We start from the raw sequence: 56,250 nt of genomic DNA, 5'->3' as shown, positions 1-56,250 counted from the left end.
GGGGTCTGTGTGTTGGAGATGCGCCCTCGCTGTCTTCTCCTAGCAACTGGCCATTGCGGTGAAAGCCAATCACATTGTGTTGAGTTGAGCTCCGGCTCTCTTCCGTACTGGTAGTTGAGTGTAAGCCAATGTCATAATTTCCCGTGGTTTGCGAGACTAAGAACAACGAAAGAACGATATGTTCTGCTACGGCGCTTCCAATAAATGGGGAAACGGATGCAGCCGGCCTTACTTCTGGGAATCCATGCTGACTTTGTGGCTGGCACAACCCCGTCACTGATAGTATAGAATTGCAGGAGACCATGAAACATCGGCCTTTTGTTTCCGATACTCGGCATCCGGAGTCTACCAGCGTCTTCGCCAATGGTCGTCCGGGACGTATAAAAGCCAAAAAGGACGCCATCTGAACTTCACCACAAGGCCACAGACTGCAGAGAACAGATTGATGGTGAATATGTGCGCAAAGCTCAAATCGCTGCTCGTCGGTCATCCGGCTCGTTGCGCAACAGATTTGGTTCGACGAGGGAATTACGTGGTGAAAGGGAATCCCAAATGGCTGGGAATGACCCGAATCCGGATGGGATTGAAGCTCAAGCCTGTGTCTTCCACCAATGATTTTTTCAGCAGCAAATCCCGCGTAAATAAGTCGCCAAGGCAAGGTTTGCTCGCCCAATGGGCCTCAGAGCCAAAATCATCATGCATTCATATGACCAGCACCAAAGTGCTATATGAACGCCATACTTCCGTGTGGGATGCCGACATCGTCAACTTGCTTATGTTGGTAATAGGAATGGTGTTTGGCCTTGGCCTGTGGAAGGTTATCGGCTGTGCGATACCAACCATGGGAGTTTGCAGGAATGATCATCTACCATCGTCAGGTCGTGAACGCCCTTCTGCCACCTGGGATGAGCGTAATGTCATTTGTCGCCGCAAAATGGTTTGTCTGCTCCTAATGATCGACAGCATTCACAGCTAGATGGGGTTTCCCGGCCTGAACACTAATGCATCCGTACACTTTGGCTTTTTAGGCGAACAAGCCCTCCAGCCGGTTGGAGGACATGATAGCCATGGCTGAACCACGATAACCCTCCGATTCCCTCAATGGGTAGCAGGGTCTGGCATGATTGATACCCAGAACAAGACCTAGACCTATTCGATGGTTTGTGGAGCCAAAGAGTCTCTTCTGTGTATGGATGCCCGACTCAGAACACTTCGGCAGCGGGGTTAACGGAGGATCGGCAAAAGATCGACTGGGTTGTCGAATGCTGTAAGGTGAGGCAAGGGTTCCGTCCACAGGATCAGACGAGAGTTATCGTGGCACGCGCGTGTGGATTCAACGGTCGTCATCTTCCTTCCCGTCTGCGTATTTGTTGGACAGAAGCTATGTTGCAATCCTTCGTGGATGTGCAGGTCTTTGCCCAGGAACGCAAGCGTCTGAACAATACTTCTCGGGCGGTCGATGCCGTGCCTGGTCCCTCGGAAGTCCAGTTAGCATCTCAAGATCGCAATCTCATGTGCACAGAGTTCTCAAATACCGTGTCAGATCCGATGGTGGTGGTTTCATCTGAATCATGTGCCCATCGTGGTTGTACGAGAGAAGAGGAAAGTCAACCGCGTGTCACTCGGAGGGGTAGATGTGAGCACGGCAACAATGGCATACCTACCTCGCTTTCGGGGATGAAATTGAGTGAGGAAGAGTTCACGCTACAGGAAGTAGTTGGCTAGTCTGAAGGGAAGGCTGCACCTTTGCGATAAGGTAAATCATTGGCATTTACATCTGGTAGGTGCCGTCTGGTACCCCGATTATCTTGCGCTCGAGGTTACGGCAGGAAAGATTGCCCACGTGTCCTCTCAACCGACACGAGGAGATTACTCTGTAATGGCAGTTTTGTCATCCACGTCACTTTGGACACCGCAAAGTTTATTGAGTGAGGTAATGGCATCAGAATCCAAGAAAGTTACTAAACAAGACATCATCCCACCAGAAAGAGTTGTTATTATACTTCTGAGCCGTGGCCCTTTTGAAATTGGGATGATGACATACTGCCTGAGCCGAGTATTGTAATTGATTCACGTGAGGTAGGTAAATAGTTATCCCGCTTCGCCGAAGACCTGTGATAACGACGTGCTGAGCCTTTCGGGAATGAGCAGATTCGGAAATCTGTCCAATCTTGTACCGCCTGGTGGTAACTACTCGATATGTCCTAGGAAAGGAGGGAGAAGGCCTGGTATTCCTCAAGAACGACTTCACCAAAAACTTCTTAGTGGCCCATGTCTGCCTGGTCCCTAACCGACAGAAATACCCGACGTTTGATTGCTAGTCGTGGATGTTTGTAAACCAGAGTACGCATTACGTGCTATCTCACCCTAGAACTTTGGCCACTTCTCAAAATTGTAGTTTGATATTTATGGTCTCCGCCACGCTCAAGCCTGACGTGTACTTACTAGAGCCACATGCTTAATTTCCCTCCTGACTAACTCCGTGGTAGGTAGTGAAGAATCAAGGCTGTATTAATAGCTTCGGGCTAGGTAAGCACGAATTCGATATACGACAAAGATAAATCTGCTTCGTAATTACGCGATGTACTTATCCGCTTGCTCAAGAAAGTGAAAAAGACCCCTTGCTATAAGGACATAATCGCCGGGGGATGATGGTGATAGTGGCGATTCGACGAAGACGATCTTCCAGATCCCCCGCCACGCTCGCATGTTAATTTTTTTATGAAGAATGAGCAACCATATCACGATGCCCCCTCGAAATATCGGGGAGTTGCCAATCGGTTTTGATTCGAAATCCACGGACAAGAAGCCTAGACTACGCTTCAACGAGCATCACCCGTTACCGTCACCACTCCCGCACCGAGCGACACCCACTGCCACGACCAGATATAACTGGAGCCGGTGGCCAGATTGACGGCAGAGGCATCCATGTGTAAAGTCCTCTAGGTTACACCCGGCCAGCGCTGATTCACTGACCGGTCGGGCGTTACACGCACATCTCGAAGGATTCTAGAGGACTTGGGTAGCGAATATGGAGCAATTCGTCCACCACGACCTTCTTTTCCCAGACACCCAAACTGTATAACCCCTATATCTGACCCGACGGGGCGTGACGGCGACGTACTCTAGCACTGTAGTAAGGGATTAGGAGTAAGAGTGAAGGCTAGCAGTAACCAATGGTGATGTGGTACCGTAAAAAAACGGGCAACCGCCACCGAGGATGTTTACTGCGACTTATCATAACGACAGAACTGTGGACTGATAAACGTAGAGCATAGCAGGATCTCGATGTTCAACACTGGGGATGTGAAAGACGTTCGATAGCTGCTCCAGCCTTACCCGACGTGCCCGAGTCCCTTAGTCGAAGAGCAAGCGTCAATATTTCAGAGAAGGTCGCGCTCGAGAAGTCAGAACGGCCGGCAGTATGACGGAGGGGATCGCCGAGCAGCTCAGTGAGAGCCAATCATTACCGGGACGGTTAGCGGCGAGGATCTCGATGGGCGAGAGCTTCAAATCCATCGGGCCCAGTAAATTCGGACGCAGAGGTGCCGCAAAGTGGCGGGGAAAGCACCGGGTCGGTCAGAGAGGTTTCGGGGATCAGAGGGGGGCAGGAGAAAAGACTCGGCGTGCTGCTATCTTCTCTGGCCTCTATTAGGCGTTCCGATGATGCTCGAGCCCGGGACTATCATCGCTAAGTTTGAGGGCGCGTGAACCTTGACACTCATGTTGAGTGGGAGAAGGGAGATAGGGACTCGTCATTGTGGACAAGGTGTCGGCCGATAATTCTCTCCCTGGGATTGAAGGAGGCCATTAGATGTCTGGTTGGAAGCCGTCTCTAAGGTAGTATAACATCATTCATGACGTTTCAGAGGATGTTTCCCCAGACCTCCACGACCCCTCGGCCCTCATCAAAGGCCCATCGCAGGCGAGACCGATGTCATTATGCGGGCCATTCGTTCATACTGCGTGGTCTAGCCGTTAGGACGGCTCCAACCGTGGCCGAGAGTTGAGGACGCAGGCACGCAGGGGCGAAAGCACATTGCAGCCCATACCTATTTACCAGCTGTAATTCAGGGGTCGTCGCTGAGTACGGTATGCTGTCACGGACGACCATCCGCCCAAAGTCGGAGGATTGAGATCTGGTTGTGTGTGGCAGCTCTTCGGGCATAGCGGCCGGTAGAGATGAGGTGAGGTGAGAGGCATGGCGTCATCACGTGTGATGGCATACCTTTGACGGTAGCGCAAAGAACAGTTCGTTCATATTATCACTTTGAGGTATGTGAGCTGTTCATTCTCTTGTGGTCCGGGTCAGACAGTGTCAGGGTCTGGAACCTTGGCGCGGCCCTGAGTCTCCATTCGAGGCTGAGAGGAGCTCACGGAGAGTGTGGATAGTCATAGTATGATGCAGGTGGCGGGAACTGCTTCATGGGTGCTCCCATACTTAGACGGGAGAGGCTTTTTTCCCTCATTGTCAGCCATCGTAAGCGTCGCACAATGATAGGGAAGCTGTGGCAAGGGGTGAAGCGAAAAAGAAGAGAATCTAGCTCTAATCGTAGCTAGGTGTGCATGACAGACAATGCAGCCGTGGCCGAACGAAGCGAGACGGGAGCCGCATTCTAGCTAGCAAACTTGCAGATCTGAAGCTCTGGGAGAGAAAAGGGTTTCTTTCCCGCCTCGTGGAACTCGGTCTAAGCGGGCTGTCGACGTAAAGAGACGTAGAAAGACGTAACTTGTGGTGCTGTCTGTGGTGCTATGAGGTCGTCGCGCGTATCATTCCTTCCTGTGACGGAATGGACCAGCCTTTGAGCCTTTGAGGGAAAAGGGGGGCGTGTCTGTGGTGTGTGACGGAGCAGCTTGTCAAAACGTTACCAGGGAGGGAAGGGGGAAAATGGAAGAAAACGCTCGCTCCAACGTTATGATTGGCTCACTGGGCCAGAAGCAGGGGGGGATCCGACCGTCGGACCAGGGGTGCAGAAGTGCGAATGACATCATAGGGCGCCGGGTTAGTGGCGCAGCGTGACTTCACACGAGACTTGATTGGCAAGACTTAACGACACACCAACCTCCAAAGAGCTCCAACGACGTAGATTGAGGCGAGGCCGACACGGACAGAGAGGATGGAAGAGCTGCCTTCCGTCAGCCTTGACGTCTGTGTGTCCCATCCAGCCAGCCCCAAAGTCTGTCGTCTGCCTAACAAGCTACGGCCGGTTCGAGGTCTGTCCGTCACTACGGATACGTCCTGTCCACATGCATCCATTCGTGGACCATCCCCCATGAGAGCATCCATCCCTCTCGCGATCCCCCCGGCCGTCTATCTTACGTTACAGTTTGCTGCGTATCGCCTATCTTCCGTCAGAGCTGTCTCGCCGCTGCTCAAGGGAGGCAATCCATGCTCCAAGGGGGGTTCTAGGCCATCAATGATCAAACTACAAACGCGAAAACCCGCTGTTTCGGTTACTCTCCTTCAACGACAAAGTGTTTTCTCTCACGTCAGATCTCCCCGGCCTTTCAACCCCAGCGTGTATCGGAGTTTTAGTTTGTAGACCCCTGACTCTTGCACTGCTTGTGAAATCTCTCACCTGAAGAGATATGTCACCAATTTCTCGGTGAGGGTGCAACGAACCTTGTCTACTCCTCCGTGACCCGGCTCCGTGATATCGAGAGGCCGAAAGTTGTTCAAATTTCCCTCATTGTTGATCTTGGCACCCTGCCGGCTCACTCTTCGACTCTGAATAGCTTCGGCATGGGCCAGCTCCGGTAGTCCAGGTCAAGTGTGGGAGGGCGTGATGGGGCACGTCAAGATCCCCCCTGACATGGGAATCATGGGAATCGACGCAGAGGCCTTTGATGGATGGGGTTGCCACCGGGGAGAAGGGGGCAATTCACATCCTCATCAATTTCTCGGAGGAAGGGGGATGGGAAATCGAGGCCTAAGAGTGCCGAAGTCTAGTCTCGCCGCTCTCGCCGCCATGGCAAATTGAGCAAATTCCCATGCCGACGGAGGATGGTGGGCATGAGGGCATCATGGAAATTTCTGTCAGGTACGTTCCTGGTGTTTGGGCACGCATGGTCACGATCTGGACAATATTCCCACTGACATAAAGATCAAACCAATGACAGCTCTCGAAGAGGGTAGAGAACCGGGGGCCTAGCAGTTCCAAAAAGTTGCTGAATGGCTTCAGATTTGGCGGCTAACCTTCACAACTCTTGTTTTGTGGCGGGATCCGTGCTTTCTGCCTTGACGGCGTGGTGCCCGCCCCCCGGCACAGACCTGGACGACTGGACGCCCAGTTGCAGCTGTTGTGGCCCCTGTGGGTTGGTGAAGGCAAGCCGCAAAAAGGAAGGAAGATGGGACACTGGGCGGACCCACTGGCAGCAACGTCCACACCCGGGGTCCGGCCGACGTGGACGCTTCGGCCAATGACGTCTGCTCCACCCGCCGATCTTTGACGACAAGTCTTGCTTGGATACTGCTTGGCCGCGCCGTTGCCAGCCTTCCTCACACACACACATTATTGCTACTCTTAGCAAGACAAGCACCACATCCTCTTCTTTCCTGTCATTGAATCTCTTGCACTAGGGCGGCTCTGGTCAAGTGCCAGTAGCGCGTGTCTTTAATGTGAACACGCTTCTTTTTGCTGGCTTGTGACCCCCCGGGCTGGACCCCCATCGTCGGTCGTTGCGCAGGCTGCTTGCTTGCGGATGGCTACTTGTCCGTACGCTCGCTTGCTTGATTCGAGAGTTTTCATGGCATGTCCCCCGTTCCCTTGGGCGGGAAAGAGGTACTATGCAGCCGTGGCAGCACAATCGTACAACGAACGTGCCGACCCTCCATCAGAGTTGGGGAGGTTTCAAGCTTTCGATAATGCATTCCTGTAAGCTCATAGGGTGGGTGGCCAAAATATCAAGGGTCCAACACACCTTTGGCGTCGGGATGGGCACGATGTTCGAGACAATCCTATTCGCTTGCAGTCTGGCCATGTCTATCTCTACGTAGTGATAGTGCATGGATCGGAAACCCCTCAAGCCTCTTTTCTCAGGGTCTCCCGTCCGGTCCAGAACCTCCAAGGGTAAGAATGAGAGACAAAAGGAGAAGGACGGGAGTGATCGTCGCTGTCTTTGTCCGAGATTCGGGAGGGGGAACATTTCGACATGTCGATAGGTATCCTGTAGCTCTCTTCAAGGAGCGAGAGGAACAAGCTGCCCGTACGGAGTATGTGTGTGGCTAATGATGACATGCCCGGTGACTTTCGGTCTGGACATCTGATCAGCAGGGTCTTTCCGTTCTCGACCGTCTCCCGCACCCATGAACCACCGCTACCACCCTTCTTTTTTGGCCCTGCAGTGTATCACCGTACCGCTTACTGCATCATCAGCCCTTTCCGTGGCAATAACTGAGCAGTGGAGGAGGTCTGCTTGATTGGCCACTCGCGCCCCAACCCCGGCCCAGTTACGCCATATCGTGCAGACCTCACCCGGGGGTAGAGCAGAACGCTAAGACGCCGTCAATCACTGCCGATCCCTAGCGGATTGAGTGTAGGCGAGATATGCAACAGCTCCTCCTTCGCTGAGTGGGAAGGGAAGGGATGAGGGGGTGAGGAGAAAGGAACGGTGCCTGCTTTTGCTCTGCTCTCTAGTCTCTGCTTTCTCTCGTGTGCTCTCTCACACACTCAGACCCCCCCCCCCCCCCACCCCCCCCCCTTCGACCTCTACCTTGGAGAAGGGGAGGGGGGTGTACCTTAGCGTAGGTCCCAGAGCTTGCAACACCCCCTAGTGACGGAGGACCCTGTGTTTTGCCTGATGGGCGGCCGGTTTGCTCACCACCACACAACCCCGTCCTGCCCAACTTTCCCCTACGTCTGTGTTCACCTCTTCTCCACGACAAGCCTTGCACCGACCCTTTTCGCCCCTCTTATTTTCTTTTATAAACCCAGGACCATTCCTGCCATCCACCGTTTCTTGAAAGCCCGTTTCATCAGCATCCAGCTACAATAACTACAACCTCACCGTTCTCAAAACATTCTCAAGCTCTTATACACAAGCAGCTCTACCACTTATCTTCGACGTAACTCATCAAGCAACTCTCAATACTCCTTACCAAGTCTATACGTTAAGCCTCTCAACAGCGGCTTACCAACAAACAAAACCACAAACACTTCTAAACCGCATATATGAGCCCTTCCACCATGCCCGCTCGCCAGGACGCCTACTCTGTCTCCATCCCCATCTCTCCTCCTCCTCCATCAGATCTCTCTACCTACATGCGCTCAATGCACCAACACACTAAGCGCCAAATGGAGGCTGCCAACCGCTCTTCCACCAGGAGATCCGGCGGCCGCACAAGCTACCCTTCTATCAACGGTCACCACTCTTCATCAAGCCACGACTCATCGTACTAAGACAACAATCGATAATTTGAATTGTTTCTACAACCTGGCCCCGCTTCACCGGGGTCTTGTCTCTATACCAATCATCACGATCGATGGGAGGGTAACTTCATTTTCAGCGACTGCTACGAACAGCAGATAACAGAGCCCATGCGATTTATGAGATCGTAGCGCGATGAATTCACAATTACGGCAACATTAGCATTTGGCGCGAGAGAGCTTGTTTTTACAATGGCGGGTTTTGATTAGGAGGGCAATGTTCCTCAGGCGTTGGCGGTTTAAAGGGTTTCGGGAGACATGAATTCGAGACGTCGAAACTTTCTCCCATGATTTATGATAGGAACGAATAAATCGTTACAACCTCTACACGCTTTACCGAGTCTAAGAACTCTTTAATCGTGAATTTATGACAGTGACTGCTCAATTCTCCCAACAGAGTGAAATGACGTGCCATGTCTAGCCGTCAAAGGTTTCCCTGAACTATAGCCATCATGGGCCATGACAGAATGTACCGCTCCTACCCTACTCCCACTAAGTCAAGCAATATGCATTGCTTTCTACAATTACTAGCCTCTTCCATGGTAGTCTTCCACGAGGACAACTTTCTGCAACCATCTAGAACCTGCAACCACTTCCAGCGCACAGTTTCTAAAAGGCCGACCATCCTTTCCATCCCTACTCAGACCCGTCAACCCTGCCACGATCGACGCGGTCTAGCCACCCAGAACTCTGAATCGTGCAACACAATAAGAAATCCACCGAGCCAAGAGGTCAGATGCCTACCGAATCTTCGAGTCTATTCACACGCTCAACACATAAACGCAAGGACACACACACCCTTACGCAACAGCTTTTGCAGCGCTGGACCTGTCAAGGCCAGAGATCGACAGTGGGGCTTGCAAAAAAGGCACAGACTACCCAGCACCATTTAGAACATAGCAAAGAAGATGCGACGTGCAGAGAGAGAGGAAGGGAACCGTCGAAGTGACGTCTTAAAATGCAAGACGGCTAGAGTTTATTTTCGCTATTCATCGTCCGAAGGACTGAAAGTTAAAGGAGACGAGGGGGAAGAAATGGGGGTGGGCTTCGACCCCTTCTGTCGCTGCTGACCTTTGATTGTTGAACATTGTCTACCTTACGTTGTAATTGTACGTGTACCCTTACGCCATCAACCGTCTGTCCACCCAATGCCTTGATTATGTACCCTGGGAAGAGTCTGTGCGGTAGACCTCCGTTTTCCGAAACGCCATGCCCAAAGATTAAGGTTTACCAGCAAGTAAAATAGCAGTCCTGTTCATGGCATGAAAGGGAAAATGACGTGCAGCCGCTCTCCATGTCTCCTGCGTGGTGATGCAGGTAGGCGACAAAGAGTCAGGGATAGAAACGAAAAAAAAAAAGCGCTGCAGCCACGCCCTGTGGTCTTCAATTGCCATATCGCGCAGCTCTCAGACCAGTGAAGGCTTCTTTTTGATGCCAAGCGCCGCAGAGTAATCCTTCTTCTTCTTCACCACGCGTTTGGCCGGAGGCGGTGGCGGCGGCATCATTGAAGTATCCCTCACGGTCCCCGCCGCCGCAGCCTCCGACTTCTCCCCTGACGTTGAGGATGACGCTACCGCCGCTGATGAGGAGGAGGAGGAGGATGGTCCTCCGATTACCCCTCCGTCATATTCATCATCGTCGATAATCTCCTCCCCGAGCCTCTCCCTTGCAGCAGCGAAAGCCTTCTTCGCAGCCTCCTCGTCCTCCCTCTCTTCTCTCGCCCTCTCTTCGTCCTCAGGCCGGACGACGTACTCGGAAAAGTCCACGCCGTCCTTCTCAGACCGCTGGATGCGCGCGTTGCGCTGGCGAATCTCGTCGAGCGCGTCCGCGGCAGCCATTTCCAGCCTCGCGTCCTCGTTCTTGGCTTCCAGGTCCGCCATCGCGTTCTTCTCCTCCTCGCCTGCAGCTTCAGCCTCCTCGCGCTCCAGCCGGTCCAGCCTCTCGTCCACGCTCTCTTTTTCGCCTTCCTTATTGCGCCAGGGCTCCATGTTTCGTATCGCGCCTTTGATGACGGCGTAGTCAGCAATCTTTGGGTCGGTCCTGATGATGATTTCCGCCGAGCATCGCGTGCATTTCAGGTAGAAGCGGTGGATCTGGATATTGAGGTATCGCTCTGCTTGGTTCGTCTCCTTTCTGGAGTTGAATTTGCGGCCCTTGTAGATGTATTCTCCGCACGTTGTGCACTTCATTGAGAAGGGCGCCATGATGCGGACGGTCTGGACCTTGGGGCCGGTCTGCTTCGGTCCGCGCTTGCGCGTGAGGGCGGAGGGATCGAAATCCGGGGGGTAATACTTTTGGAGCACTTTTCGTTCAGACATGATGGGCGACGGGCTTCCGCGAAACTATGCGACGGAAAGGTCTGATTTGGTTGGCGGAATCGCAAAGTGATGATATGGTTGTCGTGAAACTTTTTGGTGGAGTTGGGATATGGCAGGCAAACCGTGCATCTGTGGCGGATGTCACTGATGGTGGGGCATCGCGCCGTATCGGAAGGTCGGCGAAACCAAATTCCCGGTGATGAATTACGGTCCCTCTCAACACAGCATCCAACTTCCGTTTCATTCAAACCGTTTCACATGTGACCATTCTTCACGAGAATCTCAAATGTCTAGACGCGAATACCTTCAACTCAATCGCGGAATGCCTCTCAAGTCCATTTCAATCATCACGACCTAGGGGGTGTCACGCTATGCGTTGCTGCGAATAGTATTCTTTGCTAATCGACCAGGGAGTGCGTAGACGAGCCAAGTTCACGCCGCCAGCAGGCAACGTATGAAGTCCTCAGCAACGACCGCTGGCGAGCCTCAACAAATCCGCGCGGATAACTTTCCCTGTCTACACGTGTACGTAGTAGAATCAAGGTCCACCTTCCACTAGAGTCTAGAGCTGATCACGAGCACCCTGGTTTGAGCTTCAATTTCCCGAGTTGGGCTCCCGTTCCCAGTTCCTTGCTGCTACGGATACTCTCGGGCACCAACGCAACACTCAACTCAAAACGTGGACGGCCACCGTAGACGGATCATGGACTTCCGCGAGGGAAGCGCGCGGAGGGCAGAGAGAGGGACATTGCATGTCAGCAGGTCTTTCACCCGCCTCCAGCTTGACAGTCGGCACCCTGGCCGGCGTCGATACAACCCACTCACCCCCCCTCCGGTACGAAAACTGTTGTAAGGGACCCTTGGCTTCCAGTTACGACCGTTGGGGCCCCACTGTCGATCTTGCTCGTTCCAAGGTTCGAGGCTGACTGGAGACAATAAAAGTTGGCATCAGTGAACCCCGTCCCCTGGCGGGCAGGGGCACGAATTGCATCTTGCCTCGACACCGCCGGAAAGACGCACGTCGGGCGGCATCGTGAACACCGTAGTGGTGTTGCGAGTCCCGTCGGTTCCGGCATGAGCGGTCTTGTGGTTGCGACCCCAAGGGTCTACGCTAGCCATCATGAATCACCACACTAGCAGTCAAGCACGCCCTTATGCGAACGGTGTTGTCTCTTTCTCAGGGACGACAACGGCAGCCAACTGCTTAGCGGATTCAATTAGCCTATGAGATGGAACACCCTGAAGCGGTTGGTTGAAGCTCAAGTCTGCATCTTCATCGTCGAAATACCTTGCATTGAGTCGGTAACGGTTGGCATCGCATCGCATGACATGGTCAAGATAATCTCTGTTCGTGGCAGCGGCGCTCACCGAGCATCGTCTCATGTTGCTGTTGACCGCCCACCCAGCCGACTAGATCATCGCTGCAAGATTCCAATAATTTCAACCTGCCGCAGGATCCATCCTTCTGCAGTGGGAAAAGTTGGCGTTGGCCCGGTGGTTTGACAGCCGCATGGGAATCAAGGAATCCCATGTCGATCTCTATCCTTTTCCGGAATTCTGTAAACTCTAATGGTTTTGCGGGTCTCCAGGACCAAGTTCTCAATTTTGCTAGCCATACCCTACCAACTTGGCAGGGCTCTTCGACTTTCAAGCGCCCTCCTTGATACCCACCTCCAGCATTTCAGCCAGGAGGTCCCATTTCACAGCCGCCTCGTCGCTTGAAGCCCTGGCAACCCCTCGTAGGCCCCCACAGATGAACTTTAGGTGCCTCTCGAAGTCTGTCTTAATCTCCCGCAGGCATTCTAGGTAGCCCTTGCCTGCATTAATTGCGCCCCTTTTGGTTTTGGTCCCGAGGCGCTCCGCACCGTCGTCGTCACTGTCTTCGGCGTAGACAGCCGGTTTTCGGCGGCGGGGACTCGCTTTCATCGGCGAGGACATGATGGAAAGACGGGATAACTCTTGTTGTTCCTCTGCCTCCTCGGCGACGCTAGCGCTTTGGGCGTCTTCAAGTTTCGCAGCCAGGTCCATAATGTCTAGGATGCCACCGCGTATGGGATCCAGTTTTCTGCCGAGACATGCTGCGTCGATAACTTGCTTCACGAAGGCTTCGTGATGCCTGATCATGGCATCTACATCATAGGCCTCTCGCAATTTCCAGCGGAGGGATTCTGTGTAAGGGGCTAAAACCAACGTCGATAGATATGTCTGGATGCAGTTGCAAAACCACATCAACTTTGAGCGGAGCAAGTAGTACATCGCTTTGCTGCCCCATACATCGCTTCTGGAAGCAAGCTCGTCGAGGATCCGGTTGCGTTGGATGAGACCGATGGCGCGTCTGATCTGCATCAGAAACGTAAAAACTGCTTGGTATTGGGCACTTGTGTCTTCAGTGACAACAAGCTGCACTGGCCAGGGAAGACGATACTGCAGAACGATTTCTGGCAAGGCCGTCCGGATAAGATCGCGCCCAGCTACGACAGACTTCTTCTGGCCTTCGACTCGGACAGTGACAAAGAGCCGGGTGGTATCAACTCGTAGGGAAAACGCCTCCTGAGCCAGACCAGTCAAGGAGTATCGGTCATGCCAATCAGGCCTGAGAGCATCTAGCCGGGCAAAAACGCCTTTACAAAACTCATCAGCCGCAGCTCCATCAGTCATGAGAAAGAGGTGATGCAGGGCGCCGATATTCGCCTCTAGGTTGCAAGAATCAAAGAGCGCCTGTTTCAAGCTTTCCGAGGTTGCATGATATTTGCTTTGCATCCATAGAGTGAAGGCCGATGTGAATAGCTCGGGGAATGGCGCAAGTTCCAGGCCTGGCGGGCAGACTGAATCGAACGTTAAAGGAGGTTCGTGATCGTCCCAGAGTTGACGAAGTGCATCAAATTTCCCAAGATGTTTGAGAACGACGATGCTTTTTCCAGCCGTGAAGATCTTGCCAACACTGGGCTGAAGGAAACCGGGCGCATGCAAGACACCTTCTGATGTTCGCCTCATCTTGAATTGTTCTTGCCAGACATGACGGAGTGGAACTTGGGTTGGCGACTCGGACACGAAGAAGATCTTATCGCCTGGCACGAGTTGCCCCTCTGACATCCAAAGTCGAATAGGTCGGAGATAGACTTGAAAACAGTTGAAGAATATGCGTCCCAGGAAGTCGTAAGTCGAATCGCGACCTGAAAGCTGGGCCCTGCTGATTTCATCATAGAGAAGCTCAAGAAAGCGGAACGCTCCGCCATTCGCAGGATCGTAAAGCTGCCTAACAATCTCCGAGAGAGACCCTAAGGGTTCTATCCGAGGTCTGAGTTCCTCCAGAATTGCTGCCATGCTGATGACCGTATCTTCCCGCGCCACTGCCAGATTAATCTGGGTGTGGGATAATCTCTTGTCAAAGGATTGTAGACTGGCAATGACATTGTCACGGAAAACTTGAAAGAGTGGCGCCGTCTGAGGTCTCTTCGAGAAAGTCCGTATCTGGGAAACTTGACGTCCGCATTCCACGTAGCTGCTCAAAAGTGCTTTGTGCGTATCCCATTCAAGACTGGATATCTGGTACACAGGGTCGGGAAGGCCATCTTTCTGGAATAACGTTGTGGGCAGGCCTTGCAACATGAAGAGGGCTTCTCTCATGGTCTGGAACTCTGTTACAGCGATCTTTTGTGGTCGGGCTGAAGAGGCGGTCTTCTTGCCTTCCATCCTCCAAGCCTGGCTTTCCTGAACAATTTTGAGGGCGTTCTCGTCAGAGGAAGCAATCTCGAAATCCTCCGGTTTCCTGCCGATCGATGTATCAAGAGTTGAGAGCGAGGTCTCGTCAGAAACACTTGATGTGTCTGACTTGGTCTCGCCGTATTCGTCGCCAGAGTGATCGCTGTAATCAATGGAGTTCCATATCTCGGCATCCTCGTGCCATCCATCCTCTTTCGCGATATCTTCCCATCTTAGTGGCGGTTCGGGGTCTCTTTCGGGTTCCCTGAGGAGTTCTAAGTCGCTCAGTCGGGTTTTCTGTGTTGGTTTATCGGCAAGTTCGAGGAGAAAATGAAGGATGTCGGGATGCCATTTGGTTCGGAGTTGTGACAACGCATCGAGCCGCTCCTTGAAGGCATCCGCCAAGCCTTCACGATGGTGGACCCTGAACCGCTCCTCCAGGCCAACGAGCTGATTCTCAACGTCGAATTGATTGGTGCGCAGGAGGTTGTGATACTTGAGACTGCGATGTGAAGACTCGCGCAACAGATTGAAGCGCTCTCGACTGATGTGCTGCTGTTGGTGTTAGCGACGGGCCGAGCTGCATTGCATTGTGTATGCTCATGCAAGATGGGATGAACCGTCTCCCACCTTGTCTGGTGTCGATGTGATGACCTCGACCAATTCATCAGTCAAGGCGCCGAGCTTTGCGGCGAATGCCATTGTTTGCCAAGGTAGCCAGGTCGCTGGCAGAGGGATTGAGGCTTAAGTCATGGAATTAGGGGGCGATGTGTCGGCATTGGGCTAATTTGCCGGCATCGTCAAGAGACGCGTTGCAGAAGTGCTTGTCGCAATTACTCGCGACAGCCATTCAGTGAGCCGGTGGTGCTAGGAACTTAGGATGCCGGATAGAGGGGGGGCGCGCGGGGGTTCTGCTCCTCCCTTATTGCTGATTACAGGGATTGGACAGCTGGACAAAGCGCCCATAGGTCCTTGGTTCTCCCAATGCAAGACGCTAATTGGCAAATTTCATGGGGTGACATCAGCCTCAAGCATCCAACGACCTGGGACAACTGCCATCGACGCCCCCTTTTCCGATTTTTTTTACGCGTCACTCTTCAATCTGGCCTAGTGATCAACAAATCTCCCTTCCACACCACCGAACGGCCTTCAAAAACCGACGGCACGAGCCGCAACCGAGGAATCTTACACTACCCGATCGACTTCGACGACCTGGCTTTTCCGCTAGCCGTTGACTATTTGCGCAAACGTCGAACCTGACATTGCTCGACGTCGAGATACCTCCGCTCTCCCACATCCTTCCCACGATCGCTAGCTTGCTTCCACTCCATCGGCCAACATGGCGGTCGCCCGCCCAGTTCGAGCTCTGGCATTAGCTGCCGTGATGCTTTGGTGCTTCTTCCTTTATCAGATCTTTGGCCCCGAAAGGCCGATAAGCCAGAAGCCAGTGCGCTACGGTAATGGAAGGGACCCCAACCTTGATCGTAAGTTGCGCCTGCAATTGCTGCGAAGTCATCGCACAGATAACTGACAAGAGTGTCTCTGTACAGCTACCGGCGAGCCTCAAGGTGTTCTAACATATGTCTCCGACAAATATGCCCCCGGCATCGAGGATTCTGCTCGTATCAACGCTACCCTGCTGGCGCTGGTCAGGAACGAGGAGCTGGATGGAATGATCCAATCCATGGTCGATCTCGAGAGAACCTGGAACCACAAGTTCAACTACCCTTGGACATTCTTCAACGAGGTTCCCTTCAGCGAGGAATTCAAGAGGAGGACCCAGGCGGCCACCAAGGCTGAGTGTAGATACGGTAAGTTTTTGCAACGTTTCTCTGCGCGGCTCTTGCGCTAATCAAACTTGGTAGAACTCATCCCCAAAGAGCACTGGGAGATGCCGTCGTGGATCAACAAAGACCTGTACGAAGAATCCGTCAAGATTCTCAAGGAAAACGACATTCAATACGCCGATAAGGTTTCGTACCACTCCATGTGCCGCTGGAACAGTGGCATGTTTTACAAGCACCCTGCCTTGCAGCACACCAAGTACTACTGGCGTGTCGAACCCAAGGTCCATTTCTTCTGCGACGTTGATTACGATGTCTTCCGCTACATGCAGGACAACAACAAGACATATGGTTTCACCGTCAACCTGTACGACGCGCCCAAGTCCATCCCGACGTTGTGGCCCGAGACCAGAAAGTTCCTCGCGCAGCACCCCGAATACCTTCACGAGAACAACGCAATGGACTGGCTCACCGATAAGGCTGGTCGTCCCGAGAACCACGTTGATGCGAACGGCTACTCTACCTGTCATTTCTGGAGCAACTTTGAGATTGCCGATATTGACTTCTGGCGGAGTCAAGCGTATGAGGACTACTTCCAACATCTGGACCGCGCTGGAGGTTTCTTCTACGAGAGATGGGGCGATGCTCCTGTCCATAGCATTGCTTTGGGTCTTTTTGAGGACAAGTCCAAGATCCACTGGTACGTTTTGTCAAGCTTCACAAAGCTCCATTCGAAGGAATACTCAACTAACATGCATCAGGTTCCGCGATATTGGGTACCAGCACATTCCCTTCTTCAACTGTCCCAACTCGAACAAGTGCAAGGGCTGTGTGAAGGGTCGCTTCACTGATGGTGAGGCCTGGCTGCACAAGGACGACTGTCGCCCGAACTGGTTCAAGTATGTCGGCATGGACTAAACAACCGAAGTGGTTTCAAAGCACGATTGCTGTTCTATGTAATTTTTGGTTGGCACCGATTGGGGATTTCCAGGGAAGCATCTGGGTACATTGGTGTTGGGCGTCTGCGGAACATCCACGCGTGTGTGTAGATTACCACGGAGTCAGAGACGGACATGACTCTGTATGATTTGGAAGATTTTGTTAGATACGTGAACGTCCGGAATGACGATACCTCATCACTGTTGCGGTGATATCATAGCGATGCATCATTAAAGGCTTCTAGAGTGAACCAAAGACCGTAGCTACTCCCGACGTGCCGCCGACGCAGAACTGATCTCCCCATCCACCACCCCTCCAGGCCATGCAACTAATAACATTGCTCCTCTCCTTCTCCTTGCCATCTTTGCCCAACATTCTCTTCTTGGGCTCGAAGCCCTCTGGGCATGGAACCCGGACCGTCGCGACTAGCTTGCCCGTCAAGAGGTCCCACGCCCATATCTTGCCATCGCCGTTCAACCCGGCAGGCCCCGTGCCAGCCGTAAGCTCATCGCCCGCAATGACGTATTTCTCCTTGCTGCCGAGGACGGCCTGTACGCGCAACTCCTCGTTCCTCCACCCATCACCCGCATACGTCTTCAGACACGTCCCGCTCTCCCGGTCCATCAGTCGGATCTTGCTGTCCAACGATCCGACCAGCATGGCCTTGCCGTCCCGCGTGAGCTTGAGACTCGTCACGCTCGCGCCGATAACATCCGTCACGCACCGTCCCATCCGGACGTCGTAGCTCCTCACCCGCCCGTCGACGCTCCCTGCAATGACTTCCGCGTCCCGCACCGCGAGCGCGGTGATGGCGTCCTTGGCCTCGTCCAAGACCTGTACTGGCTTCGCCGAGTTGGATTTGGCGTCCCACACGCGCGCGCTCGTGTCGAAGCCCCCTGAGATGACGAGCGAGTCCCCATCGCCCGCGAACGAGACGCAGTTGACGCGCGCCGTGTGGCCGTGCGCGTTACCGCCGAAGCGGCGGATCGTCTTGGCCGTGGCTACGTCCCAGAGGAAGACGGCGCGGTCGCCGCCGACGGAGGCGAAGCGCTCGTTGTCGGAGGAGACGGAGAGGTCGAGGACCTCGTAGCCGTGGGCGGCGTAGGTTTGGATGAGGCGGCCTTCCGGGACGGCGGCCTTGGCTGTTCCCGGTGGCCTGTTGCTGTTGATGGCTGAGCTATAGCGCTGGGGCTGGTCGTGAGATGCCGGGTTGTAAAGTCTGATGTTGCGGTCTGCTGAGCCGGTGAGGATGTATGTTCCTGGCGAGGCTGAATATGAGACAGTATGGACAGGCCCTAGTTAGAGTCAGCTCTTGAATCCTGTGATTTCTTGGAAATTTTGACTTCTGTTTCATTCTCGGCTTGTCAGTCTCACGAGGGAACAACACGACGCAACTCACCATTTGAGCCCAGCAAGTGAGCGACCGGTCTGTCAGGAAACGACATCTAGGAAAGTCGGCAATGTGCCCATCACCGAGTTTTTGTTCTCAGTGGACTACAACTGTTCATTTCTTGACGAAATAAAGAATTCAAATCACGGTGTTTCCATATTTGTTCCCTCTTGCGATAGATAAAGATTGATGACCTTGCAGTGAGCAAGTACTTGTCTGAGTGGATCGCTTTAGTGCATATTCGGTGTACCCACACAAACAGCTTCCAGCGATTCTTGCTTCGCAAACACTCAAAGTCTCATTGCTGACAAGCCCAGAGATGCCGGCATGAACAATACAATAGCATATTGCAGCATCATCTCTTCAACAGGGGGGTCATTTTGACTCGCAGTTCGTCGTGGACTGAATTTTCGCGCAATCTGCGTACATCCCTACCTTTAAGTATAATTTCCGCTACCTGATCTTCATCAATGGCCGGTTGGCCCAATGGCAAGGCGTCTGACTACGACTAAGTGTATTATCAGGAGATTCTGGGTTCGACCCCCAGGCTGGTCAGTACTTTTGCATTTCAGCGAGATTGTTCTCGTGGAACTCTTATTTTTATCTCCCCTTGGCTTCGTTGCCTCTTCTTCATCTACAGCGAGGTGTATTGGCGCCATTATGCTCTACGGCAGAGCAACAAGCGCGCAATCGAAGTCCGTTGTGATACCTTCGTCATATCCTCTTCCACGTTCATGGTACCCTGGACTTTTAGGCCACTCATTACGGACCAAGAAGACTGCGACCTAGGACGCTGCTTGATCTCTTCCAGTGCCGTTGCTAGTCGTTTGATAGCTTTGGGCATCGCTTCCCGTTTGTCGGTATACACCAGTCTGAAGCAGCCCGGGACAGTCGAGAGCGAGAGCTATGTTGGTGTTAGTCATTCCTATGGCAAGCTGAGCTGAGTCTCATGGAATGACCTACCTCTCCAGGGCTGAGAAAGACACCTGCTTCATGCAAAAGATGTCGACAAAGTCTCATCTCGCGGCTCCCGGCGAGTTTAGTCAGGTCTTCTCCATGATCCAACCAATCCGTCAGCTTAACGAAGATGAAAACCCCACTGTTAGCTGGAACGAAAGGAATCCTCTTCTCTGTCAAAAGCTGTGCAGTAAGTTTATACTGCGTCTCGAGCCGTTGCCGATACGTCTTCAAGTATCTACGGACTGCCTCCTCGTCGAGCAAGAAGTGCGTGAAAAAGGCAGTCGAGAAACTCGAGACCCACGTAAACAGAACCAGCCTCCTTAGAGAGCGCCAGAGTAGCTCGTTCCGGGTCACGAGGAACCCGAGTCTCAAGCCACCGCAACCAAAGTCTTTACTTGCACCGTACATACAGTGAATGTTTTCCGCGAACACACCGAGAGGTGGGTCGTCCTGTATACTTAGCACGGAGGTGAACGATGGAAGGACCTGTCCGTATGTCCCTGCCGCTGTGGTGAAGGTCGACATGGCGTAGATCTCGTCGGATAGGAGGTGCATGTCTTTCTGCCCGCAGAATCTCGCAATATTGACTAACGTGGTGCGTGGGTAGGTCCTCCCGCAAGGGTTGCTTGGGTTGCAGAGGAGGATGGCCTTGGGGACAATGCCGTCTTTCAGGGCTGCTGCGTGTGCTCTGGACATTGCGTTGATGAGCAGAGGGGCAGATTGCTCGTCGAACTGGCTTTCGATGGGCTCGGTGTTTACTCTGATCAGGCTGACGCCTGCTCTGGCACATAGATCGTGAGGGAACATCATGTAAGTTGGAGTGATGACCATGATACCCTCGCCCGGGTCGCACATGCCAAATGCCATCATATCTAGGAGTGAGGTCACACCGTTGGTGACAAGGATGTCATTGGATGTTACCGGGCGCGAAGAACCGAAATAGCGATTTATGAAGCTACTCATCGCCTTGGCTAGCTCTTTCAACTTGTCATCAGCACACGGTATAGACACCACGGAAGAGACTTGATACTCACCTTTCGGACCCATAACATCCCCGTACCGAGTTGCTACGTGTCGTGTCAGTCCCAACTCTTAATTGAATTATGAGTTACTCATGCCTTTCGCAAAGTCATAAGTCTTGGAGAATTGGTCCATTTCCTCCGCTAGCACATCATCCATTAGACCATTGATGGCACCAGAGAGGTCAATGACTCCATCCGGGCACGTAACCGGGTCATACTGCGGGAGCTTGCCGGCTTCATTTTCCAAGTCGATGAAGCCCCCTGACTCCAAGTTCGCCAAGGCTCGCGAAGATGGTTCGATGACGCGCTTTCCGGATGACATGTCTTGTGAACCCTTGGTAATTGATGTTGCGATTCAAAGGAGGAACTTGAACCCCGCCCGAAGCTGATGCCGGATAAGATATGGCACCCCCGACCTGATTCGGCATGAGATAGCCGAAATCTGGATCCTGGCACTCTAAGTCTACGGATACCTTAATTCATATCCATAGTAGAAAAGCTTACAGACCCATGTAAGTCACCGTCCGGCCCTGACATCGTCACGAGAAACTCATGTTGCAATGAAATTCGTGTGAAGCCGAAGCTGGAGGTCAATCCGATCCATCACGAAGAGGTTCGCTTTCCAAGCTGCAGGTCTCCCACGCGTTCAGTTTTGCTAATCAAACTAACCCGCAAGGAACCTCAAACGCCGTCAGTTATGGCAGGAGTTGATCTACGTTTCCAGCATTCCAGTAATCGGATCTGGACCCTTTCCCACTGCCGTTCCGGCCCCATCCCAAAGGACCACGGCAAGACGCGTGTGCCGCCCGATGACGCGCATTTCTTTGGTGTGGCGTGCAAGGGAAGACCCCTTTCATTTAAATGTTTCTACACTCAGGAACCATCCGAATCCTTGGGTTCAAAGACTGCTGATGGCTGAACACGCGCACCCGAGCGTTGACGGTCAAGCTCATGGGCGGAATGTTTCTTTGCGCCATCTGGACCCCGGCTGTCTGATCTCAATTCTTTTGTGGCGCACAAGGTCCAGCTGACCCGTGGGCAGCAGAGACACGATGTCTCTGCATAATCAGAACGGAAACACGATTAATTCCTTGTGGGAAATGACTTCATCGCCGTTGCGTCCCTTGTTTTATGGCACAGGGTCAGGGTCTTGGTCATCTTAAGTTCCGAGCCTTCATGTTCTCGATTGTGAAGCACAAAGACGGAGCTGGGCTAAGGGACGCACGGGGAAACGTATAGCGGTCATTGGCCCTGCGTCCGCTGCTCGACCGCTGAAAATTAGGGGAAGATAGCAGATCTCCCGCGCAGAACCAGCGCAAAATCCACTTCCAGATCGTTTTGCGATTCTTAGATCCCTGCCGCATCACTCATGATATCAATAACCACTGGCCCAGATCGTCTAGTTGGTTAGGATGATACGTTGTGGTTCTTCTATACAGCGATCCGTGTTGACGGCGGTTCGAATCCGCCTCTGGGCAGTAATCTTTTGCTTTTGCTGCGGATTATCATTGCGAAGCCGGAATTAACATCTTTTGGTGGAACGATTCTGAATTTCTGTTCTCCCGCAATTTGTGAAGCGCTCGACATGATCTGATGTGGTATTGTAGGTGTTATTAACGCGTATGTATCCAAGCTTTTTGAAACTGTCTCATGGACGAATCAAGACTGATCGAACATTCCCGCTGCCCTTGACGGTAATCATCTCCCCATCGACATCAAATGATTTCACTTCATGCTCTTCGGACGACAAGTCTGGCCAGTCCCTCCAGAGTTCGCACGAAGCATGTCTCGTAGAATCGTTGCGTCTGACGAGCTTCACGACCCTGAGAGCCTGTTCCTCGTCTCCCACCTCGAATAGTAAGACTCGCGGGCGTAGTTGGCTCCCAATGTCGAGCAGTCTAGCGTAAAAGACATCGGCATGATCACACCATTCATACGTGGGTGACGTCTCCCCTGGCACAAGCGCGAGCTTCGGCTCGTACTTTCGCACCGAATAGCCCATCTGGCCTTGGCCATAGGTCCAAACTTTGCGTGATATGTACGGCGGGTTTGACACCAACACGTCACATTGATGAAGTGACTGCATATCAGCCTCCTGAAAGACGTCTGCTTTCTGGAAGGACACCTCGTTATCGGGAGATGGCGATATGAGTGACTTCGCAGCCAGGTTGTGCCGCAGGTTTTCCCGCGAGAGGTTGACGGCGATGGGCGAGACATCGACGCCCGTGATGCTGAGCTTCTTGGCCCATCGTGTAAGACGCTCATACAGAGCGAGCGCGATACACCCAGTGCCCGTGCAAAAGTCAACGATTCGCAGGTCTCTGCTCTCAAAACCCGGCAGCTGGCCAAGCGAGATCATATCGGCCAGGTGCAGCGCGTACGCCTCCGTCTCTGCGCGCGGGGCGAGCACGCCGGGCCGGCACTTGATATCGAGGGCTCCAAAGGGCTGGGAGCCGAGAACGTACTGCAGCGGCACGCCGCGGCCGCGTTTTGCGCAGAGGCGTGCGACGCGGGCTTCTTGGTCATCGTGCGCCGGTAGCAGCACCTTTGAAGGCAACTGCCTACCGCTGCTCGCGACGTGCGACCTGATCCAGTGGAGCTCGGTCACCGCGGAGGGTATATCGCGGCATGCCGGCAGGAGGACGGCGGCGTAGGGGGAGATGGCGTGGGCGCGGCGAAAAAGGCAGGGCGGTAGGCGAGGCATCTACCACGGTGCGTGCACGCTTACTATCTGTATGTTTCTCTCCGACCGCTGACTCAATGCATTGCGCGTCATGAGGGGAAGGACGAATAGATGGCGTGAGGGAATTTGTGGATGAGATGAAGTTTGTGAGAGGGAGGTGTAAGGGTAAACCAGGAGTGAGTTGAAAGTTTTGGGGAGCTTGGGAGCTTGGAGCTTGGGCCACACCGAGCCATGTACACCGAGGCCGAGCTTGTTGAAGCCATCGTGGTGTCGGTATTTGAAGACCTGGATAAACAAACAACGGCCAATTTGAAAGAATATGTTTTCTAGTCCCAATAAATTAGATTTGTAATAAGTATGGATGTGAAAGCAGCGTTTTTTTCCTCTCATTTCGGTGGGCCGATTGAACAGAACCCAACTATCTACCGTGCCTAGCTAGGTTGGACTAACACGGCTCTCAACCACAGAGGTCCTAAATCTTGCAGTCACGCGGGATTCTTGGATGGCATCATGCCCTATTCCGGTTCCAACAAGGCAGCAGAATCGAATTTTCAGGGTACCTTAATGGCTACCTTGGCCTACGAGCCAGACATAGCTTCCACTTTATCTGAAGGCTCTTTCCTGCCGGCATACTTCAGGAAAACACTTACCTTAGTTTTCTACAACTCATCATATATTCCTACCAAGGACTACTCCATCAACCTCTGATTATCAAGTCATAGAAGTATACATCGCCAGATCACATCACACAACACCTAAGCAAGCAACCACTCAAACCCCAAGAAAAACGACCAACCAGAAATCAACTCAAAAAAATTAAAAAAAAATAACCAGAACCAACTCCTTCAAACATGCACGTCAGGCCCCACCACCTAGTCCTCCTCATCGCAGCTCTGCTCTGCCTCGTCGACTACGCCCACGCAGACCGCTCCTACTACACTTGGATTCGTTACAAGTGCTGCAACCAACCGGAGCGATTGTTTTGCAAAGAGTCCATCGAAAAGTATAGGTTCTGCCAAGCAGCTGCCCGCATGGGCGGCGTTCCGCCCCTCGTGTGCAGGGTGACACAGCAGTGGAACGAGAGATCCCGACAGGCGTGCCGGCCTGGCATCGAGGGCCCGCCGGACTGGGTCGATCCCGATAAGCCTCATCGCCCTCCTATGAAGTAAAGGAAGGGAATAATCGATCTGTTTTTCCGGGGGAAGGGGGGCAAGGTCCGAGAATACGACGATGGGACCAACCGTGCCACTCTATTTAGTTTCGTCCTAATAGGAACTCGAAATCTGGAAGCGAGCTGGGAAGGTGGTAATATCGCGTATGGGTCAGAGTCATCGCCTTGTAGTATCTGAGGTAAAGGGATAGGGGAAAGGATACAATTGTTGTTCGCAGCCATTCGACTTCCAGTCTCCGTCATAATACTTGGAGTTTTTGTACTTGGCCTATCTGCATAGATCAGTCAGTGTTCATCTAGATTGTCAGTTCAAGGTCGTCGAGTAATATTGCATGATAGGAACGCTATAGAGACATTGAAGACACTACAATCTTGGCAACCAGAGCGGATAACAAATCATAAAGGCTTTCTTTTTGTTCCGAAAAAAAATAAGGGTGGGTAATCGCGACTAAATATCGAGGTCGTACAATACTGTTACAGTGTCTCAACCCCCTGATAGGCGATGGGTATATCATCCCATCCTCAAAACTCCCCAAACCCGAACCAAAAAAGTAAGTAACGATGAAAGAGAAACTTCACACCTCCATAACCGTGATATTCATGACGTTGTTCTTGTAATCCTTGATGAAACTCTCGTAACGCGGATAAACCTCCTCATCGTCGACCCGAAGACGGTCTTTTTGACCCTCATTCTCTTCCTTCTCTTCCTCCTTTTCCTCTTCGTCTTCAACGAAATCTTGCTCCTCTTTCTCCACGGCGTCGCCATCCTCCTCTTCCTCTACTCTAGTCTCGTCTCCTTCCTCGTCGCCGTCCGAATAGTCTTCCCAGAAATTGCCATCCTCAAAGTAATAGTCCGCCCACTCGCCGTAGACTTCCGGCTCAGCCTGCTGTTGTTGTTGCTGTTGCTGCTGCTGCTGCCCCAGCTGTTGGTCCCCTTCGATCTCCCCTTCCGGCCGCGCCTCTGGCAGCCAAGACTGGAATCTCGATATCGGGGCCCCAGTGTTGAGAATGGTATCCTTGGACGAGCGCCATGAGTACTTCCTCGGCACCGGCTCCGGGCTTATGTTCATCTGGTGAACAATGTGATCTGATGGCGGAGGCGTCATCGGTTCGGATGTCGCACGAAGGCGGGGGTCTGTAAACGGGGTTGCCGGCCGGTCTTTTACCGGTGTCAGGAGCGGAGGCGAGTACGAGCCGACGGACTCGTCTCCGACAACAGTGGGAGACAGCGCTTCGGAGGATGAGCGGACAGTAACTCGCTGGGGGCATGGGGAGTCAATGTCCCTCGACGAGAATAGAGACTCGATGCTGTCATCGGACCAGCGAGATGTGTTAGCCTTGGGCGTGTGAAAGCTTAATCGTGATTGACTGCGGGACAGAGTAGGCGGCGGAGAGAGGGGGGCACCGCCAAAGGCCATCGAAGGACCGCATGGGGGTTCTTCGTCGATGTCCCCTGCGTCGCTAGTACTGGGGGTTCTGGTGTGGTATGACCGCCGTGATGCCATCGTCGACTTGGTCGAGCTTCTGCCCACTTCCACGACCTTTGCCGGACCAGAGGAATTGGTCCTTGCTAGACGAGCTTCTTCCAAGTGCACGCTCTCTACCCTTACACTCCGGAGGTACCTGCGGTCCTCCACATCCTGTTCCTCCGGATACGGCCACATCTTGAGGCCCGTCTTGACGCCTCCCCTCTTGTGTTCCTCTTGTCTCTGCAGTGACATGAGGAATTCCATGCATTGCTCGTCATTCGGAATGGCCCGTCTTGATATCGGCCGCTCTGGCCTGTCGGGCGTGTGTATAATTCGAAACGATGAGTCCTCGTCAAGAAGTCTCGGTGGTAGTGTTCTCGGTGATTTGGGCGATAAAGGGAACCGCGGCGATTTGGGTGATAGTGGAAACCTTGGCGACTTTGGGGATTTGGGCGACTTTGGTGATTTAGGAGATGTCATGAGGTTCTTGATCTTCAGACCTCTCAGGTACGGCGACAATTGCGTGGTCCAAGTCGATTTCCTACCATGATCGTTCATATTGACAGTTTGTGGGATTGTCCACGAGGAAGGCAATGCCGGCGGGGCCGGGTGTTTAAAGTCCATGGCTCCAACAGAGGCTTCAAGGAACAGCACTCCTCTTGACAGGCACCGAGGCAGGGGAGAAAAAACCTGGATGGCGAGAGTTTAAGCTGCTTATGCACCGTCGAGGGAAACTCTTTGTAAAGGCTGCAGGCGAAAGCCCATCATGGTGGGCCGGTCGCTGGCAGACAAAGAATGCTTAGTTGAATAGCTTCTCATTTCAGCCAAAGTCACTGAGGAATGTGGCCGGCCCAAAAGAGGTTACCACCACATTCCTTTGTCCCGGGTGATCATCCCCGACATAAGCCGACACGCTGAGAAAAAAATAAACGCCAAAGTATGAATAAACCCCCGCGTGGTTTGACCTTATCATGGATGTTCTCCCTCGCAGGTTTTGAGACACTGCCCCACCATGAGTTCAGACTATAGCCCAACCGTGACAGTCATATTATTACTCAGGACCAACATGACGGGAGGGAGCTCGTGGCAGAGGACTTCAACGTCCGATAGATACTGCACGCTCGCAAGCTCATCCTGGCAAGTCCCCTCCGTGGGCACGGGCAACGTTGTGAACATGACGGCTGTCTCTTTGCTATTTTGCCGCATCAGCTCGTTGAGGATGACATGCTGCGCTCGTGATGGCAAATCGTTGAACGAGAACGAGATGCCTTGCGTCGAATAAGGCGAGCCGGGCCCGTCTGCGTCGGGTCTTGAGTCTAATCTGTAGCGTCCCACAAGCTCCGCCATGTTCATGTGGACGTCGCCTAGATCTGCAGTAGACGCGACCGAAGCTTTGCGTGATCTGCACGATGGTTCCGCAAACGTATTATTCGGCTCGAACTCTTCAGCCGCCGTCACCGTCATCTCGGGCACTGGCCGACTGGAGAACCGTCCTGCAGAGGATTGCCTTGAGAATGCGGGTTGTTCCGCCCGCGGCGTCTCTTCCTCAGTGGTGTCTGCAAACATGATTGTCGGACCAGACGCGCCTTCCACATCGGTTCTCGTCTCTGGCATTGGACGACTTGAGAACCGCACTGCTGATGATTGTCGAGAGAGCGTCGGTCTTGTTGCTGGGGTTGCTTTCCCAGATGCGCTTCCCGAGGTCGCATCATAAGTGTTGATGCCCGCCGACCGGAATCCACCCATGGAACGAGCAGAAATGTTTCGATCGAGCACAGGTCGTTCCAGCGGAGTAGGAGGCGCTGACACGTTTTCGACTCTTCCCACATGGCTTGGGCCCGCTTGCCCTTCAGAACGAGCTTGTGACACCATCGTGCCGTATGATGCTGCCGGTGCAGCGCTCTTGTTCGATTTGCTCCTTTTCTGTTTCGACGGGCTTGTGAGCAAGTCGTCGCTCTGGCTTCGTCCTCGCCCTCGCCCAAGTAGTAACGGCCGTCTAGGGGCATCTACTTCTGGCATCTCGTCCTCGCTGTAGTCGCTGCTGCCAGGTTCAAATTCTGAATCGGAATCAAGGCACGATGGCTGCTGTTCTTGATCACTCATCTCGCCGTCGGAGCCAGAGTCGTCTTCGAAGACCTCATCTCCCAAGTGAGACGTGTGAATTCCAACACTGACGCCAAGGCGAGACAGCTTCGAAACCGTCGGCTTCTTGGGCAGTTCCCCAAAGTGCACCAAACTTGGTCGCCGTCCACTCTCAATGTCGTCCAGTGATACATGCGGGTTAAACACGCCTGGCCGCCCTGCCGTTGACTCGATGATGTTCGCAAAAGACGTGAGCTCTTCGGTCGAGTTCAGGTTTGGCTCGCGGCCTCGAAACCTTTGGAGGTCGTCCCACCACTCTTCATCTTTGAGTATATCATGCACCATGATCTGAGACTCAAGGTCGTTGCTCTGGCCATTAATAATCAGCTCATACGTGTTGAGCTGTCCAGAAGCCAGCCAGAACACGATGACCTCGGCCTCGATCCTCAGCTTGTCTAGCAAAGCCTTGACCCGCGCCCTCTCTTCCTCTACTTCACTTTCATACTCCACAAAGACCATGACGCGGATGTTGTAGACCTTGTGCCATGTCGGCACGCTGTAGAGGATGTAGCCGAGTTGGAGAATCAAAGTATCTGCAAATGTTTTAGCAAGATTCTGACGAAGATATCAGTATTGCTCACATGTGTCGAAGTTGGTTGTCAAGACACTCTTCCCATCTGACAAAACTTCTGCCGACATCTGGATCGGCCAGAGATCGAGATGTTTCTTGATGTTGGCCTGGTCCTTGCGCGGCGTTTCCAAGTTTTCAAAGCCTTTGCCAATCGCAACGTTGAGTTTGTACCTCAGAGCGAGGTCCTCCAACATTGTCATGTAACTTGTGACGCTCATCAGGCCCTCTGTCTTCATCACATCGGTAGGCAGCATACCTTCCATCAGACGCGCTGATGTGTCGCCCCGTCTTCTGCGTGGTGGTCTCTCTTTGGCTTTAGCCTGAGGACGAGCATTCGAGTTCGACGAGCTTGGAGCTTTCGGAACTTGGAATGAAGGACGGGAATCTCTTAGCTCATCCATATTGTAGAATCCCATGACGGCAATGTTTGGCCGCATACCACCCAAGCCAGCTGACAGAATCAAGTTTCGGATACCCCAGGTAATGGTCGGGGACATTGTCAGCTGCACAAAAGCCTTGATGCGGGAGAACTCTGAGATGTACTTTGTCCACGCTGCCTGTTGAAGCCTTGCTTCGTGAACGCCGCTGCTGAAATCGTCCGTCACAATAACATGGCCGAGTATATAAAGACCCCCTTTCTTGACGGAGTTGCAGAATTGAATCAGCCGAGTTTGACTCCTAGGATTGTTGATGAGTAGAATGATTTGGGGCCTCCAGAACTTGATATGCTCGGGCCGTAGTCGCAGCAAGTACTTTCTCACTTGATGGTAGATGAGGTTTTGGGAGACATCACCCCATCGCTTCGGTGGACTGAGATAGTGAATCAGAGAAAAGAGGAAGATGAGCAAGCAGACCGCCGTAGCCGCGTAAGTCTGGTCAATGAAGAACATAGCTGCTGCAGACATGATGCTGCCAGCGAAAGCTGTCTCCCAACTGAAGAACTTGAACGCTGGCCGAAAGTTGGGTGCTGATCCTATCTTGAGTAGGAAACATGCTAGATTCATGACGAAAAAGGTCATCTACTATTTGTCAGCCCAAAATAGCTTCATCCAGATTGAGTAGGCAGGTGCTCACCTGGTAGCCCATGGAAATCAAAGTCGCAATCTGGTTCAGATTGGCAAACATGGCGATTTGGGCAAGTAAATACGTGAGGATGATGGCTTGGATTGGCTCATCTGCCCTCTTCGTCCCTTTCGAGAATGGCAGCAGACCAGGAAGCAGTTTGTCCCTCGCCAAGGCTTGCATGAGCTTTGCAGCGCCAATAAGTCCCATCACGGCGGAGAAGAAGGTGACGGCACACTCTCCTGCAAGGATCAAAGGCGGGGACAAGCTCGTTGCCGAGATAATGTTTGTGTTGTTGAGAAATGAAGCATGCGTTGTGGTGGAGGCCATGGAAAAGACTACAACCAGGTACGCAATGAACGTGGTCATCATCGCCCACAGAGTCCCTTTCGGGATGTCTTTGCTGGGATTAGCCAGATCTCCAGACATTGAAGCCCCTGCGAAGATTCCTGACGTGGCAGGAAACAGGATGGCAAAGACCTCTCGAAAAGTTTCAAAACCCTTGAAAGATTCGCTTTTCGTATGAGGAGCAAAATTGTCCACCAACGTTTCGATACTAAAGCCGGTGAAGCGTACACCAAGTCCATCGTCCCGAAAAGGAGACTTCAATGCGGAAGATATTGGAATGCTTATAATGGCGAGACTCAGTATGACAAGCAGCGCATTGCTAGCCTTGGCAAATATGCCGCTCCCGGCTAAGCACAATCCAGCACAGAGAAGCAAAGCCAAGGTCTGTAGCATATAGACAGTCCAGTAACCTTGGGGAAAAGATTCCCCGGCGTTCAGCTTTATGCAGTCAATGAGGCCAACAACGTTGAGAGCGGTGTTGAGAACTTGGGCGAGATAGAAGAGCATCCCGATGGAACCGCCAAACTCGGGGCCAAGAGACCTCGAGATTACGTAGTAGGCGCCTCCGCCCTTGACTTCGCCATTTGAAGCTATAGCAGACAGAGAGAGCGTTGTCAAGAAGTCTACAAGGTAAGCCGTAACGAGTAGTCCTGTGGGATTTGGTTAGTGTGGATTGAGATGGAGTGAGCGCATCTGTGTTAGTAGCTGACGAACCAAGCATGCCCAAAAGCCCAACCTGACCGAGAATCCAGCCAAAACGCAGAAACATGAGAATGCTGAAGATGTTGAGACAGACGGGGATGTAGACGCCCGAAACTGCGCCCAACTTGGCCTTGGTACTAGTCTGCTCCATGCTGGAGAGACTCGGTCGTCTGTCGTCGCCGCCCATGGTGAAGGTCGAAAAAGGGGGTTCGTCGTAATCAACAGGTCGACCCGGAACTCTTCCCGGAAATGGGGACGGGTGAATGCGCCACCTCCACGATCGTTTTCCTCGGGGCCGAACCACAATGAAGAGCCGACAAAGATTCGACGAACTTGAGTGAGGGAGATGGGATGGTCGTCGTCGTCGGTCAACAACAACCTAACGGTGTGGGAGCGCAGCGCATAGGTATATAAGTTAGAGTCCCCGCCCTTAATCGCACCAGTGTGCAATGTCGGACTGGGCTGGCTAATCAATCCCCCAGTGCGTCCAAGTGTAGTTGAACGATGGCTTGCGGCGCGGCGGCGGTGATCACGGCGACCAGTAAGAGGATGGCCTGGTTAGGACGGCGGGCCGCACAGGCATCCAACTGGCCCGGCGCATGTCTCGCGTCTTTCTCGTCGTCTCGTTTTCAGGGTTCACCGTTCTGCGAGCCAGGGATATCTGGGGCGATCCAATGCAAGCCTCTCCAATACCCCGCGTGCCGATTGGAAAGCCGCGATATGCTCCAGCCGGTCGCGCCGTGTTTGTTGGTGATCCACTCACACATCCAAGCACCAAAGTCTGGGAAATGCAGTGAGATGCAGAACAAGAGGCCGAAGTAGGAAGACGAAACGACGTCATCCAGCAGCGAGGGACAGATTGGAACCGGTCAGTCGCCAATGCGTGACAAGCGGTCACCGTGGTGGGACTGTGGGTTGTGCAGAGCGTTTTCTCGTGTCCAAGGATCTGTGAGGAGGGTAGTAGTAGGGTATCCTGCAGAATCGAGATGCGATTTCTTTGGAATTCCGTCAGGTAGGGTAGGGAGTCTATCTGTAGCCTGCGGGTAGCACGTTGATGTTGTTGGTTGGGTACGTCGTCCGGTTTGCCCGATCCCCCACGAGCCTCGAGTGAGCTTCCATGCCACAGATAAATACCTAGGTGTGTTAGGGCGATGGGCATAGCATCACAGGCCAACGAGAATAGCGTCAAGTGTCAAATGTCTGGCATCTGCCAGCCATCTGGCTCGACATTCCATCTGATGCTGGCGCGGCAGGGTTCGTCCTCCAAAATAGAAAACCAGAGACCAGTCCGTTGACTCAGGCGCATGACAGCGGCAAGCCGGAGATTTCAATGGGATGGGCCGGATTGGCCGCTGGTACCGCGAATGAGCAGTCACCAGTGTGGCTTTGCCGCTTATCAGCCAGCAACATGGGAGTGTCGAGTGTCTCTGCTTCATGACTCGATGATGGGGTTTCAATGTCAGAGGTGAAGAGTACAGGCGCATGGGATGCGAAATCAGCGATGACTACACCCAGGGGCACACAGGTACCGCTACATGCGCGGGTTCACTCGAGGAGTCGAGTCCTGAGTTTTTAGGTGCTGCTGTTCACACTCGCAGGCAGTTCTGGCCACAAGGGAGGTGGAGAGCCGCTGAAGAGCACCCGCCGCGGGGCTCCAAATCACACGCAGCCCACGCCAGGATGAGCGCGCTAGCCCCCCACTCTCCCTCTCACCCGTCGGAGCAAGAGGGACAAGTGAGGCGGGAGGTGCATGCGGCCAATGAGGCCTCTTCGCTTACTGTGGCGGTCGAGCTGTGCCTTACCTAAGCTGGTAAGATCCGATGGGAACCTTGGTTTTTGGGTAGTGTGCGCTGGCAAGCAAGACGAAATACTCGGCTCATTTGTAGTAAAAATTGTGAGTCGTATCCATTTTGAAGTGTTTGAGAAGTCTTGAAAGGACCGGAGGATGGCCGATCATAGAGAGAAAGCCACATATCCCAGAGATTTTCGCTGTGCTGTTTTGTTGTGCTGAATCAGACATGCGACTGACGGACAATACGAACCGGTCCGACGGCCCAAAAGCACAGGTCCTGGCGTAGGTAGTAGGTACAGTGGCACAGTGGCATATGCGGTTCCTGGTCAAAGAGTTCAAGATATTACATAAGAAGAAGTTAGAGACGAGCGCAAAAGTACAGGCAGTGAGACGAAGATATGAATTAGACAAGGAATATTGGTTGGAATGACCTAGACACCTTGTTGCTGTAGGAGACTTGAGATATCGCTGCGGCAATCTAAAGTAGATAGATACCCAAGATAATGCATCTTATCGTTGGTGGCTGGAGCTTGCAAGCTGTGACATGGAGCATAGCGTGTGATGATTCAAGAGTACCGTTACCAAGCACTGGAACCTGGGAGACCTGGCAAACCATGTCCGAGACAAGTCCTCACCTGGGGCAGCGTAGAGCGGCTAATACAGGCAGAACACTGCCTTGAGAGCGAAGCATGGTCAGCATGCCCGGCGGATGAAGCAAGGAACCCGAGAGAGCTTCTGGCTGTCGGTTGTCATAGCCCGACGGGTTTCGGCAGCGCAGCCACAGCACACCTACCTCTCCCATGCCCTGCTACAGGCTGCCAGGTAGCGCTACCTACCCGACGCTATCTGTGTGAGCCACAGACTCTCCAGACCTGCCAGATTAGGTCACCCGACCCGCATGGAAGCGGCGTCCTTATCACGGGTTCCCAGTAGCAACAGCTTCGAACGCACATCCCCCAAGCCGTGCGCTGCAATTGATCTCGTCAGCTGTCTTACAACTGAGTCCAGGTAAACTCTCCCCGGACTTGATTCGAACCTACATCTTCTCCATCATCTAGCTCTCGTTTTTCTCCCGGTTCCGTCTCATCTTCTCCTACCCATGACACTTTGCTAACTTTGTTGTCTGTTGTTGATCCAGTTCGGAATCTGCAACGCTGTGGTTGGAGGCTCCTCGATATACCGAAAATCGGCTTTCGACAGTCCCCGACCGGTTTCATTAGGCACCATCATGGCATCTCCTTCGAGAGATCCCCTCAGCATTCCTAGGGCCGACTCCCCGTCCCGACAATTCGGCTCTCTACCTCGAGCAGACGCCACCGCTCGACTGGCATCGCCCGTACCGTCGCAGCAATATGGCACTCCCCAGACCGGCCGCTTCGTCGGGAGCTCAAGTAGGCTAGGCGACGCCAGCGAGACCGCCAGCCTTGCTCCTCTTGCCGGAGCTGCTCCTTCAAGTGTTCAAGGTCCCGGCGTCTCGGCTCTGGCTGCCGCCTTGTCCAACTCTTTGGGAACATCTCCACCGAGACATGGCACACCACCGGTGCGTTCTGCCACTCCTCCGGCACGACCTCTCTCCCCGGCTGCTGCCGGCGCTCAGCTTTCGAGCACACCCATGACCAACTATGGATCTTTCGACTCTCGTTCGCGAAACGCCGGTGCGGGTGCCTACGAAGACCCCGAGATTGTCAAGAGGCATTTGGTCCAGCCTACCGACGCTGCTTCCGAAGAGTCTAGCATGCGTGATGGTGTGAAGGGTAAACAGACCGTGAACGCCGATGCCGAGACCGGACTGAACGAGGACGAGTTTTCGAGTTTGCAGCTGCAAGGCGGAGACGTGACTCGAGGCATTTACAAGTGGACCGAAGAGGCAGAAGCCCGCAACAAGATGCAGCGCAGCAAGAGTTTCAGCATTTCGCGTCCGGACCCCGAGACCGATATTCTTGACATCAACACGATCAAGGTTCCGGGAGGTTTCCGTCGCAACTACCTGCGCAGGGCGGCCAGAAGCCCCTCTACGGCCAGAGATGGTGGTGAGCGCGGCGAGGCTAGCGAAGCCTCTCAGCCTCGGCTGCTGACATCCAGCTTCCTCGAGTTCCTTTCTATCTATGGCCATTTTGCAGGTGAAGAGTTGGAGGAAGACGACGAGGCCTTACGACCCGGCGAATACTTCTCCTCGGGCGAAGACATGTACGAAAGCGACGACGATAGCGACGACGACAGAGAGCCGATGGAAGACAGCGCGCTGTTGACGCCATCGCGCCATAGAAGGAGACGCAAGCAGCGTGGTGGCAGTGGAAAGAACAGCCCTATGAGCGCGGCATTGCTTCTGCTCAAGTCATTCGTTGGCACTGGAGTTCTCTTCTTGCCTCGTGCTTATCTGAATGGTGGTATGGTCTTCAGCAACGCCGTCTTGCTTGGAGTTGCGGCGCTGAGCTACTACTGCTTCGTTCTCTTGGTTACGACTCGTCTCAAGGTCGACGGATCTTTTGGTGATCTTGGCGGCATTCTTTATGGCAAATGGATGAGGGCGACTATTCTCACATCTATCGTAATAAGTCAGATCGGATTTGTGGCGGCATACATGGTCTTTACGTCAGAAAACCTGCAGGCCGTTATTCTAGCAGTATCGGACTGCAAATCCAACATCGCTGTCAAGTGGTTGATCCTCTTGCAGGTGCTCGTCTTCCTGCCATTCTCCCTCTTGCGAGATATCGAGAAGCTGAGTTTCACTGCTCTTATCGCGGACGCCTTCATCCTGCTTGGCCTGGCCTACCTGCTTTACTACGACATCCTTACCTTGAGTACCAACGGCATTGCGGACATCATCCAGTTCAACCGCAACGATTGGACCTTGTTCATAGGCACAGCAATCTTTACGTTTGAAGGAATTGGCCTCATCATTCCTATTCAGGAGTCGATGAAGAACCCCAGCAAGTTCCCTCGTGTCATGTTGGCGGTCATGATCATCATCTCCGTCATCTTCATCGGCATGGGTGCAATCTCGTACGCTGCCTACGGATCCAAGACAGAGACTGTGGTGCTCCTCAACATGCCCCAAGACAACAAGGCGGTCAACAGTGTCCAGTTCCTTTACTCTATCGCCATTATGCTGTCAATTCCTTTGCAGCTTTTCCCCGCCATCAAGATTACCGAGAATGCGCTATTTACCAAGAGCGGAAAGTACAACCCCTACATCAAGTGGCAGAAGAACCTGTACCGCTTTTTCTTTGTCATTCTTTGCGCCGTCATCGCATGGGGTGGTGCGGATGATCTTGACAAGTTCGTTGCCCTTGTCGGTAACTTTGCCTGTATTCCGCTTGTCTATATCTACCCGGTGAGTATAGCCATGCACATGAGCCTACCAATGTGGGATACGACTGCTGACCTTCGAATAGCCCCTGCTTCACTACAAGGCCGTTGCGAGAAACAGACTCTGGAAGATTTCCGATATCATACTCTGCATCTTTGGCTTCGTTGCCATGGCTTATACCACAACCTTGACTGTTTATAGCTGGGCTGGTGGCTCTGATGAAGGCAAGCCTCCGGCATACTGCGACCGCAGGGGGAAGTAAGTTGGCACAAAGTGTCTCAGGGAAACGCATGCGACTGCATTTTAATTGTCATTCAGTGCTGTCTGGAAAGCGTTGGGTAATCATTGCATGGATTCCAGCGGGTTCTTCAAGGGTTTTGGACAGCATCGGTCGGTCGTCAATGAGCATGGGCTTGTACATAGACTGAAGAACAAGAGGCTCATCGCCACGTTTATAGTTCTGTATGTGTATACGTAGTAGCGGTTTGATCCAATCAATCTATTCTTCAGTTAATTCTGAAAAGTCCCTGAAAACATAAAGAACATGGAGCTGTAGATATCGCGTGTCTCAGCGATTTTGGATTCAACATGTGTAGGTGGAAAGGAAGATGTATGAAGGGAGCAGCAATATGCACTGCCACATTTGTGCATCTGTGGCGCAGCTCAAATTCTGGAGGACCCACAATGACTTCAGCCCGGGGAGGCATCCTCAATGAGAAGGAGCCTGAGCTTAACCACATCCCACTCACTCACCACGATCTCTCGTACCCCGGGTGAACTCTCAGATTTCACCATAGTACCAACACAAAGGCATGCATCAATCTCCCGTCATGATATCGCAATCGACTAACCAATTTTCAGTCTCACTTTGGTTTCCTAAATTCAATAATTTTTAACCACGCATTATCTTCGGCTTTGTCCTTCAAGTCTTACCACCGACTCTACCTTCCCGTTCACCATCACGAATCAACAAGATGAACGCGCCTGATCGGTAAGACGATCTGATTCCCCTTTGTTCTTGTGAGATTGGGGAAGATTCTAGGTCTGCCTAGCCAGAAGCCAGACTCGAGACGGCTTCACATTGTCATGATTCCCTTTGGGCTCCCCCTCAAGTTGCCCTCAAGGTGGCCGTGGTCTTCTTCTGGCTTCCTTGCCTGGCTTTACCAGAGGTGCCTTCGCAAGGCATGGAACTATTTTCACACCTCTATCCCATATCACAAGATTTTCCTTGCTGTTCCATACACGGTCTACCGTATCGCTGCTTTCCCAAGCATATCAAGATTCCAGAACCACCTCTCAGCATACACCTAAGCCACATCATGTCTCTCCAAATTGATACCGATCCTTCTCGGCGCGTTTCGTTGGAACCAAACAAAACTCGGTACACTGAAGCTAACTCGTTTCTAGTTTCGAGCTCTTCCTGCTCGGTGATGGCGAGAAGAAGATCGAGGAGAAGGTCTTCTCCGGTACGTTTTTCCCGCTCATTGACAATCTCCCAAGCCATTCGGCTGAGCTAAACGCTTCACAGGAATGTCCAACACCTCGGACTTCGTCATCAAGAAGGAGGACCACACCCTCGGCAACCTCTTGTCTGAGCACCTCAAGATGCATAAGCACGTCCTGATGGCGGGTTACAAGAGTAAGGCGCAATGCTCCTGAACCAGCGTCACACATATACTAAACTCTCATCACAGTCGCGCATCCAAACGTCCCCGAGATGTTCATCCGAGTCCAGACAGACGGCTCGATCACCGCCAAGGAGGCCTTGGTAGAAGTCATTAAGAAGCTCATGCAGGACTTGTCGCACCTCAGTCGCGAGTTCACTCGAGAGTTCGAGCTTCGTCGCATGGTCGAGGCCGGCCGTTCGAATCAGCAGGGCCAGTAAGCTGGACGTACTTGAGACGATGGGTTACATCTCGCGTGGGATTTTTCCTCTAGGCGTTAGGCGGATAAGGTCATTAGGGAATAACGGTCTGATACCGAAGTTTGGCATGGGGAATCGTCATATTGGTTTTCGCGTTCTGGGCTGAGAAAGGGCCTCGGATTAGAAAAGTTGATCATTGTGCATTACGTCGTCAATTACGCGATGCTTTGAAAGGCTCTCTCCGTGACATTTTGTGATGCGTATGCCCAGTTCCCCGAGGCCTTCTTTCGTGATTCACCCTTGGGCTCCGAGTCAACGCTTTCAGCTTTCAGCTTTCATGGCGTATTTGCTCGTACTACCCTGGTGCCGTCCTCGTAAGACCCTCCAGGTTATCAGAATGGTGAACTTGGTCTACCTGCGATCTTGAGGAACAGCTGCCTCTGCTCAAATTCTTTCCCTCCAAACTTCTTCATGCTGTCACTGGACCTTCTCCTCCAGGAATGAGCTGCGCACCATTAGTGACTGTTTCCCCTGTTGAGAAACCCGAGGGGGCAATACGTACCATGCAAATGTTGTTGCCGTTCAGTAGGATCTTGGGGAGCTTTGTGTGGTTTCCAGAGTAGTCACTAGCCGGTGGTTAGCAAGGGGCATGCGCTTCCGTCAGACGGGTCACGTACAATTCTGTCACGTCCTCCAACACCATGTCTATTTTTCTTTTGTCAGAGATTTCCGGTAAGGGGATAGCTCAACCTCAGAAGTTCACTCACTGACGTAGTCATCGAAACCCAGGAGCGTGCCACTGAATTCTGCCATCCCTTCGAGTTAGCAATCAGTAACGTTTGGCATAGGACGGCCGAATTACCCTTGTCGCCCTTCATTACAACCCAAATCCTCGATCCAACACACTTGTCGATGAGTTCTACGTTCGTCAGCTACGATGATCTGCGTTTATGGGCTTGTCCACTCACCCAGAGGGAGCAGTTGCGATGCCATTTTGCCGCTTGAAATTTCGAATCTGATGAATGTTCTGATTTTTTCTGGTTTTTGGTTTCCTTACAGAGGCTCCGCAGGGATTAAAGTCGTCAAAGTACTTGATGGTCGCTTTAATACACCAAACAAACGTTCCTTGCCAGCCACCAAAACGTCGATGCTTAAGATGATGGACGTCGTGCACCTGGGCCAGAGGGGTGAGCGTAGAAGCCCAAGTCAGGTGACTGCGCGATGAGCTGTGAATGACTAAGCCGAATCGCCCTGGAGCTCTCAGCTCCCGCTGCCGCCAACTGGTCGCGCATCACTCACAAAGCCTAGTTTAATTGAACCCCTCCATCACCCACGACGCGTCTGCCTGAAGAATACCCGTTCGTCACTTTGTCGCGCCAATGCCCGGTGGCAAATATGGCGCTTCACTTCCCCCTCAGATACACCCGCGAGCAGCGGTGATGGGCTTCCCTAGACGCAGCATTTTTATTCTATATAAGTCTCTACTCTTGCCGAGGTCGTCGCTGGTCCAAACGTCTGTACACTCTTTTTTCGAATTCCATGTTGCCCATGGCCTTTCGCTGACAGTTTCGACAACACACAGGCGTTCCAAATCAACAATGTATCCTTCTTCATACGCCAGACTATGGAATCCCGTTCGAGGTATCGTCTTCGGCTCTGTGCGGCAGGGCGAGACGTTCCATCCGCGAGTGGACATGCTGCGTTCTCTACACACCACGACGCCAGACAATAGCCAGCCCGCAGCTGCGACGAGATCGAACGACGAGATTATAGACTCTGACAGCGATGACCTTTTCTACACCGCTCCGGAGTACCAGCCCGTATTAGACAACGTGCCCACTGCCCAGATGCCTCAAGCAGACCCCGCAGGGAGTACGAAGGAGGGCAAGGTTGAGGCTGAGGGGACGGCGGCTACGGAGCCAGCAGAACCCCCGCAAACAAGTATAGACTTCAAGATCCCTCTGCCGGCATTCCGAAAAGCCCAGGAGGCGAAAGAGAACACGGGGGAATCGTTCTGGTCTTACACACTCTTTCGTGGGCCCGAGGTAGACGGGGTCGAGCAAAAGGTCAAGGTGCACTACTGCAAGACCAAACACACCATGGAGAGAGTATGCCAATATTTTAAGGATGATGCAGTCCTCGGATTTGATCTCGAGTGGTTTCCGGATGCCAAGAAGACCTCGGGTCCGAAGAAGAACGTCTCTTTGATCCAGATTGCCAACGAGAGTCGGATCGCTCTCTTTCACATTGCCTTGTTCCCCAACGACGACTTTGTCGCTCCGACGTTCCGGAAGATCATGGAGGACTCTGACGTGCGGAAGGTCGGCGTGAATATCAAAGGGGACTGTACGCGGATACGAAACAACTTGATGGTCGATACGAGGGGAGTCTTTGAGCTCAGCCACTTGTATAAGCTTGTGAAGTACTCGGCAAGTGGTGAAGTTGGATTGATCAACAAGAGGCTTGTGCCTCTGGCTACAATGGTCAAGGAACATCTCGGTCTCCCCATGTTCAAGGGGCAGGATGTCCGGTCGAGTGACTGGTCCCAGTCCCTGAACATGGACCAACTCATGTGTAAGTGCTTCCGAAATCTTTCCTCTGACGCTTGCTGATATTGCCTAGACTCCGCTTCGGATGCGTATGCTGGCTTCCAGCTATTCCACGTTCTCAATGGGAAGCGTGAGAGCCTGGACCCCACTCCACCAATCCCCTATAATGCTGAGCTTGGCCTGAGTATTCGTTTTGCCGACGGCATCGCCCTCCCGACGACAGACAAGAAAGATTTGGAGGCCGACCCGCGGAACATCTCTGCACCTCTGTCGGTCTCGGAGTGCCAAGCAATCATGGACAGTCTTGAAGTTGAGGAAGATGGCGAGGGCCCATCCATCGCCGAGAGCGTCAGAGCCGCCACAAAGGCTGCATCGACCCAGAAGCGCCAGAAGGATGCCAGAGTAGTGGCCGCCGATGAGAAGCTGGCCGCTTACCGGACTACTATCAAGTCCCTCCGTGCCTCGCCGTCCGCCGTACGATCGTATTTTATCTGGAAGGACAACAACGACCTCACACCTGAGGCCATCGCCAAGGTCCTCCGAGACCCGCCGCTGCAGACGAATACGGTGGTGAGCTACATTCTGGAGGCTCTCAAGTTGGAGAAGCTGCCGTTCGACAAGAAGCGGCTGCGAAACGAGATCCTGCACACGCTGCCGAAGGAGGTTCTGCAGGGCAGGTATAAGGCTTTGATGCTGGAGGCTCAGAAGCCCGATGCTGGGGATGCTTCCTCGGTTGCGTGAAATGAGCTCAGCTCCGTATATGAAGAGGGTGGCATGGCGAGTCCACGAACCAAGAGAAATACGCTGTTTAGTTTAGCATTGGATTCATGCATAATAGAGATACCCGCATTGGTTACATTCACCTCCAACAGCCCGTAAAAAAGTCATAAAGGATGCAAGTGGACGCGTCAACTCTTTGCCAATTGCCGAGCCGCACGTCAGCCACAGCCGCCCCTGCATGTTTCGAAACATGAATACGGTAGTCTTCTTGATTGGTGCTCTTGCTTTGTGTTCATGATGTCGTCCATGGTGTATTCCACTGTACAACACGCACCTGCCCTTGATGAACCCCCATTCGATCCCAGGGCCCCCCTTCCCTCATAGGCACCAAAGGAGGGACAACCTATCAACAAGCAGCGTCCGTTGTAGTCGATGACCGAGCGGTACGATTCTTCGTATGTTGGCTCACGGTCCTACATAATGCCATGGATAGCTTGTTTTTTGTTTTGCGCGCTGAGGTCACAGGTGCGAGTTGGGTTTTATCGATTTTATATATATATATATATATATATATATTTTTTACTTATTTTTTTTTTGAACTGCGAATGCCTCTTCTCGTTATCTTCTTGGGTTCGACTTTTCAGGCCTAGGATGCATGTCAGTAAGCTTGTTCCGGCGGTGGCACACCACAGGAGTCGCGTTGTTTTCTGCTATTGCCTTGTTGTCGTGACTGGAGGTTACACGACATGGAGATCTACCCCGTTGTCGTTACGACGTTGGACGTGTGCATTGAGGGGGGCAAATGTCCATGTTACGAATTGTATATAAATTATTGGTCAAGAGATCTGCGCCGAAAGTGATGAGGTAGACACAGAGAAACAGATACTGAAGCCACACCGGCTTCCACATTCGGGTGTATATCTAGGTCCATCCTATGACAGCCCTGGTGGTCTACTCGACCGGGAGGCGATATTCGGAAGCAGGAGAGGGCACGGTACCACATCACACCCGGCAGATGAATGGGCGTTGGACGATCTCTCTCTCTCTCTCTCGTCACAGCCACAATCTGCGCGGCGCGATCATACGTCGTTGGCATTATCTGTGGCTGTCAGGCCATGCTTTGAGGCATTGAGGCGTTGCGTCCTCGCCCTCTTCCTCCTTGCCACATTCTCGGTTCACCTTCTAAGATTATATGTATATATAGAACAAAGAACATGTTTGGCCGAGTTCAGATCGTCGTAGATATTTGTGGAGAAGTACATTTGAGATGCAGCATACAAGTGGTACGAGATGAACTACACGTTTGGTGGCGAACGGGCTGGCGTATAATGAGAACATGGGAGATGCTAGTTACTACTTGGCCTTGAAAGTATGATTTGCTACTCACATACAATAGCACCACCTGCGCAAGTATCCTGTTACGGATCAAACATATCTTTGACTGCTCGTCTGCTGAGGCCCGTGGCAGGTAACAAAAACAATATCAGCATCAAACACTGCGACGGTTACCATTGGGAGAGAAAGTAGACATAATGGATTCTAGAGATCATGTAGCAGCGAATGCGAGGTAATGATCCTATTAGTAGTGTAGATACGTTCAGACGAGTAGGTATTCCTGTCCAGTTATCCTCGCAAGTATGACGATGAAGGGTAGGTGACTTGAGCCCCCAGCCAGTATTGCTCAGAAGTCTTCGGGGCTGGTCACGAATAGGATCCGAGGTTGAAAATTGCTCGGAATGGCCGAGCGAACAGGCCTCGCAGCTTTGCAGGAAGGAAACAAGTTCGACATCATCCCGAATTCGTCGCAGCTTGCGAACGGCCTTTCAAGCAGATCATCCGATCATGGCCCGCCTGATATCTTCTGCTTATTGACGTCTTTGCCTCGCCGTCCGAAGTTTGGCATTATAGGGCTGTCTCTACATTGGAGAACTCCCCACAAACTCTAGAACCGGAAAATGCTCGGTCCTCGCTCAAGTCGTGAGGTGACGTCTGGGTGTTCTTTTTCGAGCGCTCGGCCTGTTTTGGCGGTTCTTTTCCCTTGCGGCTCCTCTCTCTTTCATGCATTGCTAACATACTTCTGACCTGAGACCTTCGTTCGTGTGATCAGATTGCGAGACCAATCCGTTTCTCCTTCCTTTCTTACCTATGTTTGAGCAGCGGCGTGCGGACTTCGCCGGATATTGTTGCAGGCTGCTCTAACCTCCGGCTCGGTGACCTCGGATTGTATACACTACACAAGGGATGTAGTCAACTGTGGGATGAAGAGTGAACGAGTATACCTTGGAAGTCCATTCGTTTGATACAAACCGGACTGTGAGGCTCGAGCATCGCTGAACTATATGGAACTGGAGATGAGGCATCGGGCTGAACAGAGAATGTTCCTCGGCCTAGTCCTACTAAGTTGGCATGCACAATATGCCATTTCTCATCCGTGCCGGCTTCGAGGCTTGTTTCTGTTGTGTCTAGTTGCTTCTGATCCTAGGCCAAGCGTAGACAGGAGCAGTCTTGGCCGCATCCGAAGCCGTCCACGATCCCACTTGTGGATGCTGCCAACCGATCGGCTCATGGTGCTTGAAAGCTTATCGAGATAGCTGTGGAGAGCCAAGGGACCAAGCATGCCCTTCAGCTTAGTGACCAAGTCTGATATCTAGACTTCCACTCGAAACCAATGGCAATCAGAAGAGCAAATGAGCAGTGGCAAGATGTGGGGCACAATGAAGCTTAAGCCACACCCAATTTGCACCACATGCCCTGAATATTCTCGAAATTTCGACGAGAATCATTGTGAAAGGGTCTTTGATGTCCGTGGGGTGGTCTTTCGCCCTGTAATTTGACGTCAAGGTCTCCTGCATAGTCCAGAAGACTGTCAACGATGCAACGGCCTACAAGGGTTTCAAGAACCTAGAGAGATTGGCAATGGGCGACTCCCTTGCTGAGGTGAGATTTGGTTGGATCTTCGGACTTTCGAAGGCCTTTTGCTGCAACCTCGGACTGATGTCAAATTCAACGTGAAGGCGTTGTGTCAACCGTAGCGTAAGAACAGATGGAGAGGGCATTATGCGGACAATTCCGAGATTTGAGCTTTTGTCTAGCATAGTGATGGACTATCACGCAAAGCCTGGCACTAGCTACGCGGCCGTTGTCAAATTTTCTGTTCCAGGAGGGAGTCATGAAGCTGGACTTACGGGGACGCTTCAGACCTTGGCATGGCCATCTCACTATTCAGCTAGGTCTTGTGCCGTGTGGGTTGTCTGTCTATGGTCACTACTCGGTGAGTTTGCAGATAAAAGTGGGACGGGACCAAGTCCGTCATGACATCAACCAGGGGTGTGTCCATCAAGGAAACGGGTCTCGATGAACACTATCAGGTCAAACATGGAGAGTCAAGACTCGGATGCGAAATCGGTCGTTCCTGAAGGCTTGAGAAAAGACCTGCACTCAAGCAGCCCCTCGTAGAAAGCAGTAGGAACATCGGATGGCACGACAGACGCTTGGTGATGGATGCCGCCAAGTCCGAAGTTTATGGGACGTGACATGTGGTTGTGAGTGCGAACGCGGCTGGACATGCGGAGGAAACTAACAGAGAGCATAAGTCACGGCATCAAGGCAATTAATTTCGACCGGCCGGCGGCCGCGAACCCGGGAAGCCGCCACTGGGGACTGGAGCCACCGATGTTCAGCGGGCAACTGCCAGCTGAAAACCCCCGCTGACAAAATGCAGCTGCGAGTTGCGCGCTGCCTTCCGCCCCAAACGGTTCCATTGGGGAAACCGTCACCCGTGAACGTGGCAACGAACCCCATGCCGCCAATCGCAACCGCCCAGGAAGGGAAGACGAGCGATTCGAGAAAGAGATGCCAGTGACTACCTAGGCACTCTAGTCTGTGAGGTAAAAGGTTACAGGCCAGCAGCAAGCAGGAGAAACACCAGAGATCAAAAGAAGCACTGGCCAGTCAAACTACCAAGAACGGTTGCCACACGAAACTACCCGCCCTCCTCCATCGCGCTAAGGTAGTGTAGTCGGGTGTTCCGAAGCCATTGTCCATCCGCCATCTGAACCACGAATCTCTAGCGTCTGCTTTCCCACACTCTCTCAAAACTCTTGCCGCAAGTCGATCGAGATAGCGCGCAGCCGCCGCTGGTCGCCGTGCGCAACGTCTGGGTGACGACTTGGGTTGCGCCTTTGGTGCTGTTCAGTTGCCGCTTCCTGCACCTCTAGCGCCTCTTATCGCACTGCCGCCTGCGAGCTCCTGCAAGACGTGAGAGCCAGTGGCATCGTCGTACAGCTGCCATGACACCCACGCGTGCAACCTTCATTTAATACCTCTCTGAACGGAAGCAAAAACATCTGAACCAAAGGAAAAAGCAAGTGGAGCGTATCTGTACCGTACTCTGGAATATTGACCTTTAGAGACGTCGGGAATATTCTGCATCGAGCGGGGGTAGAGACTGCATGTTTCAAGAAGTTTACCAGCGTGACATGGACTGTAAATTAAGCTGCGAGAAAATAAAAATGAGCGACCGAAGATTCAGGGTTCCCACCGGTCCAGGCTTGTTTCGGGGGCGGGGAAAGCTGTTGAAATGAGGACACGTGCGGAATGCTTCTTTCCCTGACGGGTTCAGCTCTACCGGTTCATGGAAGACGCCTAGAAGACTGGGCTTTTCCTTTGTTCTCGTGGGGTTGTGTTCTTGTTCATTTCAATCTGGTTCATGTCCGAGACCTACATGAAGATTCTTTCGGGGCTTGCGCTGCGCTAATCAGCAAGGTGACGACGACGACCGGACGACGCAGATACAAAGTACATTTCGTTGCATATATGGTAATCATAGTTGGAGATGAGGTCCAGAGGGAAGTTGATGCGGTCCAGGGGTGGAAACAACCAGGTGCGGGCTGGAAATGAGAATAGCATGCGACTGAGGTGGGAAACAAAATGGCGGTTTATGCCGCGTGGGACCCGTAGAGAATTGATATCAGCTCACCTTATTTACAGCTGTCGTCAGCTGCAATCATAGGCCTGATGATTGTATTGGTGGTGGTCTGCGAGCACGTACCTACGTGCCTATCTACATATCCATAGGCAGTACCAGCAAGACTTGGAAATTGAAAGAATCGACGGGTAGAGGCAGCCGTTTAAGCCGGGATCTTCAATGAAAGAAGGAACCTTCCCAAACTCCTGACTAGCAAGTTGTGCTCCAGTTGAAGCAGCGGGACTAAAAAGAAACGGCTTGATCCTGTGGCGTAGTAGCCCGCTACGTCAGTTCGAGACATTTCCCACATAGTCTCTGTTCGAGAGGCGTCGGTTTCATCGAGGTATTTTTCTATCAGCAACCGGCTAATGCTTCCTTTAGTCAGGGGTCTCGGCAGCAACAGTGCACAAGCAGCGCCGGTTCCTGAGCCGCGACACCACCACCACTAAGGTACCTCACCATGAATCTGAGAGACTGAGCCCACTCCAAGCTCCAGGACTTCAAGTTTCTGAACCACTTCTGCCACTCCCAGTCGCCCGCCGCCCGCCTTCTCTTCGGCGCGTCCTCTTTAGCGGGCGGGCATTCCACACCTGCGAGGCCCGGCTATCCCTGTCTCCTATCTTTTCGTCCGTGGCCCGCGGCACTTCTGCCCGCATGTCCTCTGCCATACAAGATCCCTACGAAGGTACCTACAGTACTCCGTAGGTACTTACGGAATAGATAGTCGCCTCCAGAAGATGGTAAATTTGGGGAGGGGATCCAATCCAATCCATCCCACACACCCCTTCCCCAATCATCAATGATGGAGGTTGCCTTTTTTGCCCTTTCCTAACACCGCGTAATAGCCCGGGCTACGGATACGGTCACTACGATGTACGGTACTACCGATACGTCGTGGGCAACGATCTCTCAAAGGACCCGAAGTTGTCTGCCAATTGATTGTGAATCATGGGAAGGGCGGCACCCACTTGACGCGCGAATCTCCGGGTCCCCTTCTGCCAATTTACCAGATTGTCAGATTGCTGAGCTCTGAATGAAGCCTGCCGAAGTACTGGCGCCGGTCCTACGACGTCAAACGCCGTCCCATCAGCCCCCCTCTTCCATCCCAAAGTGCCAATCCCACCCTGATTTTGCCATCGCCATCCCGCTGTTGCAGTGACTTGATTGAGGCTAGGTGACCCAGTTCATTAGTGTGTACATTGACGACCAAGCAACCTGCACTGTAATTACTGTACTATGGTCTGCAGTGTGATGGGAGTCGACTGGCGTGGATGTACCTACGTTTGTGATTGTACATGACACTGAGCGGAGGGAGGTTCTACGTAGTAGTTGCAGTGCTCCTGAAGATCAAAGATGACTAGCATCTACACTATGTGACTATCTTCCCATTGCTGCCAACTTATCACCCGCCCATCCTGATTTTCCCCTTCTCTTCCTCTTCCTCTTCATCTCCATCTCCATCGCTTCCCTCAATCGTTGCCTTCGTTATCGTTGCACACCATCGCATCCAGAGCATTCGTTAAGTTACGGGAAACATCCTCACCGACCTGACCGACACTCGCTCGCTTTCGCGTCTCCAATTCGTTACTAGTGTTCTCTCTTTCTCACCTTGGCTTCACCTCGTCACAAACTCCGCAGAAGCAGCAGCAGACGACAGACGGGACCTAACCTCTCGCTATCCTGATCCCGTCCAGGGTCGCCGCTGCACCGCTTGCTTTTTCTCCCTCTTCTTTTTTAGTCTTTGGTCTTGCTCGAGCAAGGAAGGCACCGGTTCATTTTGTCTAATGAGAAAGGAGAGACCAGGGGTCCCCCTTCTCTCCTAAACCGTTCTGAAGGTCCCACTTTCACTCGAACCCCCCGTGCCTGCCCCCCCATCCATCCCCTCCCTCTCTCTCTCCCAGTCCCAGACGCCCACCACGTCCACCACCATCTCACCAAGTCACCACGAATACACCCAGGTATCCTCACCTTTTCCTGAGGTGTCGACGGATAATTACTGACTGGGGGAAAACACTGACACTGGGGCTCCTTCCATCCCCTAAAGTGCCACAAACCACGCCGGGCGCCATCCACCAAACTAACCAGACGAAAGCCTCAACGTCTCCAAATTTGACCCTGCCCACCCTCTCCAGGCCTGCTGCACCTCTCTCTGTCTGCTCAGGTCTTTTTCTTTCCTGGCCCAGGGTCTCTAGCGAGAGAGAGCGATATCAAGGCACAGCTACCCTATCATTACCAGTACCACACTAGGTCCCTTACCTACCTGCCTCCACTTCTTCTCCTGCGTCGCACTGAGAGCTGCAGCACTCTCGCCTCCTTCACTGCACTAACAACTTGCACCCGCCTGGCACACTCGAGCAGGGCGACGGGTTTACTACGCCATCGTCCCCAACTCTAAAAATTCCACGCTCCGTCAGACATAAACACGGCCACTTCACTATCCAACCCTCGCGGCCCGCCCCTGACCTGACCGCGCTGCCTACGAACTCGAAGCCTTTTTTTCCCTCCAACAACCCAATTCACCAGTCAGACCGCATACTTTCGCTGGTCGTGATTTCAACACTCCTTCCCACTTCCCACCCTCATTGCGAGTCGACAACACCTCAACGGCGGTGGACAGAAACAGTGTATTCTAAATTAAGGAGACTCCTACCCAGCCAGCACCTGCTGTCATCTTGTCTTTGACGATTCGGCCGTTACCCCTAACCTCAACGCCAACGACCAAAGGGGTAAATCGACTTTCTTCAACACCCCCAACTTTCGCTGCCATTTCCTTATTTTTCCACAACCGCAACCGGTCGAGCACGTCTCTTTTACCAATCCCGGAACAGGATCATTGTCTTGTCAAATCGGCCAGGGGCCCCATCGCCAATCATGGCGAACACGTACGTTGGCATCCGTTCTTTCAACCGTTCAGTCCCCTTTTCTTGGGACGCCTAAGAGGGCCGAGACATTAACTTTGCCATGACAGGTTCGGCTTCGGTGCGGCTATGCGCTCTCTCTGGCACGATCTGACCAGCTACGACCGACGTACGTTTACCACGAATGACTTTTGCATCCCGCCTGCCTCCATTAATTAACATATTTCAGACTCTACTATTGACTCCCCTCACCGAACTGGTCGACACGTTCCTCTGAATCGCCAGAGCGGCATCCTAACCTCCGTCGCGACTGCCTCCGAATCCCGCGCCGATGTATCCTCTCCCTTCGCCGACGATTATAACAGATTCTCGCGCGAGAATAGCTATCAGGGCGGCGGCATGCCCTACACACCAACTAGCCCCAACCCTTCTGCGCCCTACTCCCCTGGTCTGAGGTCTCAATCTGCTCGCCGCGAGAGCCAGCACGATGGCTTTGAGCTGCAAAGCCCCGGAGATGTTCCCATGCAATCTTTCCAGGATGGCTCGCCTCCCCCCCCTCCCGTCTCCCACTCGTGGAAGAAGATTGACGCATGGGCCGAGGAGCACTACCCTGAACTGTGGGACCAGCTCTGCGAGGGATGCACCGATAACGATCTCAACGAACTCGAGCATCAACTCGACTGCTCCCTGCCCCTTGACGTAAGAGAGTCATTGATGGTTCACGACGGCCAGGAGCGCCTGGGAATGCCCACTGGCATCATCTTCGGCTCCATGTTGCTAGACTGTGAGGAAATCGTTCAGGAATGGGATCAGTGGCGCAAGGTCAATCAGGAATTTCTCTCCGAGGCGGCCTACCAGAGACCTGCCGCTCTCCCCAAGGCCCTCGGCAGCAGCAATCAGGCATCTTCTTCCAGAGAACCCGCGTCTCCTGCGGTCGCGAACAATGGCTCTTGGCGTCAGGACCTCATTGCTCGCCAGGATTGCGTGCCTCCCAACGCAGTGCAGCGCTCGTACGCCCACCCAGCCTGGATCCCCCTGGTGCGCGATTGGGGTGGAAACAACTTAGCTGTCGACCTCGCCCCTGGCCCCAACGGCAAATGGGGACAGATTGTTCTCTTTGGTCGCGACTACGATACCAAGTACGTCATTGCGCGCTCCTGGGCCCACTTCATCGCCATGGTCGCAGACGACCTCTCGTCTGGCAAGTGGTTTGTGGATGAGGAGACCAACGAGCTCAAGCTGCGGGAGTTTAAGGAGACGCGTGTTGAGCCTCCCTACTTCGGCATTCTTCGATGGCGTGTGGATCAGAAGTACGGCCGAAGAGCTGCAAGCGCGAAGCGCAGATCGGTCGCACCTACTAATAGAGCCGGATCCCCAGCTGGATCTGGCGCCAACTCCCCGTACACGAGCTCGAGCCCAACATCAGCCGAGCCTAATGGCGAACAACGAGGAAGATCAATGCAACGATTGGGAGGCACTTCCCCGATCGCCAGCCCCATCCGCCCTGGTTATGGCAAGTCCAGCCCCCTGGCACGAGTGGCCGAGGAAACCCCTTTGCCGGAGCTGCAGACGAACGGCCTCAAGCCAACGAAGCTTGTCGAAGTCGAAACTCCCCGGCCGAGCGAAGAGACCCCCAAGGGCTCCCGCGTGTCGCTACTTTCGCACGTCGAGACCGCGGAGGGCGAAGGAAAGGAGAACGCAAACCCCGCTGGCAAGATGAATGGCACTGCCAAGGCCAACGGCAAGCAGCCTGAGGTATCGGAGGAGCCAATGAAGGAGATCGAGATATAGAAGGTGTGCAAAACTGGATACGACAGAACGACGATACGGTTTCCCCTATTCTCGGGGTCTTGTTACGCGACAGGGCCCGTCATACAGCAAAACATCGGCGTTTGAGGCGTCCGTGACTCTAATCATCATGCGAGGACGTCCGCAGAGGGTCATACAACATTGAAGACTTTTTTTCGAGCATCAGGGAACACGGCGGCTGGGCTTATTTTCAAGTCTATTTTCTACTTTTTTTTCTTCCTTTTTGGGCTCTCTCAGGAAAGGGCCGGGACCGGAATACGTCGGATGGGCCTCTCCCCATTCTGAGGGTTCTGCAGCCTATGGACATAGCTGCGCAGCATACGTACATTTGCACCAACCTGCCGTGCTCAGCCGATCTCCTTTGGCGGCCTTGCGGCAGTCTTGAGATGATGTTGCGTATCACGTCCTCGTGGATGAGGCGAATGGAACGATGACATCGTGAGCTGGTATTGACAGGCGTGCCGGTAATTGTTAGTGTACTATTAGGACCTTTTGTCTACTTTTTATCTCGAGCGCTCCGAGTCAAGGGCGTAGGATTAGTCCTCAATACAGGTTGGCTGTGACGGCCTTGGCCAAATTGTATTCCGTCCCCCGTGTCAATATGGAAAAGATGGGCTCTACGCCTACGTGCATGTGTTTGGGATGCGCCGGCGTGCGCTGGCATGCGCCCCTCAATTCCTCGTATTCCGTGTTACTGGGACCGATTCGTGTTTGCGGGGTGTCAACGGGGGTCAACCTGAGCCTGGGATACCGCGATGAGCCGTTCTGCATCGATCAGATCTACGACGAAGGGTCCACGTCGTGTCTTTGGAATGAGAAGTCGTCCATGAGCACGGGCGCAGGCAAAGTCATGTGTGGAAAGGCAAGGGAATGTCAGATGTAAGCTGGGCTCGGTGATGGCGCGCATTCGAACAAGTTCGTCAGTCCCCAACGCATTTACAAGTACGGATTAGAAAAAAGGACTGTTCCTAAGTTCAAACTTTGATCTATGAAATGAGAGTTACCAAATAGAATATTATTGAATTGGCTTCGCAGAATCAATGTCCACGAAGGTGCCTTCGCCATACAAAGGTCATGTGACATATCCATGGTCACGTGGACACGGCAAAGCTCCGGGACAGGGATTAGGTAGTGGGACTGTGACGCCTCAGCTGTGCCGGATCAACGTCAAGGCGACCAACATCCGGAACCTGCGCCTTCGTCACCTACACCAGCCTTACATCGAAGCAGACGACAGCAGCAGCCGAACAACGCACACGCGGCCGATTCACCCCCCGATACACCGACCACAAACCACTTCTTCTCCAAGAGCATCGACTGCTCGAATACGACTTACGCCCAAAGCCCCGCCCGATCCCTCTACGACGGTTCGCAGACTAGAAGCTATCGCAAGCTAATCGCTTCCGAAACCGACAACCCCCCAACCCAATCCAATCTATCCGTCACCGCATACATCAATAAACATGGAAGAGGAGCGCCTCTGGAAGTTCAGCAAGCCGGAATGGCTTAACAGTGCCTGGGCTCGTAACTTTGGCGTCTATGGCGCCGGAGCTCTGGTAAGCTTGTCCCTCTTGCCCGAGGGTCCCCGCCAGCACCCGTCGTCACAACGGCGACATCAACCGCCTCCTTTCTCCCAACTGATCTCCTCTTCATTATGAAAGAAGAAGAGAAAGGCCATGACCCCGCTAATCGTCGTTAAATTCCTCCAGTTCTCCATCGCCTTCTACGTCATGCTCGACTCCGCGGTCTGGTCCAAATCAGCCCGCAACGGCTCCGACACGCACGTCACTTTCGTCGACTGGCTGCCCCTCATATTCTCCTCGCTCGGCATGCTCATCATCAACTCGGTCGAGAAGGCGCGCCTGTCAGCCGACAGCTTCTCGTACAGCGGCAACGGCGTCGCGTGGAAGGCCCGCGTCGTGCTGTTCCTCGGCTTCGCCGCGCTGGCCGGCGGCATGGCCGGCGGCGTGACGGTGTTTGTGCTCAAGTTTGTCGTGCAGGACGTTGCTATGCCGGCGCTGGGCATGGGTATCGAAAATGTTGTTGCGAATGCGCTTGTGGGACTGAGCAGTGTTGTGCTTTGGATTAGCCAGAATATGGAGGATGAGTACAGCTACAACTTGTCTCTGTAAAGGGGTGCATTGGGGTTGTTCAGTAATACGGAGTTCTTGTGGAAGAGTCGCCATGAGGCTGAGGCATGAAAGCTTTGGAATGGGCGAGCCGGTTTGGTTTTTGTCCAAAAAGGCTGAAGATTGTATGAATCGGGTGGTTCGGATCGCAGGTGTATAATTATAGCACTGAGGATACTGTGGCGCATGGGTTTGACATTGGCGGCATGGCTATAGTCTACTGTATTCCCTATATTTGAGCCTTCTTTTCGCAGACTCCTCGGTCTCTCAGCTGTCCTCTGACGCCCTCAAGTGTGGTAAGCAATCGTCCCCTAGAACGGCATGGTCCGGTTCCCCGTCTCGTCTACGTGTCCGTTTCTTAGTCAACGGTCGCTCTTGCCAGGTCCTTCGATTCCAACGTGAAGGTATTGCAGCTTTCATGATATATGCATATCTCTCTCCTTGGAGCTTGGCCTACAGTCAAGTATAGCCTCGTTTTATTGAACGGGAATATTAGCCTGACTCATTCTCACGAGTAAGAATGAGTGTCAGAGGTTGTTGTGAATCAACCCTGACAACGGACGTCACTGCAAGCAAACCAGGCAATAGCCAGTCGGGCGTACCTTCCGCACACACTTGAATATACACCGGAAGTCAGAGCCTGAGGTATATAAACCCCCTCAGTCCTACTCCTGTCACTAGTCAGCAGGCGCCCGTCTAGGTCGACGGGTCGGGTCAAACTAGCTGGGTGGCGGAGTGGTCAATGGTCAACAATCAATTACGCCAACCAGCCTACTCGACGACAGGCTTAGCGAGAGTACCTGAGTTCGAATCTCAGCATGAGCACCAAGAGATGTAGCCTCCGGTGTTGGTGAACTCTTTTTTTGTTGGGTACCTGTATATATGTATGTGTATCGTTTTGGTACCCCACGAGAGAGCAGACACAGGCCGACCTAGATGCCCCCATTAGAACAAGTCTATCATTCAAAATATTTCTCCTCTATTTACGTGGGAATTCGCCTCGAGATCCATCACGGAAAGACTGCTCTTGAGGACAACGACTGGACGGTCGATGGTGTTGACTGTATGGGGGTTGTGGAAAGGGACTACTTGATGACTGAAATGGACCTTGCCCTCGAACCTCTATCTGACGCCCTCTATTTAGCCTTCAATGATGATTTGACAGTCCAGTCGGATGAATTAGCACACTCAGTGACATGGTGCAAGTTGTCAAGATTCCCGTGATTCCCGAGACGGGAAGGACTTTCAATCCCTGTTATGGTAGTAATGATCTTTAGTAGTTCGATGAACTTGTTCTGTTGCCTCGGTGCGCTTAACAACAGCATCTGGGAAAAGGTAATTGTATGTGGTGTTGCTAACAGGTCAGAAGGTTTCCGAACACAGAGGCAATGTTTTCTATCTACAATGATTTATGGTGAGTCCATGCCTTCTCAAACGTTGTTGGACAACTATACACGCAGCGACGATGGTTCGAAGTAAACGAAAACACAGAACGATGGAGCTGACACTTATTTGATTTTGCAGCGATCAAGACATCAAAGGTCTCTGTTTCTCATGGCGATGGTGCGAATATTCGGCGTTCTTGCATACTATCATGTGTTTGTCATCCTCGGCCATTGAACCGACGTCCCTCAAAGTTTCACGTCACTGACACTGACTGTGCCTGGATTAGTTGGGTACGATATGTCAAACAGTCGCTAGAGCACTAGACTATATATAAGAAGCTTCTGCAGTAGACATTGCCGTATACCTAACGCAACCATGCCGTTTGCGCGAGAGAGCCGCATCTCGTACACTACCAGCCAAGTCCATAGCAGCGCATGTTACCCCGCTAGATCTCGCAGATACTTGCTTTTAGGTAAGGAGATACCTCAGGAAGTCTGAGTTGACTACCTTGAGCTCTATCAAATAAATTTCTAAGCAAGGGAGCTAGCAGCTGCCTTGTCATAATCGATCCCCTTTCTCTCATCATATCGTAATGTCTACTGTCGCCGTAGTCACCCTTGCTTTTCAATACGCTACTTCCAACCGTTCCCTACTGCCAAGAAAGAAGGAAAAGTTTCCTCCTTCATGGAAACGCCGAAATCTACTTGCTCTCATCTTGGCCAAATACTCGTCCTGCCGCAGGAGCTTTACTAGTCTCTCGGCGTCGATAAAGGACGCCTCTACGTCCTTGACCAGCACCCCCCAATGAACGACCTTGTGCCGAATATGCCTAATCGACTCGAAGAAGGTATGCCGGCTAATGTGAAGCGGCAAAGCCTTTGAGAGTGCGAATCGATAAGGAGTTAGACTGAAAGAGAGGTAGATCAGTAGAACCGCTATTATAATAACCTAGGCACACTGCCGCTCTCCCATTAGTTTGGACGTAAGAACATTCCACAAGGAATATACTTTGGGCTGTTAGTGCGTAGGAGGCACAGAAGGCGAAATTACTAGGCAATCTCAATGGTTAACAAAACACCATGCCTCTGTCGCCATCGGAGTGGGTTCCGCGGCTGATGCAGTCAATAAGCGGTGTTGCCCATGGTCTGAAATACCCGATATCAGAGACCCAGCCGTCTTGGTGTCAAAAGAAAACCTGTGATAGACTTCTCTGCCCTCTTAAGTACTCGTTTTTGGAGAGCCCTGGTCCTGAAGTGTTGAGCAAGAAGTGGATAACAGAGCTCATAGAGAAGGTTCCTGTTTCTCGACCAGAGCGGAATCGCTTACTATAAACCCCCGCTATGTAGACAGCCATATTACGAAAAGGTCAACACACTGCTGTGATGACGAAGGTCTCCCTTCATAACTACAACCTCGCAGTTGAAAATTGGCGGGGATCTGGTAGCCCCTTCGTCTTTATTTTGATCTTCAAGGGAAGTCCCTTCTAGAAAAGGAAACTTAGGTCCACATCGAAGGGTCACATCAGCAAAAGCTTTGCCCATCATATATTAACCCTTCCATATTTAGAGTCACTTATGAGAAATACATAACACTAAGCAATTCAAGTACTATACCATGACTGATACATCATTATAGCTGTTCGCTATATTTAGACACTCATCACCCAGCGGCGAGACTTGCCTGTGAATGTAGGCCACGAAAAGTCGTGCCGATAATAATTTCAGATGTGGAAATGCGACTTATAAAATATCTATACAAGGCGTCATGGACGGGAGTCACACATTCGGCGACGGCCTTTCAGACTAAGCCGAGCCTCAGAGCAAAACGCGCCAAGGGGAATGATATCAGTATTCGGCTATCGTTCGTAATAACATCTATGAATCAAGCAAGAAAGGTCATATTGTTCGGAATAGGACAAGCTGTCAGAGAATGTCTTCCTGAAATGAGTGGGCAAGACCACAATCTGCAAATGCTGAGAAGGATGGTATCCAATATCAAAATATCATCGAAACCAATCTCTCCCATCGCCTCATTATACGAGAGGAACATACGTATCGTAAACTCGAGACGGCAAATAACCGAAGAAGCTGGTGCGCAAAGTGTGGGGGATAATCGACTTATTTGTAATAATTGCATGCCTTGTATCTATTCGTCGGAGCGTACTTTATATGGTGCTAC

The 56,250-nt window shown here is 52.6% G+C and overlaps 17 protein-coding genes and 2 non-coding genes across 19 annotated transcripts; 10 read left to right on the top strand and 9 right to left on the bottom strand.

The window, feature by feature from the left end:
* The first annotated feature begins 7,696 nt into the window (after window positions 1-7,696).
* On the top strand, window positions 7,697-8,753 carry BDP55DRAFT_658597 (uncharacterized protein). Its single transcript, XM_060574495.1, has one exon. The coding sequence runs from the start codon at window positions 8,172-8,174 to the stop codon at window positions 8,397-8,399; it is 228 nt and encodes a 75-aa protein (XP_060431790.1). The 5' UTR covers window positions 7,697-8,171; the 3' UTR covers window positions 8,400-8,753.
* A 1,079-nt stretch (window positions 8,754-9,832) lies between these two features.
* BDP55DRAFT_548773 (CWC16 protein) lies at window positions 9,833-10,744 on the bottom strand (the record flags this gene model as incomplete). Its single annotated transcript, XM_060568870.1, has 1 exon — window positions 9,833-10,744. The coding sequence occupies one exon, from the start codon at window positions 10,742-10,744 to the stop codon at window positions 9,833-9,835; it is 912 nt and encodes a 303-aa protein (XP_060431789.1).
* A 1,647-nt stretch (window positions 10,745-12,391) lies between these two features.
* Window positions 12,392-15,321, bottom strand: BDP55DRAFT_766965 (Spc97/Spc98 family protein; the record flags this gene model as incomplete). The annotated part of the gene is made up of 2 exons (XM_060580976.1): window positions 15,077-15,321; window positions 12,392-15,001 (listed from the first exon to the last, which is right to left on the bottom strand). The coding sequence occupies exons 1-2, from the start codon at window positions 15,146-15,148 to the stop codon at window positions 12,392-12,394; spliced, it is 2,682 nt and encodes an 893-aa protein (XP_060431788.1). The 5' UTR covers window positions 15,149-15,321.
* A 217-nt stretch (window positions 15,322-15,538) lies between these two features.
* BDP55DRAFT_658584 (glycolipid 2-alpha-mannosyltransferase) lies at window positions 15,539-17,393 on the top strand. Its single transcript, XM_060574494.1, has 4 exons — window positions 15,539-15,930; window positions 15,997-16,257; window positions 16,312-16,930; window positions 16,992-17,393. Exons 1-4 carry the CDS (start codon window positions 15,786-15,788, stop codon window positions 17,146-17,148), a joined length of 1,182 nt encoding a protein of 393 aa, XP_060431787.1. The 5' UTR covers window positions 15,539-15,785; the 3' UTR covers window positions 17,149-17,393.
* BDP55DRAFT_658582 (WD repeat domain-containing protein) lies at window positions 17,394-18,826 on the bottom strand. The gene is made up of 2 exons (XM_060574493.1): window positions 18,569-18,826; window positions 17,394-18,464 (listed from the first exon to the last, which is right to left on the bottom strand). Exons 1-2 carry the CDS (start codon window positions 18,612-18,614, stop codon window positions 17,410-17,412), a joined length of 1,101 nt encoding a protein of 366 aa, XP_060431786.1. The 5' UTR covers window positions 18,615-18,826; the 3' UTR covers window positions 17,394-17,409.
* A 200-nt stretch (window positions 18,827-19,026) lies between these two features.
* On the bottom strand, window positions 19,027-21,106 carry BDP55DRAFT_77021 (pyridoxal phosphate-dependent transferase). Its single transcript, XM_060581080.1, has 4 exons — window positions 20,638-21,106; window positions 20,554-20,586; window positions 19,523-20,496; window positions 19,027-19,463 (listed from the first exon to the last, which is right to left on the bottom strand). The coding sequence occupies exons 1-4, from the start codon at window positions 20,861-20,863 to the stop codon at window positions 19,218-19,220; spliced, it is 1,479 nt and encodes a 492-aa protein (XP_060431785.1). The 5' UTR covers window positions 20,864-21,106; the 3' UTR covers window positions 19,027-19,217.
* On the top strand, window positions 19,032-19,114 carry BDP55DRAFT_t120. Its single transcript has one exon. It is a non-coding gene; the product is annotated as a tRNA-Arg (tRNA).
* Window positions 21,107-21,929: 823 nt separating the features above from the next.
* On the top strand, window positions 21,930-22,019 carry BDP55DRAFT_t121. The gene has a single exon. It is a non-coding gene; the product is annotated as a tRNA-His (tRNA).
* A 170-nt stretch (window positions 22,020-22,189) lies between these two features.
* On the bottom strand, window positions 22,190-23,245 carry BDP55DRAFT_726968 (HemK family methyltransferase; the record flags this gene model as incomplete). Its single annotated transcript, XM_060579224.1, has 1 exon — window positions 22,190-23,245. The coding sequence occupies one exon, from the start codon at window positions 23,243-23,245 to the stop codon at window positions 22,190-22,192; it is 1,056 nt and encodes a 351-aa protein (XP_060431784.1).
* A 1,725-nt stretch (window positions 23,246-24,970) lies between these two features.
* BDP55DRAFT_548563 (uncharacterized protein) lies at window positions 24,971-26,422 on the bottom strand (the record flags this gene model as incomplete). The annotated part of the gene is made up of 2 exons (XM_060568852.1): window positions 24,971-26,225; window positions 26,295-26,422. The coding sequence occupies 2 exons, from the start codon at window positions 26,420-26,422 to the stop codon at window positions 24,971-24,973; spliced, it is 1,383 nt and encodes a 460-aa protein (XP_060431783.1).
* Window positions 26,423-26,887: 465 nt separating this feature from the next.
* On the bottom strand, window positions 26,888-30,876 carry BDP55DRAFT_726965 (amino acid permease; the record flags this gene model as incomplete). The annotated part of the gene is made up of 4 exons (XM_060579223.1): window positions 26,888-28,539; window positions 28,588-29,596; window positions 29,652-30,637; window positions 30,702-30,876. The coding sequence occupies 4 exons, from the start codon at window positions 30,874-30,876 to the stop codon at window positions 26,888-26,890; spliced, it is 3,822 nt and encodes a 1,273-aa protein (XP_060431782.1).
* A 171-nt stretch (window positions 30,877-31,047) lies between these two features.
* Window positions 31,048-31,996, bottom strand: BDP55DRAFT_76975 (uncharacterized protein). The gene has a single exon (XM_060581070.1). The coding sequence runs from the start codon at window positions 31,846-31,848 to the stop codon at window positions 31,219-31,221; it is 630 nt and encodes a 209-aa protein (XP_060431781.1). The 5' UTR covers window positions 31,849-31,996; the 3' UTR covers window positions 31,048-31,218.
* Window positions 31,997-32,171: 175 nt separating this feature from the next.
* On the top strand, window positions 32,172-32,495 carry BDP55DRAFT_630198 (uncharacterized protein; the record flags this gene model as incomplete). Its single annotated transcript, XM_060572121.1, has 1 exon — window positions 32,172-32,495. One exon carries the CDS (start codon window positions 32,172-32,174, stop codon window positions 32,493-32,495), a length of 324 nt encoding a protein of 107 aa, XP_060431780.1.
* An 860-nt stretch (window positions 32,496-33,355) lies between these two features.
* On the top strand, window positions 33,356-36,372 carry BDP55DRAFT_658576 (transmembrane amino acid transporter). Its single transcript, XM_060574492.1, has 3 exons — window positions 33,356-33,489; window positions 33,620-35,815; window positions 35,877-36,372. The coding sequence occupies exons 2-3, from the start codon at window positions 33,710-33,712 to the stop codon at window positions 36,051-36,053; spliced, it is 2,283 nt and encodes a 760-aa protein (XP_060431779.1). The 5' UTR covers window positions 33,356-33,489; window positions 33,620-33,709; the 3' UTR covers window positions 36,054-36,372.
* Window positions 36,373-36,448: 76 nt separating this feature from the next.
* Window positions 36,449-37,858, top strand: BDP55DRAFT_658573 (DNA-directed RNA polymerase). Its single transcript, XM_060574491.1, has 5 exons — window positions 36,449-36,601; window positions 36,653-36,782; window positions 37,199-37,257; window positions 37,320-37,430; window positions 37,486-37,858. Exons 2-5 carry the CDS (start codon window positions 36,766-36,768, stop codon window positions 37,674-37,676), a joined length of 378 nt encoding a protein of 125 aa, XP_060431778.1. The 5' UTR covers window positions 36,449-36,601; window positions 36,653-36,765; the 3' UTR covers window positions 37,677-37,858.
* Window positions 37,859-38,813, bottom strand: BDP55DRAFT_658565 (U6 snRNA-associated Sm-like protein LSm5). The gene is made up of 6 exons (XM_060574490.1): window positions 38,624-38,813; window positions 38,518-38,574; window positions 38,423-38,461; window positions 38,333-38,360; window positions 38,218-38,281; window positions 37,859-38,160 (listed from the first exon to the last, which is right to left on the bottom strand). Exons 1-6 carry the CDS (start codon window positions 38,646-38,648, stop codon window positions 38,125-38,127), a joined length of 249 nt encoding a protein of 82 aa, XP_060431777.1. The 5' UTR covers window positions 38,649-38,813; the 3' UTR covers window positions 37,859-38,124.
* A 440-nt stretch (window positions 38,814-39,253) lies between these two features.
* BDP55DRAFT_726962 (exonuclease) lies at window positions 39,254-40,945 on the top strand (the record flags this gene model as incomplete). Its single annotated transcript, XM_060579222.1, has 2 exons — window positions 39,254-40,229; window positions 40,278-40,945. The coding sequence occupies 2 exons, from the start codon at window positions 39,254-39,256 to the stop codon at window positions 40,943-40,945; spliced, it is 1,644 nt and encodes a 547-aa protein (XP_060431776.1).
* A 7,816-nt stretch (window positions 40,946-48,761) lies between these two features.
* On the top strand, window positions 48,762-50,539 carry BDP55DRAFT_726961 (SMI1/KNR4 family protein; the record flags this gene model as incomplete). The annotated part of the gene is made up of 3 exons (XM_060579221.1): window positions 48,762-48,772; window positions 48,859-48,917; window positions 48,978-50,539. 3 exons carry the CDS (start codon window positions 48,762-48,764, stop codon window positions 50,537-50,539), a joined length of 1,632 nt encoding a protein of 543 aa, XP_060431775.1.
* Window positions 50,540-51,659: 1,120 nt separating this feature from the next.
* BDP55DRAFT_658550 (uncharacterized protein) lies at window positions 51,660-52,961 on the top strand. Its single transcript, XM_060574489.1, has 2 exons — window positions 51,660-52,113; window positions 52,267-52,961. The coding sequence occupies exons 1-2, from the start codon at window positions 52,021-52,023 to the stop codon at window positions 52,687-52,689; spliced, it is 516 nt and encodes a 171-aa protein (XP_060431774.1). The 5' UTR covers window positions 51,660-52,020; the 3' UTR covers window positions 52,690-52,961.
* The last annotated feature ends 3,289 nt before the right edge of the window (window positions 52,962-56,250 follow it).

Source organism: Colletotrichum godetiae (genome assembly GCF_030913485.1).
Source record: "Colletotrichum godetiae strain CBS 193.32 chromosome Unknown BDP55scaffold_13, whole genome shotgun sequence".
NCBI classification, from domain to species: domain Eukaryota; kingdom Fungi; phylum Ascomycota; class Sordariomycetes; order Glomerellales; family Glomerellaceae; genus Colletotrichum; species Colletotrichum godetiae.
Note: the sequence above shows the minus strand (reverse complement) of the source record. Positions and strands in the feature narration are given on the sequence as shown.

Bases quoted from the DNA above. Each gene is read 5' to 3' on its own strand.
- BDP55DRAFT_658584 (XM_060574494.1), top strand. From the start codon at position 15,786: ATGGCGGTCGCCCGCCCAGTTCGAGCTCTGGCATTAGCTGCCGTGATG. The intron at 16,258-16,311 runs GTAAGTTTTTGC...CAAACTTGGTAG, and splicing joins CAAGGCTGAGTGTAGATACG to AACTCATCCCCAAAGAGCAC. The intron at 16,931-16,991 runs GTACGTTTTGTC...AACATGCATCAG, and splicing joins GACAAGTCCAAGATCCACTG to GTTCCGCGATATTGGGTACC.
- BDP55DRAFT_658597 (XM_060574495.1), top strand. From the start codon at position 8,172: ATGAGCCCTTCCACCATGCCCGCTCGCCAGGACGCCTACTCTGTCTCC.
- BDP55DRAFT_76975 (XM_060581070.1), bottom strand. From the start codon at position 31,848: ATGCCCATCGCCCTAACACACCTAGGTATTTATCTGTGGCATGGAAGC.
- BDP55DRAFT_658573 (XM_060574491.1), top strand. The intron at 37,258-37,319 runs GTACGTTTTTCC...AACGCTTCACAG, and splicing joins CGAGGAGAAGGTCTTCTCCG to GAATGTCCAACACCTCGGAC. The intron at 37,431-37,485 runs GTAAGGCGCAAT...CTCTCATCACAG, and splicing joins CCTGATGGCGGGTTACAAGA to TCGCGCATCCAAACGTCCCC.
- BDP55DRAFT_658582 (XM_060574493.1), bottom strand. From the start codon at position 18,614: ATGTCGTTTCCTGACAGACCGGTCGCTCACTTGCTGGGCTCAAATG. The intron at 18,465-18,568 runs GTGAGTTGCGTC...GACTCTAACTAG, and splicing joins TCACTTGCTGGGCTCAAATG to GGCCTGTCCATACTGTCTCA.
- BDP55DRAFT_658565 (XM_060574490.1), bottom strand. From the start codon at position 38,648: ATGGCATCGCAACTGCTCCCTCTGG. The intron at 38,575-38,623 runs GTGAGTGGACAA...TGACGAACGTAG, and splicing joins ATCGCAACTGCTCCCTCTGG to AACTCATCGACAAGTGTGTT. The intron at 38,161-38,217 runs GTACGTATTGCC...AATGGTGCGCAG, and splicing joins ACGGCAACAACATTTGCATG to CTCATTCCTGGAGGAGAAGG.
- BDP55DRAFT_77021 (XM_060581080.1), bottom strand. From the start codon at position 20,863: ATGTCATCCGGAAAGCGCGTCATCGAACCATCTTCGCGAGCCTTGGCG. The intron at 20,497-20,553 runs GTGAGTATCAAG...ACAAGTTGAAAG, and splicing joins GGATGTTATGGGTCCGAAAG to AGCTAGCCAAGGCGATGAGT. The intron at 19,464-19,522 runs GTAGGTCATTCC...ACACCAACATAG, and splicing joins TCTTTCTCAGCCCTGGAGAG to CTCTCGCTCTCGACTGTCCC.
- BDP55DRAFT_658576 (XM_060574492.1), top strand. From the start codon at position 33,710: ATGGCATCTCCTTCGAGAGATCCCCTCAGCATTCCTAGGGCCGACTCC. The intron at 35,816-35,876 runs GTGAGTATAGCC...ACCTTCGAATAG, and splicing joins CGCTTGTCTATATCTACCCG to CCCCTGCTTCACTACAAGGC.
- BDP55DRAFT_658550 (XM_060574489.1), top strand. From the start codon at position 52,021: ATGGAAGAGGAGCGCCTCTGGAAGTTCAGCAAGCCGGAATGGCTTAAC. The intron at 52,114-52,266 runs GTAAGCTTGTCC...AAATTCCTCCAG, and splicing joins TCTATGGCGCCGGAGCTCTG to TTCTCCATCGCCTTCTACGT.